Source organism: Lolium perenne, chromosome 4 (genome assembly GCF_019359855.2).
Source record: "Lolium perenne isolate Kyuss_39 chromosome 4, Kyuss_2.0, whole genome shotgun sequence".
Lineage (NCBI taxonomy): Eukaryota > Viridiplantae > Streptophyta > Magnoliopsida > Poales > Poaceae > Lolium > Lolium perenne.
Genome location: NC_067247.2, coordinates 400,546,113 through 400,618,201, shown reverse-complemented (window position 1 = coordinate 400,618,201; position 72,089 = coordinate 400,546,113). Strand labels below are relative to the sequence as shown.

General features: G+C 46.4%; 1 protein-coding gene and 1 long non-coding RNA gene across 3 annotated transcripts; both read right to left on the bottom strand.

Annotated features, from left to right (window-relative positions):
* Positions 1–17,112: 17,112 nt before the first annotated feature.
* On the bottom strand, positions 17,113–27,422 carry LOC127321802 (uncharacterized). Of its 2 annotated transcripts, XM_051350777.1 has the most exons (5): positions 27,332–27,422; positions 27,171–27,223; positions 26,927–27,061; positions 17,751–17,827; positions 17,113–17,636 (listed from the first exon to the last, which is right to left on the bottom strand). In XM_051350777.1, the coding sequence occupies exons 1-5, from the start codon at positions 27,395–27,397 to the stop codon at positions 17,374–17,376; spliced, it is 594 nt and encodes a 197-aa protein (XP_051206737.1). In that variant the 5' UTR covers positions 27,398–27,422; the 3' UTR covers positions 17,113–17,373. The 2 variants fall into 2 exon arrangements, with proteins under 2 accessions (XP_051206737.1, XP_051206738.1); XM_051350778.2 differs by lacking the exons at positions 26,927–27,061; positions 27,171–27,223; positions 27,332–27,422 and adding exons at positions 19,944–20,028; positions 21,206–21,673.
* Positions 23,553–26,143, bottom strand: LOC139830756 (uncharacterized). The gene is made up of 2 exons (XR_011744231.1): positions 25,698–26,143; positions 23,553–24,520 (listed from the first exon to the last, which is right to left on the bottom strand). It is a non-coding gene; the product is annotated as an uncharacterized lncRNA (long non-coding RNA).
* Positions 27,423–72,089: the final 44,667 nt, after the last annotated feature.

Genomic DNA, 72,089 nt, shown 5'->3' with positions numbered 1-72,089 from the left:
AACACCTCTAAAAATTCAATAAAATTTGGATTAGTGAATTAAAAATTATTCTTAACAAGAATAAAATGTAAAATGAAATTTACCTCAAAATTTCAAATTTTTAAATTTTGAAACCTTAATATGGACTTTAAATTTTAAATTACAATTTTCCTTGGATTTAAAAATCAAGGAAAATTCTTAATGGTTTCAAATATTTGTTTATCAAATATTTTAAAAAGAAATTCTATTATTTCAAGTCATTTTTCGTAAAGAAAAATATTTTCCAAGTGGAAAATATTTTATTAATCCAATTTCTTTTATTCCTTAAATAAAAGTAAAACTTTATTATTTCAAATTCTTTCTTTGAAATAAATATTTTACAAAAAAAGGAAAATTCTATTACTCTTAAATCCTTTTCTTTGGAAAAAGAAAATAATATTAAATATTTAATAGTAATTATAAATTACTGCCAAAGGCACCGATACTTAACTAAACCCTAAATCTTAATAATTATGTCGGGGTAAGGGAATCAACATAAAATAATACATCCATGCATGCATCATTTGGATTTTATAACATTGTCCTTACCGGACAATGATGCTTCTTTACAGAACCCGAGGTCCAGGTTCCATCCAACACATCGAACTGCATTATCTCGCAGTCACCAGGCAAGTTCACCCTTGCTCATGTCATCTTGACTATATTCTATCAATTTACCCGCAAAAGTAATATACTTATCATTCCTGCATTGAAAATACTACATAATTATTTCATATTCAAATCACTCACATTTTTCTAATAATAAATCATATATTATTTGTCCAATTCCGGTTTACAGATTTCAAGATATTAATTATTTGGCAATATTATATGAATAATGCATATATTATTTGATAATAATAATAATAAATGAATAAATACATAATTATTTCATATTCAAATCACTCACATTTTTCTAATAATAAATCATATATTATTTGTCCAATTCCGGTTTACAGATATTTTTTGGTTTCAAACAATACAGAAATGTGACCCAATGATATAAGAGTTAATAGAATTGATATGATAGTATTTACAACAAGGTACAATCACATTCGCGGGAGCGCAGCAGGAAAGAACCAAGGAGTTAAGCGTGCTGAGGGTGGATTAGTGTGCGGATGGGTGACCGACCGAGAAGCGATGACCAAGTCTACAAGTGTAATTAGTATTAAAAATGGTCCAAGTGAGAGAGTAACAAGTCAAACAAAAAGAAAAAAAAGAAAAAAGAAAAAGAAAAAAGAAAATGAAATTAGAAAAATGAAAAACATAATTACTGAAAATAATATCTAGTCGCGATTGGGGTTACGGGCCGGGACTGAAGGTTCTCCAGCCCAAACCCTGTGATCCCATCAGCACCCTTTTAGGATCGGTTTTTAGGGGTCTATAATTTTCACGTATGTGTGTCTCTTGCACATGGAGAGTTACGACCTCCTCCTTTCTATATGTGGCGCTGTGGGATCAGGGACCGAAACCAGTTGGCTTTGGGTGCCCCGATCAGGCACGTACGTGAGAGGAGACTTTGTCTCCCTTATTCCTCTCGGGTGGTTAAACCTGAGATCAATCCCAACAGCACACCCTACCCCTATGAGCACCTCTGGAAGACTAAGCCGGCGGATCGAATCTTGAAATTGACGAAGTCACCACAATCGCCTCGCTATCGATGGAAATGTCGCCTCCCACTGAAAGAATATTCCGTCTTTTATGATTGTGTAGGAAAACAAATATGAATGGATGGTGTGATATTTAAAATTGATTTTGAGAAGGCCTATGATAAGGTAAAATGGCCTTTTCTTCAACAAGTCATGCGCATGAAAGGTTTTGATCCCAAATGGTGTCAACTCATCGAACAATTTGTTAAAGGAGGAAGTGTAGGGATCAAGGTCAATGATGACATTGGACACTACTTTCAAACCAGAAAGGGTCTTAGGCAAGGAGATCCACTGTCACCGTTATTATTCAACATTATTGCAGATATGTTGGCCATCCTAATAGCACGGGCGAAGGAGGATGGACAGGTAGGAAGTCTTATTCCTCATCTAGTTGAGGGGGGATTTCTATACTACAATATGCTGATGATACGATACTTTTTATGGAGCATGACTTTGAAAAAGCCGTAAATATGAAACTTATATTACGTTTCTTCGAAGAATTGTCAGGACTAAAAATCAATTTTCACAAAAGTGAGATTTTCTGTTTTGGCAAGGCTGAGGAATAGGAGGAACAGTATAAACAACTTTTTGGTTGTGAAACTGGTTCTTTACCATTCGGGTATTTGGGTATTCCAATTCATTATAGAAAGTTGAAAAACTCTGAATGGAACCCAGTTGAGAGTCGTTTTGAGAAAAAGCTTGGGTGTTGGGCTGAAAAGATGTTATCATATGGGGATCGTCTTGTATTGATTAACTCAGTTCTTACTAGCTTGCTGATGTTTATGCTATCTTTCTTTGATATACCTAAAGGGGTAAGGAAGAGATTAGATTTTTTCCGATCACGTTTCTTTTGGCAATGTGAGGAAAATAAAAAGAAATATCGGTTAACTAAGTGGAACTTAATTTGCAGACCCAAAGACCAAGGTGGTCTAGGAATTGAAGTACTGGAAATTAAAAATTCTTGCCTACTTAGCAAATGGCTTTATAAGCTTCTTTCTGAAGAAGGGCTATGGCAACAACTTTTAAAAAACAAGTACCTTTCTCAGAAGACCTTGGCTGAAGTTGAATGTAAGCCTACTGATTAACCTTTCTGGAAGGTCTTAATGAAAGTTAAAGGAGAATTCTTTAGCAGAGGGAAATTTGAAGTTGGTTCGGGAGAAGGAGTGCGTTTTTGGGAAGATAGATGGTTAGGTGAGCAGACCCTTGCATCTCAGTACCCCCAATTATATAATATTGTTCATCGTAAACATGATACGGTGGCAAATGTTATGAGTTCAAATCCGTTAAATATTGGTTTTCGGAGAAAGCTGATTGGCAATAAATGGGATCAATGGGTGAACCTATGCCAGCGATTAATGGAAATCTATACCTAATAATAAAAGCAAAAGCGTTTCCGTGGTTTGGTCCGTTAAATTTCCGTCGTCCGTCACGCGTTGGTTTCGTCCGTTATCAACCGTGCTGCCCACATTGGCAGGTACATAGAGCATAGAGAAGAGTTTGATCCGAACTAAAACAGTCCGGTCTATACAGAGAGGGGTTCATTCCGAACAAAAAATAGTCAGGCCTGCATCATATATATGTTCTAGGCCCGTCCCAGATCAACTCGTTGCATCGATCGATTAATTGGGTCTCCAGCCTAAGCCAGCTCTCCGGGGCGGCCACAATGGATACGGCAAGGAAACGGGCGGTGGGGGTCGTACATGCAGGCGAGGATGCTTTAGATCGATGGTTCCATGAACCGACTCAATCAAGCCAACGCCGGAGAAAGCTCCTCGCTCGCCTGTCTTGGCCCCTGCCCCAGCGAACCGTTCGAACCTTCCTGGAAGGCGCACATGCCGTCGCAGCAAGGCCGCGGGTTCTGGTGGACGTGCAACACCTGCGGTGTCAAGTTGGAGTAGCTTCAGGAGCAGCACACGGGCAATCCCGTCCGTCCGTCGCCCAACACAGCTAGAAGAGTTCGTGATTGAGTCGGTTCATGGAAGTTCGATCGGGACTAGAACAACATGATACGTATCCAGCCCGCCGTGACTGCACCTCAGAGACGAGTTCCTATCCGATCGCCGATCACGAGATGCGTCGATGAGCGAGGGCCTCACTGACGACATGGTCTTCAGCTTGGTCGCCAAGAAGTAAGATGAGGTGCTCATCAGAATCGCCCTGCCGTCCGAAAAATACTAGGAAACGGCGAACGACCAATCGTACTTACGTACAAGCAGATGGGATACTCGAGGGGGGCGCGGCCATCATCGTCGGTGCCTCGGTGCTGCACTGGCGCCGAAGTAGATGGGGTACTCGAGGAGGGCGAGATCCCTTCTTATCTATTCATAGAGGATGAAGATGATACGTGCTTGTCAACATGAGTACCGGTGGCAACCATCGGCGGTGCTAGCTTTCGATGTCGAGCACGAGGTGATATACACCATAGCACACCTGCCTCTCAGTGCCTGACTGCCTCCTAGCGAGCATGTACCATCAAGGCTGATGGAGATACGAGGTAACCTTTGCGTCTGCATGCGGAACGGTGCCAAGCAAAACATCCTACTCTAGGGTCAGGCCGGGCTGCCGGCACCGGCCACCGGCCAGTGGGATTGTGGGAGTAAGTGTACGTCCTCGCCGACCAGCAAAGCTCATCGGCTTTCTGTGGAATAAAGCTTTTCACAGCATTTGTCAATGCGGCGGCGTTTTGATTGGCTTGCATGTAGGATCTAATCTAGGATGTGTCTGAAGCTGTTCGCCGCCCAGCACGTCATGGTAACGACGAGGGCCATGGCGGACGACCAGAGCAGCACCCGCGGAGCAGACGTCGCCGGCCAAGCTCAACATCGCGTGCCAGGTCGCATTCAGGTGAGCAGACAGTTAGCTTGCGGTCTGCCATGGTATCAGATCCTGCTGGCCGATGGAGTGGTGACATGCGCTGCTTGATATGGCCGAGCTAGCGCGCGGGCCTAGGTAAGGGCAGGGCAGCGTGTGCACATGCTGGCGCTCGAGCGCGCACAAGAAAAGGATGCGGCGGCAGGGTATTGGATCTGTCTAAATCATCAGGTATTGTATCGAGATGTGCCGAATTATACGAGAACAATAGTGCCATCAATGCTGAGGACGCAAATGAGTGTTGAGGGCAGTCTTGGGCCACTAGTGGAAAACAGCCCTTTTGTCGCGGGCCGTAAGGGCCTTTTGTCGCGGGCGGCCAGCCGCGACAACGAAGGCGCGACAAAAGGTTCACCCTTTTGTCGCGGGTCGCTTACCACCCGCGACATATGGTCCACCACGTGGAAGGCGCGGGGTGCCCCAGGGGCACACCCTTTTGTCGCGGGCGGTATTACCATTTATTTCATTTTTTCATTTTAAAATAAAAGTTGCATATATTTGAACGCTACTACAGAAGCTGTACACATTCATGCATTATATATAGATCGAGCAAACAAATATTCGAAGCAAAAGTCTATTCGTAGACTCCTTACATATACATGGAGCTCACGACTACCGGGACTAGAGCCCGTCGTCTATTCAAACTATTACACGGGGATCATGACCATTTGTTATTTGGACTAAACCTGCCTTTGTCATCTATAATTTCTCTCATCAGAAGTCCCGCCACTTCCTCCGCAATTCCTAGTAGGTGTTCGCGTGGCTGGAGCTTCTCCCGCATGAACTCGACCTATATAGGAAAATGAGATGAATATGACTATATCAATCTTGATAACGAAATATTGACGATAATAAATTAAAGTTGTGAATGTTATTGCTTACGTTGAATCTATTATCGTTGTGCTTCTCAGTGGTTAACATGCGAATGTACTCGCAAACGTAGTATCCACATAGATTCGTCCCCTGTGGCTGCTGGTCGCACGGTACAGGAGTAAATGTTAACTTCTCTGCGAAGTTATCCTTATTGCGCTTCTTGAAAACTCTCCAAACCCTGCCAGGCAAAAGAATGATTGAATGAGTGTATAATTAATTGATATCTCACGAAAGATATAGCGCGGCAATTAATGATTGAAATTACCTCTGGAGCAAGTTCTGCAAGTCAAGGAACCCTTCCAGGCCTCTACTCAATGGGTCCCTTACTTCAACTATTCCCTTATCAACTTGAATGTCTAGCAGAATCCAGTGGAAACTGCACATGTTTATATATATATACGTCATGAATTACACTTAACATCGAGCAAGAAAATTTGAATGTGTACAACAGATCAGTAACACTCTCACCTGTAGTTGTAAGGAAACAGTATTGAATCACAAAAATGTTGCTCCGTTATAAACCTTAGTAGGTTTCCCCCCGTTTCTTCGTCTTTATCCCATACCGTGTCATGATGTACTTTATCTGGGTCAATAAACCCAATATTGGTTATATTCTTTATTCTGCATTCATCGATCTTCAGTCTGCATAAGAGAGAACATAAGATATAGTGAGTATATGCAATGAACAGGAACAACTGAATGAACAGGAACTTATATGTAGTTAACAACTTACAAGCAATAGCAGCTCATGAGAGATTTGTCGAGGGAGTCTAAATTGAATAACTGCCAAAGTTCGGAAATCTCAATATGGAGAACCTCCCTTCGGAAGTAATATGCATCTGGGATATTCGCCACGATGAATGTCGTGTTCTCTTTGCACACATCAAGGTACCACTGATGCAAATTCCGCATATGCGTTGGCAGTTGACGCAGCCGCTCTCTGCTGACCAAGTCGGCCCCGTAGACAAATTTAGGGGCTATATCAGCAATGGGTAGTGCACCATCTTGGGAACCCAGCAATTCCTCCACAGTACAGCCCATTTGAGCCGCTAGCTTTAGGGTTTCTTCCATATCGATACCACCATGTCCCTGGTACACCGAGGGAACATCTAACACTTTGAGGGGTGGGATCGATTGTTTGGTCTGTTCTCCGAGCTGGGGAACTTTCTTTCTTTTCGTGCTTGTTGTCGTCGCTTGCTTGGCCTTGAGGGGTGCACTCGATTGCTTTCCGGCTACACTGCTAGTTGATGATTTGCTCCTGCTAGCACTATCCTTCTCTTTGCTCTGCTCAATTACCCTCGCAAGTGTGCGTGTATAGTCATCCTTCTTCTCGTGTAAGTCATATTGCGATGGTGTGTTCAGGAAATCAAGAGCATATGCTTTTTACTTCTCGGTGTATGGCGCTGGAGCTGGAGGTTTTTCCTTATGAAAATGTTCATACAGTTCCTTCTTTGCAACGGCCTCATTTTCCTCGATAGTAAGATCGTAAGGACGGGGGGGAGGAACCTTTGGTACTCTTGGGAGGGGCGACCGCTTGCGGACAGGACTCCTGAAACGCTTCCGGCTGGGTGCATTCCGAGTCTTAGTGGGCACAGGCGGCGGCGCTGGAGATGGAGATGGACTACGGATGTCGTGGTCGTACCCATGGGGTGATGGTGGCGACATGTGATCAGTCGGAGGAGGTGATGGTGGCCTGCGATCACTTGGAGGAGGTGATGGTGACCTGGGACGACTAGTACTAGGGGCTACCCAACCTGGAAGCTTGATGTTTTTCTTTTCCCAAAGAATGATTTCTCCCAGTACGTCTCCGAGTGTATCCTGACCATCACCTCCAGGGATTACGAGCTGCAATGTCTCCCACGACGGTACAACTGAATCCACCCCTACACGAGCATAGCCAGCTGGAATCTCATTGCCATGCCATGTTGCCGGCTCACCTTCAGCTCCAAATGCAGGTAAGACATAGCCCACCGCCACCTTAACAGATAAGTTCCTGAACACCTCATGGAGATCACAAGGTGTTTGCTCCTTGATTCCATCCACGGGGTCGCCAGGACCGCCATCTATCATCCGTAAAGGCTGGGCCTCCGAGTCGGCCACGCTGCTGTCTCGCCGCTGAGATATGCCGGCGGTATTATCTGGCTGGCGCTGTCCTTTTAGTTCATTTATCTCCCGCTGCTGCTGCTGAATCTCCCGCTGCTGCTGGTCAAGTTGACGTTGGAACTCAGCCATCCGGTCATTCTGCACCTCCAGCTCGCATTTTTTTGCTCTCGCTCGGCTTCTATAAGTCTCCGCGTCGTCCGAAAACCCAAGCGACCACGGAACACTAGGGCCAAAGCCTCTTGTTCGTCCTCCCTTCTCAGGATTACCGAGGACAAGCGTCAGCAAGTCTTTCTCTCTATCGGGAGCAAACTTTAGTTTTCCCGCCTTAATATCTGCCGTCACTTGAATCCATTTTTCCCTGGGTACCTTAACCTTGCTGTCACTTTCAACAAGGTCCCCTGTCTTCATGTCATACTCACAGCCATGCCCAAGGAACCAATTTCGAGCCCTAATGTCCCATCCTTCTTGGATGGGTTCTGGAATGATCCCATTCCGCTGCATCTCAGCCTCTTGTGCATCCCACTTAGGCATGGCTACTTCATAGCCCCCTCGACCCGTATGATGGTGATATTTCTTTCCGCTTGCATTCTTCTTGTTTTTCTTTGACAGTGACACAGCCTCCTCTGAGTCTTTGTACTTCACAAATTCTTCCCAGTTATGCTCCTGCTTCGCTAGATAGCCTTCGAATAATGGAGGCTTCTTCTCGGCCTTATAAGTTGCCCATAACCGGTTCTTCCAAGCCCGGAAAAGTTCCCCCATCTTCTTAAGAGCCCATTTCTTCACTAGCGCCTTCTGCTTGTCCATCTCAGACTCCGATCCCAAATCTGGCAAAGTGAAATGTGCCATGAGGTCGTCAAAAAGCGTGTCTTTGTACCTATCGGCAACCTCACTTTCGGACACATTCTTGGTCTTGTTCCATTCTCTAATAGTGATCGGGATGCGATCCCTAACCAGAACTCCGCACTGATTTTTGAATGTCGTTGCGACAGCTTTGGGTGCCACCGGTTGGCCTTTAGGTGATATAGCTTCAATTGTGAAGTGGTCTTTTTTGGTCAACTTCTTTGCCGGGCCTCGTTTCTCCAACTTATCTTCGAAGGCCTAAGAGAATAAAAATTAATTAATTAATATACATATGTACATATAGAATTCCATTAATGCCTCTAGTGATCGTATACCTCGCCATCACCGGAGCACTCGGCTTCTCCATCACCGGAGTCGCGGTGTTCTCCATCACCGGAGCCGCGGTCTTCTCCGTCGGCTTCGTGACCATCGCGGATTATGTCCTCGACTAGGTCTTCCTGTTCCAAGTCTCGATGGAATTCGAATGGATCCATTGTTTCTGCAAAAAATTAAATTGATAAGTACATGTTCTAACCCTAACCAAACCCTAACCCTAGCTAAGCAAACACTAACCAAACCCTAACCCTAACCACGGATGGGGTAGGCTCAAGGAGGGGAAGGCGGCGTGGAGCAGGGAGAAGAGGGCGCGTGAGGTAGAGGATCTTGACAATGCTCACGTGAGGAAGAGGGTTTTCGCGAGAGGAGAGGGTGCGTGAGGGTGTCGGCGACTGGTGTTTGCGAGAGGGTGTTCGCGAGAGGGAGAGGGCGCGTGAGGGTGTCGGCGACTGGTGTTTGCGAGAGGGAGAGGAGAGGGAAGTTGCGGCGTTTCAGAGGTAGAGGAGAGGGAAGTTGCGGCGTCGGGGGTGTTCGCGAGAGGGAGAGAAGAGGGGTGTTTGCGAGAGGTTGTTCGCGAGAGGGAGAGGTCTCGTCGAGGGAGAGGAGGGGAAGGCGGCGTGGAGCAGGGAGAAGAGGGCGCGAGAGGGAGAGGGCCGGTGTCGGCGTCGGGTTCGTGTTTGCGAGAGGGAGAGGGCACGTGAGGGTGTCGGCGACTGGTGTTTGCGAGAGGGAGAGGAGAGGGAAGTTGCGGCGTTTCAGAGGTAGAGGAGAGGGAAGTTGCGGCGTCGGGGGTGTTCGCGATAGGGAGAGAAGAGGGGTGTTTGCGAGAGGTTGTTCGCGAGAGGGAGAGGTCTCGTCGAGGGAGAGGAGGGGAAGGCGGCGTGGAGCAGGGAGAAGAGGGCGCGAGAGGGAGAGGGCCGGTGTCGGCGTCGGGTTCGTGTTTGCGAGAGGGAGAGGTCCGGTGTCGGCGTCGGGTTTGTGTTTCGCGCTAATTAACTAAATACTAAATTAAAACTAAATAACTAACAAAAACTAACTAAATACAAAATACTTACAAAAAACTTAAAAAAAACTTAAATTAACTAAATACAAAATACTTACAATAAACTTAAACTAACTAAATACAAAATAATTGAACTAAATACAAAATAATTAAATACAAACTAACTAATTACTAACTAAATACAAACTAACTAATTACACTAACTAGTTTTTTTTAGTAAACTATACTAAAAAACTATACTAACTAAATACAAACTAACTAATTACATAAACTACATTAACTAATTACATAAACTATATTAATTATAAACTAACTAACTAACTAATTACATAAACTATACTAGCTAAATAAACTAACTAATTATATAATAAATAACTATTAACTAAAAATAACTATAAAAAAAAGATGGCCGGCGCCGGCGCCGGTACTGCCCTTGTGGCGCGCGCTACCTGATCGAGGCGGCCGAGGCGAGCTCGAGGGAGGCGGCCGGAGAGGCGCGGCTGCGGCGGCGCCGGAGATCGAGGCCGGCCGGTGCGAGGCGCGGCGGCGGGTGCGAGGCGTGCGGCGGCGGCCCCCGAGCGAGGCAGAGAGGAGGCGGCGCGGCGGCCCCGAGCGCGCGTGGCAGAGGAGGGAGGCGCGGCGGAGGAGCTCGAGGAGGCGGCGCCGGAGGAGGAGCTCGAGGGAGGCGGCGCGGTGAAGTCTGGCAGCCTGCGGCGTCAAATCTCGATTAGGGTTGGCCTCCAGTGTCGCGGGTGGACGCTCCGCCCGCGACGCGGAGGTTATCTACTCCACCCCCTTTTGTCGCGGGGCGTGGCTCGGCCCGCGACAAAGGCCCCTATCGCGGGTCGTGCCACCACCCGCGATAAAGGCCCCCCTTTTATCGCGGGTGGTGGCACGACCCGCGACAAAAGGGGGTTGGGCACGATCCGCGGCAAGTGCATCCAACGGCTCCGGCCGTTTGAATCCAGAGCCGTTGGACGCGGATCAGTCCCCTTTTCTGTTTTTTCCTTTTCTGTTTTAAATAAACCCCTGTTTATCTATTTTAAATTAATAAAAACTATTATTTTAATAACTTTTAAATGGTAACTCAAATAGAAATGTTTTATATATGAAAATTGATCAGAAAAATCCAATGAACATGAATATGACATCCATATACCTATTTGCATCTCGCATCATATCAAACTTTGATAGTCGTGTATGTTTCACCCCTAATGATATGCGGAGTGACACCGACTAAGGTTTGCCCGCTCCGTTTAACTTTGATCCGTTTCTGTTTCTTTTCTACTGTGCACACACGTGTCGCTTCCCCGTGCCACGTGTCGCCGCCGCTTCCACGTGCCTCGCCCCGCCGCCGTCGGCGTGCGACGTGTAGCCGTGGCTTACACGTGCCATGCCCCGCGTGCGCTATATAGAGCGCCGCGTGCGCGCGCAACCACACGTCGCCGCCGCCTCCGCTCATTCATCTCCGGGATGCCGCCACGCCGTCGCGGGTCGTCCGGTTTCCGTGGCGTCCGAGCACGTCCGAACGGTAGGTTCTACGCCGAGATACGCGCCAGTGGCTTCCGCCTCACCCTCGGCACGTACAATGCAACCGGAAGCAATTGTGTCATAAGCACGTGGCAGTCATGGGACTTTAGGTTCTGGAATTTTTTCTCCTTCATATTTACTATTCCCTTTATATTCGACGAGAAACCAGACGGAACCTTGATACTGAATAGGGCTTCAAAAAAGATCTCCTTCTCTTGTTTGGTAAGAGCGTAGCTGGCAGGCCCTTCATACTGCCCTGGATGATTCCCGTTTCATCCTTTATGACGTTCCTGGTCCTCCCGTGCTTCTGTTGTATCTTTTGTCTTCCCATACACGCCCAGAAAACCTAGAATATTCACACAAAGATTCTTGGTCAGGTGCATCACGTCGATTGCAGAGCGGACTTCCAGGACTTTCCAATATTCTAGCTCCCAAAAAATAGATTTCTTCTTCCACATGGGCGCGTGTCCGTCAGCGTCTTTCAGAACAGGTCGACTGCCTGGACCCTTTCCAAAGATAACATTTAAATCCTTTACCATGTCAAATATATCAGCACCACTACGGTGGACAGGCTTCGGACGGTTGTCTGCCTCGCCAGCGAAATGCTTGCCTTTTTTCCTTAAGTGATGCTTGCGCGGAAGGAAACGGCGATTGTACGGGTACACAACTTTTCTGTTTTTTCCCAAATATTTACTTTCAGTCTCATCTAAACAGTGTGTGCATGCATTGTATCCTTTGTTCGTCTGTCCTGAAATGTTACTAAGAGCAGGCCAATCATTGATGGTTACGAATAGCAACGCTCGTAGGTCAAATTCTTGCTCGGTGTGCTCATCCCACACACGTACACCTGGTTTGGCCCACAACTCCAAAAGTTCATCAACTAATGGCCTTAGGTACACATCAATGTCGTTGCCGGGTTGCTTTGGGCCTTGGATAAGCACTGGCATCATAATGAACTTCCGCTTCATGCACAACCAAGGAGGAAGGTTGTAGATACATAGAGTCACGGGCCAGGTGCTGTGACTGCAGCTCTGCTCCCCAAAAGGATTCATGCCATCTGTACTTAGACCAAACCATAAGTTCCTTGCCTCACCTGCAAAATCCGGGAACTCTCTCCCGATGTTTCTCCACTGCCGACCATCAGCGGGGTACCTCAACATCGCGTCTTTCTTACGTTCTTCCATGTGCCATCGCAACAACTTGCCATGCTCTTTGTTTCTGAACAAACGTTTCAACCGTGGTATTATGGGAGCATACCACATCACCTTCGCAGGAACCCTCTTCCTGGGTGGCTCGCCCTCAACATCACCAGGGTCATCTTTTCTGATCTTATACCGCAATGCACCGCATATCGGGCATTTATTCAAATTCTCGTACTTCTCACCGCGGTAGAGGATACAGTCATTAATGCATGCATGTATCTTCTGCACATCTAATCCTAGAGGGCAGACAAGCTTCTTTGCTTCATACGTACTGACGGGCAATTCGTTATTTCTTGGAAACAACTTCTTTAATATTATCATCAATTTTTCAAATCCCGAGTCAGTCACACCGACCTCTGCCTTCCATTTCAGCAATTCCAATATGTTACCCAGCTTTCTCTGCCCATCTTCACAACCTGGGTACAACAATTTGTGGTGGTCCTCTAACATCTTGTCGAACTGCAACCTCTCCTTATCCGTGCCACAGTCTCTTCTTGCATCAGAAATGGCCCGACGAAGATCATCATCAACAGGATCATCTGCTGCCTGTTCTTCACCTCCTTCTTCTTCATTGTCTTCCATTGCGGTATCATCGCATTCAGAGAACATAGATCGGTACTGGTCATCGTTATCTTCTTCTTCATCGCCGTCTTCCATCATAACCCCTTCTTCTCCGTGCTTGGTCCAAACATTATAGCTGGACATGAATCCAAACCGAAGCAGGTGGCTCTTAATGTCTCTTGAGCAAGAGTAATCCTTCTCGTTCTTACATTTCAGACATGGACAACACATAAAACCTTGCTTCGACTTGTTGGCCTCGGCCACAAGCAGGAAAGAATTCACGCCCTCTCTGAAAGCGGGAGCACATCGGTTACCGTACATCCATGGATGACTCATCTGCATCATAAGTACAATTATGTATCAGATGCAATCACCTTGCTAAAATTAGTATTGTACGGACTATGTATATACGAGAAAATAGTTGCTAACCTTTTAGGATCAAAAAGAGGAGAAATCTTATCAAATAAAATCAAGTGGCACCCCTCACAAGCATTTCATCAAACACCTCTTGTGCACATGAAGAAAAAATGAGCTAGCATACACCTCCACCTTTCACCACCAAGGAAAAAAATGTAGGGAGGTGGGGGGGGGGGGGGGCTGGCTGTGTGTGTGTATATATAGGCATGGCCCTTTTGCCGCGGGCCGTATTACGACCCGCGATAAAAGGGGTGCCGGTAGGAGGCCCCAAAGCTCAGACCCCTTTTGTCGCGGGTTGTGATACGACCCGCGACAAAAGGGCGCGACAAAAGGCCCAGCTTGCTCTAAATGGTTCCGGGGCGACGTGGCCACGCCATTTGTCGCGGGTGCAGTCGCGCCCGCGACAAAAAGGCTCCCACGAAAGCCCTGTTTTCCACTAGTGGGCCCTTCCTCTAATCTGTACGAGCACAGGTGTGATATATGAGTTAAAGGGCTAACAGATTATACAAGTTAAGCATCAGTACACAATATAAATGGTATGTACGCACACCACGTCAGCCCGTTAGCTCATTTCATAAAGAAATTGCACGTAAGTGTAGCATTACTCTTATAAAAGTGATATAATAGCTCAATTACCTCCAGATCTCATCGGAAATGTTTGATGCTTTTTGGGGCTTCTTTGCCGACCGTGAAATCATCGGATGAATTGTCGAAATTACACCAGTTTTGAGCGAGATTGCCCCCGATAAATTAACGTGAGAAAAAAGAAGTTTGCATGAGATAAGAAAAAACATGATCAAATCCCAAAAAATTAATCACACGAGTGGTGCAACACAATATACCCTATATTTCGATTTTTTTCTCAAAAAATTATACATCTTATATCAAGGAACAAAGGAAGTGCATTTTTCTTTGCCCTTCGGTAGTTTAAGTATCCTCATTATAGTATTTGACAATATCACTAGGCCTAACTTCTGAGTACATCCTGGACGCGGGTGTAGCAATGAGAACCTAAAATGTGTGTATCTGCGTTGATAGAAAGAATTTTCTCCCGGTGCAACGCACAGGCATGTTTCCTAGTAAATCTAAATGAGAACCAAGATAGGTTCGTTTGGGATCTAACATCTTCAGGAAAATTTACTGTTAAATCTATGTATGGTGATATGATGAATGGACATACAGGATATCTTCGTAAGTATCTTTGGAAAATAAAAATCCCACTGAAAATAAAAATCTTTATGTGGTTCCTTAGTATGAAAGTCCTTTTGACCCGTGATAATCTAGCAAAGCGGAATTGAAATGGTAATACGAAATGCTCCTTTTGTGACGCCGAGGAATCAGTGGAACATTTGTTTATTTCCTGTCCTTTTGCTAGGCTTATTTGGCGGGTGGTTTTTGCTGCATATAACATTCCACCTCCAGCCAATGTCACAAATATGTTTGAGAACTGGCTTAATGGAACTGACAAAACAGATAAAGCTAGGATTCGCATTGGTGTTTCAGCTTTATGTTGGTCAATTTGGAATTGCAGAAATGATATTATTTTTAACAAAAAGGACAATACTAATTTTTTGCAGGTTATTCACACTATGGTTCACTGGATCCAGTTTTGGCGTTTCTTGCTCCCGGAGGATCAGCGGGAGACCATGGTTTCTGGATGCAACCGCCTTCTAATGGTTGTCCAGGATATTTTCTACCAGGCTACTTGGCGGCCTGTTAAGAGATTACATGATGCATCATCTGCGTAGCAGCTTTCCCTTGTTTTTTCTTCTTTTTCGATGGCTGATTCTTGTATCGATCCTCGATGACATTTGAGTTGTAAACTTTGAATGATCGTTTTATTAATAAAAGGCTGTGTGCATCGGCTGTGTGCATCAACTGATGCAGAGGCCGGGGCACACCCCATTTCAAAAAAAAAAAACAAATATGAATGTGTAGCAAAACAAGCCCTGGATCCGCCCCATGGTAGCATCTCGGTTGGCCCATGGTATCACCTGCCATAGCCTTTGGCAACAATACCTGTTGGAAGCAGCCATCACAGCCGAAGGCAGCATGACCACGAGACTGGTCGCTCGCAAACAACACTGACGAGGAGAAAGTCCAGCCAGGCGGTACTCACCACTTGCAGCACAGCCAGGTTGCAAGTGGTTTTTTCTTTCCTATATTTGGTTAAAGTTTGACTTTGGCTAAACCTAGAACACATACCCTTAGAAATATACTTTACCGCTTACCAGGCTGCTCAACTGTCATTTTGTAACACTGCCAAAGCGTGCCACAATCGCCACTACTTTCCTCTATACGGAATCCCAACACTGATGATGCCTCCCATACAAGTTTTGTTGAAAACCAAAAGTAGCTAGATTACGTGTCTCTTCCTCTCTATGTACTGGGGAGTGAATTGAGGTGTAGATCTTCACACTGAACAAGATAGCGCCAGATAATAAATACACTCTCCAGCCTGAAAGAAGATGTCGCAAATTTATCTAAATTCGAGTCTATCTATATACTCTCTCTGGGGAATGAATTGAGGTGTAGTCTTCACACTGAACAAGATACGGCCGGATAATAAATACACTCTCCAGTCTGAAAGAAGATGTCACAGATTTATCTAAATTCAAGTCTATCTATATACTCCCTCTCGGGAGTGAATTGAGGATTAGTCTTCACACTGAACAAGATACGTCCGGATAATAAATACACTCTCCAATCCGAAAGAAGATGTCACAAATTTATCTAAATTGAGTATATCTATATATAATAAATTGTATCTAGATACATCTGAATTTCATCACTTTTTGTAATGGATGGAGTATTTCATTCACAAGTACACAACTGGCAGCACACGAATCGTATCGACTTCAGAATAAAATTCGAACTCAAATTCTTTGTACAAAATAAAATGTATTGATGCCAAACGGGACTCCGGTTCTCTGTTTGGATAGCGGGGAATAGCTATAGCTTGGTAGTGCTAGCTACCATGGAGGTGGTTTCTTCTCCCTATGTACCTATTCGATCTACACAACTACCTGTCTCTACGTACAGCACATCTAGCTAGCTAGCTCGTACTGGTCTATCTACATAACACTAGGCATGCAGCCTGCACAGGAAGCTGGTGGCGTCCAGGTAAGGTATGATCACACCAAAGAAGAAGATACCAAATGAACCACCTCACGCAACTCCGGCTCCGACCCGATATAAACCCATGCGCCCCGCCGGCTTCCTTATCGCAGCAGACACATCGACCGCTCCACCTACTCCATCATCCTCAGTTCCTAACCACACTCACTCCATAGTCCATACCAGAAGCCCATCGAGATGAAGACTGCAGGGAAGCCGATGATCCGCGACGACGGTGACGACCAGCAGCAGCAGCACAGGAGCCTCTGGCCGTCGCGGCAGCAAGTGATCCTGTTGGTGGTGCTGCTGCTCTTCGACGCGGTTGCTGGCATGGCCCTCTACCGCTTTTACAAGCTGATGGCCGCGCCCGCGCCACAGCTGAGGGTCTGCGAGCTGGGGCCACTCGTCTTCAACCGACTCAACAGCACCATGGGGGAGCTCACGCTGAACATCGCCCTCTGCAGGAGATGAATGGATCTAACTTAGTCGTCTGGTTTGATTAGTTCGTTTACATAAGCATATCTACTATGTTCTCCTCTCAGTTCTTACAGACAGCTATATTCGGCTAGGATCAGCCCAGTGCGATGTACATGCATAAATATAATGTGTGTTCCTTTTACATCACCAATTGTTTGTTGCGAGTAAAGTTGACATACCAGGTTCACTACTCAGAACAAGTGGTTGTTTAAACAGAGATGCAGAACAAACAGTAGCGGAACCAGGAGATGCATACCATCATGGCTATATAGATACACCAGCACTAGCAAATGTCTGATTAGTTCCTACCATCCTAGTTCATCGCCATAAACCACTAGTCGGTGAAAACCACGGAGGTAAGCCATATGGCATACTAGCATCAATTATCTTCGACCTCACGGCGTCTACGGAACTCTAGCTCTGTCTCGGCCCAGAACAGGTCCGTCCCAAACGAGGCCCAACCGCCCTCCGCATTACGCTTCTCGACCTCCAGAGCACATTTCTTGAACATGTCAAAGAGCCACGCCTTCACCCTCTCCTTGGTCCTGTAATTGCAGCCGTGCTCGGTCATCAGGTACTGCTCGAACCTCCACCTCATGGCATCCTCCTTCAGGGTCTCCTCAGCTGTGGACTCCTTGAGCTCTGCGATTCAGTATGAGTGAGAGGAAAAGATTCACTCATTGATCTGCTCATAGTTAACTAGGTGAAAACAGCTAGCTAGCGATACACAGGGAAAGCAGGAAGATTAATTCATACCTACTGGTTCCGGATCAGGAAACTTGAGAATGTAGTTTACCCCATGCAAGGTAAGGTAGCCATCCAGGATTCTTCTCCTGCAAAGGATCAAAACTTGTAAGCAGATATTGGGATCACAACCGTCTTCTGTCATTGCTGTTCGATGACGGCATAACCAACAATTTATCTCATTGTGACTGGAAATAATATTCTGTTTTGATGAACTGGCACATGCGTTGCACAATCCAAAGACCTATCATGCCTTTGTTCCCGTACGACAGGATATTGACCGGAGCAAGCTAGACCCAGATTTGTAATAGCATCACAGTTTTCTTAATCACATCTGGGCATATAATTTGTAAAAACAATTTTGATCTTGTGCTCTAATAATTAATATAACCCAGACATTATATGGGTGCAACGAAATACATAGCATATCTTTCATTGCAAGAACAAAATCCATTCCATAAAATTCACGCATGCCAGCACACGGAAGGCTTACATTTTGTGACGCCCCGGAACCGGTACCATGAGGATTCCAGCGATCCCGCCGAAATCCGCACGGTATCGATTCTGAGACGCCCTCCGACACGACGTGCGCGACAAATCACACACGTGATGCCAGAGGAATTAACACGAGCGGTAACATTACAACAGGATTACAATAGAGCCCACAAGAAACATATATTATAACAACGACTCCAACGAGTCAAGATACAAATATACAACATAAGATCCAAATCATACAAAAGATCAAATGCGTCCGAGTACGGACAAGATACAAATTGGACTAAGAGTCCTGAAGATAAACGATGGCGTCCATAACCCTGCCCAGGCCAAGCCGGAAGGGTAACCTTGCTAACGTCGTCTTCGTCGAACAAAACTTCATACCTGCCCGGTTATGTCCCAAAGAAGTAGCAATAAGTACGGGTTCGTACTTAACAAGACTTCAAGACATGTAAGCATTCGTCAACCAGTCGTCCTTTGTACTTGAGGCACGCAAGGGACTTAGAGGACGCAAGAGGAACGTCATAGGCAATATGGTGGGGTTAAGCGGCAGCGCGCAAGCACTAAAAACCTATAGAGACACTCTACAACTTTCGTCTATCAGAGAAGGTGAGAGAGCGCATAAAACTAACAGTTCTATACTCTGCAAACAAAACCCAGCCGATGCGATCCCCATTCGCAAAGAGGTACTGGCAAAGGCACTCACACGATGGACAAGTTTTATTAGGTAGCCGTTGTAGTAATGCTATATTACTACGCAAGTTATTAGCAAATTATTAATATCAGCATACAGGTGTAAGTTGTTCTATGATCGAGCTATACAATTCCAAGTCGTCCATAACCGCGGACACGGCTTATCGATAAGATGTACACCCTGCAGGGGTTGCCCAAATGTAACCATACGCATGCTCGAACCCGCGTAGCAAGTGCAGAGTCTCACAACAAGACCGTTCCCAGTTCAACAAGAAAGTCTAGGGGGGCCACCCGACTAAGCTACCCGTGACGAAGTCCGGCCGTACTCCGAGACGGACTCAGGGTTTGCGCCGGCGGCTAGGCGTGCGAACCACACGCTTCGCTAAACGTCCCGCAAGGTACAGTACAGAAAATAAACACCCGAAGGCAACAGGAAGTAAACACCCGAAGGCAACAGTAAGTAAAGCATGGCATACATGGCATAGGCAAATAAAATCAAGGTTGTGGCCCCCTTTTCAACTGACTTGAGAAAAGGTAAAAGGTGAGGGGGGGTCCCAATAAACGTCCCCACGCATGGGTAGAGCGCTCAATCTCGGAACAGATAACAGGAACTCGGGTCCTAGGGGACATTAGCGAGTCAAAGTTCCGATGCTTTCGCAAAGGGGCTCACAGATGCCTCTGCTTACAATTTTTGTTGTTAACAATAAAGTAAAGTGTGATTATCTCCAACTAATATGTCCATAAACCATGTGTCATGATTCCCCAACAGATAACCCGATAAGATATCGATAACGGTAACGAGACATAAACAGCACTAGCATGCACTACGACGCGCAAGGCAGACCCGATAACCAAACAACAGCTGTAGGAGGTGGTGGTGGCAATATGGGCTGCTTGAGGTAACAAGTGGATAGGACACGTGACAAGAACGCAACTCAAGGCTAGCATAAGAGAGAAGGCAAAATAAAATAGGTGAGCGACTCCTGCAGAGACAGGAGTATAGGAAATGCTTGCCTGTTAAAGCTTGCCGAGGGACATCCGGAGAACTTGCCGTATCTCACAACACCACTTCGCGATCCTATCCGGGAAGAAGCAAATGCTGGAACACACAACGCATGCAAATCTTACTACTACGGATAAAGAGTCGGCATGCTCAAGATGATATGCATGGCATGGCAACGATGATGCGTTGTACTTAACCAAATTAAGTGGAACCGGAATCCCCGCAACACAATTATAGGGTTCCAGTTATTTCTCTACCGCACAAATTAAATGTTGATTAGCATGGCATGGGTGAGCTACTGCAATATTAATCGGAGCGAGGAACCGTAGCCGGTAATTCCCAAATACTCCGCGTTTATTTATTAGGTGCGATGCAAACTAACACGGCACTACATGATGCCAGATGCAAACATGTATATGGATGACATATTTAGATTCCTCATAATTTTCTGATCAAATTTCATATAAAACACTTTGCAATTAGAGCTACTGATTGCAAGTTATAAAATAAAATAGATTGCATGTATATAGGAATTAGGAAGACTATAATAGACAGACCAGAGATGGAATAGCCGGATCTGATGAATATCATCAGGGAACAAAAAGCTAGCATGGGGATAATTTTCCACCAGATTTGATTTGATCTTAGGATCAACTGTTTGGAGAAAAAAAAAGGGAACAAGCCACAAAGGCTAACGTGGTGCTGTTGTTTAGTTAGCGTCACGCTGAAAACAAGCTAAAGCAACCAGGGTCACGACTGTACTTGAAGCGGAGCTGGAAGCAGTCCCGTTTACTGACCAAACTGAAAAAAATGAACAACTGTATGCTGAAACAGGAATAGAAATAGATAAAGCAGATGGTGGCGTTGCACCTCCTGGTAATTAGATCGTGTGTATGCTGGGAAGGATCGAGGGGCTAGTCAGTGGAGCTGATCAAAATGTGACCAGCGATTGTTTATAGGCAGCTGGATCGATTGATCACTGATGCCTAGCTAGCTGAACCAAGCAGGCTAGCAGGTCGATGGTCAGCAGCTAGCTGGATGTTCGCGAGCGTGCCAAGGTGCAGCGCGGACTGCGTGGTGATGGCTGTGTGGAGCAACTATGTGCAGAGTAAACAGGAGCAGAGAGGTTAAACTGTGAGCCCTACAGTTAACTGAAAGCGTCAAATTTGAACTGAATATTGGCATCGTTTCCGAAACTGGAGAATGACGGAGGACGGCAATGTAGTGATGGAAACTAAGCACAAAAGAAGGGAAAGAAGAGGCGGCTGCTCACTGGGGTTGGTGGCGACGTGTTTTGATCTCGGGGAAGACAGAGACGGAGCGGAGGAAGACCAACTTGTCGGTGACTGCGACGAGTACGGCGGCGGCGTGGAGGGGGAAGTCATCCCAGAGTTGCTCCTGCTCCGTGAACTCAGCGAGGAGGAAGACGAGGCCACGGGCGCTCCATCCCCGCGCTCAGTACGGCGAACGGCGACGAGGAACGACGGCGCGGCGGCGATCTTTCTCAGGCGAAACTCTATAACTGAATATGAAAACTCCCTGGTGATTTTCTTCTCCGAAGAGGCGTTTCGTGGAGGAGGGGATGGGAGAGTAGGCGACGGCGGCGGGCAAGAGGAGGTAGGGAGCTAGGGTTGGGGATTGCTTTGGAGGGGAAAAGAGGTGGGGAACGAGCTCACGCCTTGCTCGTGCTCTAGCTTGGCTGAAGACGACAAACAGGAGCGGAGGCTCCTCTCCCTGCTCGGTCAAGCACCAGGTAAGTGGGCTGGTCTGGCCTCCCGGTAGAAAGGGTTAGAAAGGTTTTTCCTTTTATATATATATATATATATATAACTGTTTCCTTTTAGTTGTTTTATCCCTTGTCTTTGAATTTGAAAACAGAGAGGAAGTTTGTAAAGAAATTTTTGAGAAGTATCCTGCAAGTTTTGAAACAAAACAAACTTCCCAGGTTACAAGGGTTTAGGTGCAAAAAAAAAAAAAATAGGATTCAAAAATATAAGAGAGTGAGAGAGGAAGGTTTAACATAACCCTTGTATAAGAATTTAGGCAAAACCATAAATAGGGTTTTAGTTTTGGAACATCACAGGGGAGAAGGATAAGAAGATTTAAGGTTGGTCTTGGATTAGAAAAGCAAGAGAGAGGGAGAGAGCCAAAGAAGAACACAAGAACAAGATTTGATGCAACTTTTATAAAACAAAGGTGACATGATAAGATGCATATGATGCTTATGATGCACAAACAAAAACAACCAACAAACTAATAGAGGGGTATTATCCTGGGCCGTTACAATCGACACCACTAACAAGGAACCTCGCCCCGAGGTTCCACGTCAAGCTAAGGGGGAGTTGGTTAAACTATCGAGTCTTCTTGTACCATGTTGACAAACACCCGACCTCGAGGTGGAACATTCTGGCGATGTGTCGAACTCCTCGACACCACTAACATGAGTTCTTGCTCCATGCTGATCGGTCGACACCACTAACAAGAAGTTGTTGTTCCGTTGTTGATGATGCGCTTCCGTCGGGATCCTCCGAAGATCGGACCTAATAGGCGAGGGGGCAAAGATCGTCCAACCCACGTCGAAACCTAAGACTCGAAGAAGCGGACAAGAGAAGATTCGAATTCGCAAAGGTGAGAAGAGAAAGAATATAGATAAGGAGAAAAATCAGAACTAATCAGATCTATCCAACGAAGTTTTAGAAAATAGTTTTGACACTAGACACAACAACGTCCGTTGGCAAGGTTATCCTACAGGCTGGACTAGTGGGGTACCGTCAACCTGAGCTCTGATACCAACTTGTGACGCCCCGGAACCGGTACCATGAGGATTCCAGCGATCCCGCCGAAATCCGCACGGTATCGATTCTGAGACGCCCTCCGACACGACGTGCGCGACAAATCACACACGTGATGCCAGAGGAATTAACACGAGCGGTAACATTACAACAGGATTACAATAGAGCCCACAAGAAACATATATTACAACAACGACTCCAACGAGTCAAGATACAAATATACAACATAAGATCCAAATCATACAAAAGATCAAATACGTCCGAGTACGGACAAGATACAAATTGGACTAAGAGTCCTGAAGATAAACGATGGCGTCCATAACCCTGCCCAGGCCAAGCCGGAAGGGTAACCTTGCTAACGTCGTCTTCGTCGAACAAAACTTCATACCTGCCCGGTTATGTCCCAAAGAAGTAGCAATAAGTACGGGTTCGTACTTAACAAGACTTCAAGACGTGTAAGCATTCGTCAACCAGTCGTCCTTTGTACTTGAGGCACGCAAGGGACTTAGAGGACGCAAGAGGAACGTCATAGGCAATATGGTGGGGTTAAGCGGCAGCGCGCAAGCACTAAAAACCTATAGAGACACTCTACAACTTTCGTCTATCAGAGAAGGTGAGAGAGCGCATAAAACTAACAGTTCTATACTCTGCAAACAAAACCCAGCCGATGCGATCCCCCTTCGCAAAGAGGTACTGGCAAAGGCACTCACACGGTGGACAAGTTTTATTAGGTAGCCGTTGTAGTAATGCTATATTACTACGCAAGTTATTAGCAAATTATTAATATCAGCATACAGGTGTAAGTTGTTCTATGATCGAGCTATACAATTCCAAGTCGTCCATAACCGCGGACACGGCTTATCGATAAGATGTACACCCTGCAGGGGTTGCCCAAATGTAACCATACACATGCTCGAACCCGCGTAGCAAGTGCGGAGTCTCACAACAAGACCGTTCCCAGTTCAACAAGAAAGTCTAGGGGGGCCACCCGACTAAGCTACCCGTGACGAAGTCCGGCCGTACTCCGAGACGGACTCAGGGTTTGCGCCGGCGGCTAGGCGTGCGAACCACACGCTTCGCTAAACGTCCCGCAAGGTACAGTACAGAATATAAACACCCGAAGGCAACAGGAAGTAAACACCCGAAGGCAACAGTAAGTAAAGCATGGCATACATGGCATAGGCAAATAAAACCAAGGTTGTGGCCCCCTTTTCAACTGACTTGAGAAAAGGTAAAAGGTGAGGGGGGGTCCCAATAAACGTCCCCACGCATGGGTAGAGCGCTCAATCTCGGAACAGATAACAGGAACTCGGGTCCTAGGGGACATTAGCGAGTCAAAGTTCCGATGCTTTCGCAAAGGGGCTCACAGATGCCTCTGCTTACAATTTTTGTTGTTAACAATAAAGTAAAGTGTGATTATCTCCAACTAATATGTCCATAAACCATGTGTCATGATTCCCCAACAGATAACCCGATAAGATATCGATAACGGTAACGAGACATAAACAGCACTAGCATGCACTACGACGCGCAAGGCAGACCCGATAACCAAACAACAGCTGTAGGAGGTGGTGGTGGCAATATGGGCTGCTTGAGGTAACAAGTGGATAGGACACGTGACAAGAACGCAACTCAAGGCTAGCATAAGAGAGAAGGCAAAATAAAATAGGTGAGCGACTCCTGCAGAGACAGGAGTATAGGAAATGCTTGCCTGTTAAAGCTTGCCGAGGGACATCCGGAGAACTTGCCGTATCTCACAACACCACTTCGCGATCCTATCCGGGAAGAAGCAAATGCTGGAACACACAACGCATGCAAATCTTACTACTACGGATAAAGAGTCGGCATGCTCAAGATGATATGCATGGCATGGCAACGATGATGCGTTGTACTTAACCAAATTAAGTGGAACCGGAATCCCCGCAACACAATTATAGGGTTCCAGTTATTTCTCTACCGCACAAATTAAATGTTGATTAGCATGGCATGGGTGAGCTACTGCAATATTAATCGGAGCGAGGAACCGTAGCCGGTAATTCCCAAATACTCCGCGTTTATTTATTAGGTGCGATGCAAACTAACACGGCACTACATGATGCCAGATGCAAACATGTATATGGATGACATATTTAGATTCCTCATAATTTTCTGATCAAATTTCATATAAAACACTTTGCAATTAGAGCTACTGATTGCAAGTTATAAAATAAAATAGATTGCATGTATATAGGAATTAGGAAGACTATAATAGACAGACCAGAGATGGAATAGCCGGATCTGATGAATATCATCAGGGAACAAAAAGCTAGCATGGGGATAATTTTCCACCAGATTTGATTTGATCTTAGGATCAACTGTTTGGAGAAAAAAAAAGGGAACAAGCCACAAAGGCTAACGTGGTGCTGTTGTTTAGTTAGCGTCACGCTGAAAACAAGCTAAAGCAACCAGGGTCACGACTGTACTTGAAGCGGAGCTGGAAGCAGTCCCGTTTACTGACCAAACTGAAAAAAATGAACAACTGTATGCTGAAACAGGAATAGAAATAGATAAAGCAGATGGTGGCGTTGCACCTCCTGGTAATTAGATCGTGTGTATGCTGGGAAGGATCGAGGGGCTAGTCAGTGGAGCTGATCAAAATGTGACCAGCGATTGTTTATAGGCAGCTGGATCGATTGATCACTGATGCCTAGCTAGCTGAACCAAGCAGGCTAGCAGGTCGATGGTCAGCAGCTAGCTGGATGTTCGCGAGCGTGCCAAGGTGCAACGCGGACTGCGTGGTGATGGCTGTGTGGAGCAACTATGTGCAGAGTAAACAGGAGCAGAGAGGTTAAACTGTGAGCCCTACAGTTAACTGAAAGCGTCAAACTTGAACTGAATATTGGCATCGTTTCCGAAACTGGAGAATGACGGAGGACGGCAATGTAGTGATGGAAACTAAGCACAAAAGAAGGGAAAGAAGAGGTGGCTGCTCACTGGGGTTGGTGGCGACGTGTTTTGATCTCGGGGAAGACAGAGACGGAGCGGAGGAAGACCAACTTGTCGGTGACTGCGACGAGTACGGCGGCGGCGTGGAGGGGGAAGTCATCCCAGAGTTGCTCCTGCTCCGTGAACTCAGCGAGGAGGAAGACGAGGCCACGGGCGCTCCATCCCCGCGCTCAGTACGGCGAACGGCGACGAGGAACGACGGTGCGGCGGCGATCTTTCTCAGGCGAAACTCTATAACTGAATATGAAAACTCCCTGGTGATTTTCTTCTCCGAAGAGGCGTTTCGTGGAGGAGGGGATGGGAGAGTAGGCGACGGCGGCGGGCAAGAGGAAGTAGGGAGCTAGGGTTGGGGATTGCTTTGGAGGGGAAAAGAGGTGGGGAACGAGCTCACGCCTTGCTCGTGCTCTGGCTTGGCTGAAGACGACAAACAGGAGCGGAGGCTCCTCTCCCTGCTCGGTCAAGCACCAGGTAAGTGGGCTGGTCTGGCCTCCCGGTAGAAAGGGTTAGAAAGGTTTTTCCTTTTATATATATATATATATATATATATATATATATAACTGTTTCCTTTTAGTTGTTTTATCCCTTGTCTTTGAATTTGAAAACAGAGAGGAAGTTTGTAAAGAAATTTTTGAGAAGTATCCTGCAAGTTTTGAAACAAAACAAACTTCCCAGGTTACAAGGGTTTAGGTGCAAAAAAAAAAAAAATAGGATTCAAAAATATAAGAGAGTGAGAGAGGAAGGTTTAACATAACCCTTGTATAAGAATTTAGGCAAAACCATAAATAGGGTTTTAGTTTTGGAACATCACAGGGGAGAAGGATAAGAAGATTTAAGGTTGGTCTTGGATTAGAAAAGCAAGAGAGAGGGAGAGAGCCAAAGAAGAACACAAGAACAAGATTTGATGCAACTTTTATAAAACAAAGGTGACATGATAAGATGCATATGATGCTTATGATGCACAAACAAAAACAACCAACAAACTAATAGAGGGGTATTATCCTGGGCCGTTACAATCGACACCACTAACAAGGAACCTCGCCCCGAGGTTCCACGTCAACAAACTAGTAGAGCTGTACCACGTCGCCGTTTGCCGTGTCTCCCTGCCCACGCTCCACTTACACCTGCACCGACAAAAGCAAACCGCGGAGTGAGATTTAGTTCTTCTTCTTCTTCTTTATGAATTATAATGACTAGTAGGTGGAAAGAAACAAAAGAACCTCTGCGCCCAGAGGTCGCGGCAGAAGCTCTCCCCCTCGTCCTCCACGTTCTTGCACAGCTTTCGAGCGGAACGGGCGGCCTCGTGGCAGACCCCCGCGTAGAGATCCATTTCCGCGCGAAATTGAACGCACCTCCTGCGGTGGAAGGAAAACCTAACCGAATTAAATGCGGATGTTTGGAGTGAAATCGGAGAGAATTTGGGGGCAGCAGAGACAGAGAGAGAGAGACGATTAAGTCAATAACCTGTGGTGGTAAAGGGCGCGATAGCACTCCCGCACCTCGTCGCCGACGTCTCTCTGCACGGGTCGATGGATTAATTAGCTATGGCCGTGAACCTGATCCCTCGAACACGGACCACGCGCAAGGAGAGATAGGGGGGGAAGTGGAGAGGGAGGGTTACGTACGTGGAGCCTCCTCGCCGCCGACCCAACGGCGTCGCCGCAGATCCGGCCGAGGAACCGGAGCAGCATTGGCCTCCGACCTCTCGCCGCTCCGCTGCCGTCGCGTCCCGTCGAGGGTTTGAGTTTGCTTAGCTTCACTTGGCCCTCGATCGGCGGCGCCTGTCTGCCTGCCTCGGGGCTCAAGCCCATCTTGGACGACGACTATGTTCTGATGGGCCACGACTCTGTTCGGGCTGATACGTGCGAAAGACCGACCTTCCTAAGGACATCTCCAGCGGGCCAACTCAAACCGACGACCCAAACGATCTGTTTCTATTCTTTTGGGTCGGCCCATGGTTAGGATGCATCTCATGGTTCGGCTGGTCTAGACAGTGCGTCCAACGGCACCACCGCGGCGCCACCCATTGAGTTCGGGTTGGAGCCTTGTGATGATATGGTCAACAAAACACGGTAGAAAATGAGAATTTCATTCAAATTTCGTTATATGTTACATGTTTTGAATGAAAGCAACTAAATTTAAAATAAAAAATCCTACTAGTCGTTTGTCGGCGATCGCGACGGTCCAGCTTCGCCGTCGTTCTTCGCGGAGGTCGACGGAGCAGAGGCGGTCCGCTGGATCAACGTGAACCACCGCCTCATGGTGAACTCGGTGTTGAGGGCGAGCCGCTCATCTTCGCGGCGACGTTCTTTGGCGAGCGTATGAGCGTTTAGCTCAAGGATCCTCTGTCGCTCGGCCTCCATGAGGAGCCGCCCAGCCTCCTCGGTAGCCAACCGCTTGCGGAAGACCACCATGGCGCGCTGGAGAAGCTGCTGGTCCGCCCGCTCTTGGGTGTAGGAGGCTTTCCTTTGGTCGTGCGCCAAGCGGTAAGACTCGAGTATCGTCGCCTGCTACGGGTCGACCACTGGCTCCTACTCCGAGTAAATTACATAGACCTACCACATTTGGGGCAACGGTTACGGCCTGGTACCAACACTGGTAACTTTTTCACATAAATACCACTTCTGGGGCATGTCGCAACAGATTGCACAAAATTTTGGTTGATTAAGTTTTAACAGCAAAACTGACAGGTTGGGCCCACATGTATGTGATGACTAGGTAGTCCAGGTGGATATTATGTTGAACTGGCAGTGGACCGTACTTGTCATCCTTATCCTGGTCTCTCTCTAAGTCTGAATCCCTGCCGTCGGGAAGGTAGGTCACTTGCTCGCTGGCAGGAACGGCAGCTCGCCTCGCCGCGAGCTCCCCTGCACTGGCGGCCAAGAGCCGATGCCGCAGCCAAAGCCCGCATAATTTGCTCCAGGAAGGACCGCCATGGAAGGACATCAGGATTCCGCGGCGGCGCGATCTGTGTCGCCCCCCCGTCATGGTCCTCGTCCCCGAGCGGGGCGTGGCGCCGCTGCCTTCCACGGCCAGTGGCCAGCTCGTCATGTCGTGCTCCTCGTCGGTCCACTGTCGATGGTGGGAATCGCGGCGTGCTGGGGCAAGAGTTTGTGGTCGCCGGACATCGGGATTTTGCGGCGGTGCGATCGGCGTCCCCCTCCCGTCCTGGTCCTCGCGCCTGAGCGCGGTGTGGTGCCTCGGCCTTCCACGACCAGCGGTGAGCTCTTCTCGTCCTGCTTCTCGTCGGTCCGCCGCCGATGGTGGGAATGGCGGCGCGCTGGGGCAATGGTTTGCAGTCGGCAGAGGGATGGTGCGCAGGGGCTACACCATTCACCGGAGGAGGGCAGCGGGGGCCGTGCCGGTAGCCAGAGGCCGGGCGGCGCCGGTCGCCGGAGGAGGGCATGTGACAAAGGATCTGGCCGGAGGGAGATGGTCGGGTGTAGGAAGAAGAGAAGGGGATATCAGATGGGGCACTGACAGGTGGGCCGCACATCCACCTCAGTTCCTAGTGTATGTGTACTGCCTAGTCATCGCTTACATGTGGGCCCAACCTGTCAGTTGTGCTGTTAAAACTTGATCAACCAAAAATTTGTACAATCTGTTGCGACATGCCCCAGAAGTGGTATTTATGTGAAAAAATTACCAGCATTGGTACCAAGCGGTAACAGTTGCCCCAAATGTGGTAGTTTTATGTAATTTAGTCTCCTACTTCTCTTCTCCTTCCCGTTCCGTGTCGACATCATGTTGCACGTTCTAGAGGACGGACTCCGCTATATCGGCTTCGCTGAGGCCTGCGTCGAAGGTGTCTCACGGGATCCAGCTCTTCGCCGGCTCCGGAGGCGAAGACGGAGGGGGGGAGGTGCAGGCTCTGTGCGCTCGTTGCGGCCCAACATAGAGTAGCTGGTGGCTTTGCGGCGAGGCAGAGGACGAGACACATGCGCCTCCGCGGACGATCCTTCTGCCCAGGGGCGGGCCCACTTCAAGTCAAGGGTATTCAATGAATACCCAAATAATTTTAAAAAAATATTGATATATATGTATACATATACATGTTCTAGAGAATATATAAAAATCAAAACGGTCCTATTATGACATGACTGTTGAGGAGCGCGGATGGTTTGGTTGAACTATCTATTCAATGGGTCTTGAGTTCAACCTCCACGTATGCATTTTGCAAAATAACTTGGGGACATCTATTTTTGTTATAGTAAGATCATATAGTGTTTGTTCTACTCTTACGTTTTCATGTTAACTCCAATTGTTAGAAATTGTAAGAATTTACACATTCGATATACTTATTTTGGTAAATTCATATGTTTCTCAAGCACAAAATATCCTTCATTGTGAGGGTTTCGCAAGAAAATATGAGATATATGTGATCATTACTCCATATAATCAAATCATTTTTTTAACTTTGTTTCATATAATAATTACTTTTATAATTTTGAATACCCATAATCAAAATTCTGGGCCCGCCCCCTGCTTCTGCCTAGCGGGTCGGCCACCGCTGTGACGGCTCTCCCGAGATTCCCGGTTAGGGCCCTCCTTCCGTTAATTGGAGCATCTTCTCGCTCACGGCTCGTGCGACAGTCTTAGTTGGCCCACGGGGACGGTGCACGGGAAACCCCGGTTCCCCCAGCATTGATAGTCCCAACCTTGTTTCATTGAGTGCTAGAAAATAAGGCATACTTTCGCATTTGAGTACAAAGGCTGAATACAAGGCTCTTGCAAATTCTACTTCTGAATTGATATGGGTTGAAGCTCTTCTCCAGGAACTTGGTGTCAAACTCAAGGAAAATCCTGGTTTATGGTGTGATATTTTGGGTTCTACCTATCTATAATCTAGTTTTTCATTCTCGCACGAAATACATAGAGATTGACTATTATTCTTTGATTCTTGCAGTTGCTCAGGATACCCTCTTTTATATAGCTGCTAGGTCTATTTCTTTCTTAGTTCAAGATCTCTCTTACTAACTGAAATAAAAGAATTAGTAGATCTGTTTCGCTTAAAATGGAAATGGGCGCTAGGGTTATGAACTTATAATCACGAAACCAACTCGATCATCAGATTATAAGTTCAATCCATTTTCATAGAAATACATACGTCTTTACATTCTATTTAGGATTAGGAATAGGTGTAATCAGATTAGGATTAGAAATAGGTGTAATCAGACTGATTTTGACATATCTATCTTATTCTTAGTTCGGTACCATATGCATCTCTTCGGGTTTCTATTGGATCGAGAAATTGGATCGTACAACTTTCATCTTTTTGATTTTGATATCGATTTTGATACATATAAGATGTCCTATGGATAATGCAAATCGAAGCTATTTTATGTCTGACTCAGGCTATATAACCGATTGATGAGCGCAGATTGCACACCGTTGGGGAACCCCAAGCGGAAGGTATGATGAGCACAGCATCAAGTTTTTCCTCAGTAAGAAACCAAGGTTTAATCGACCAGTAGGAGAAAGACGTGACTTCTGAAGGTGTTGCTACCTGACTAGTGGCAGGGCGCACTACCGGCGTGAGCAACAACGTGGAACATGCACACAACACAACCAAAATACTTTTCCCCAACTTACACTGAGGTTGTCAATCTCACCGATTTTGCTGAACACAAAGAATTAAATGTATCGAGTGGAAGAAGATGTTTGCAGTAATTAAAGAGAACAGAGCTTACAGTAAGTAAACAGAGCAGGATTGCAGTGGTTGAATTTATCAGTGTAAAGGAAAGGACCGGGGTCCACAGTTCACTAGAGGTATCTCTCCATAAAGATAAATAACATGCTGGGTGAATAAATTACAACTGGGCAATTGACAGAATACCGACTATAGATGACAAGATGATTACTATGAGATTCGTTTGGGCACTACAACATAATACATAGACCGTAATCCAACTGCGTCTATGACTAATAATCCACCTTCCGGTTATCGTCCTAACCCCTTCCAGTATTAAGTTGCAAGCAACAGATTATCGCATTAAGCAATGTGTGTAAAGTAAAAAATAGAATTACCCTTGGATAAAACATTGTTGTTTTCTCCCTAGTAGCAACAGCGCATCTACAATCTTAGAAGTTATTGTCACTCTTCTAGAAAACTAGAGGCATGAACCTACTATCGAGCATAAATACCCCCTCCTGGAGTCACAAGCATCTACTTGGCCAAAGTATCTACTAGCAACGGAGAGCATGCAAGATCACAAATAACATATGAGAAGAATATATAATCGATCTCAACATACTATTCCATATTCATCAGATCTCAGCAAACACAACATGTAGCATTACATAAGGATGATCTTGATCATGTAGGGCAGCTCACAAGATCTAAACATGAGGCACAAATTGGAGAAGACAACCATCTAGTTACTGCTATGGACCCATAGTCCAGGGATGAACTACTCACGTATCACTTCGGAGGCGGGCATGGCGATGTAGATACCTCCGGCGATGATTTCCCCCTCCGACAGGGTGTCGGGAAGTGCTTCAGAACCCTCCCGGGCTAGGGTCTGCAATGGCGGCTGTCGTTTCCTATTCGACGGTACCTCGGAGGAGGGATCCTCACGAGGGGGAGAAGAAGTAGGGGCCATTGGGCGGAGAGTCCTCGGGATGGTGGTACGCGATTTACCCAGCTTCAGAACACCTGCTCGAGGACAGGGCCTACTGCTGCTTGTCTGGAATTATCTTGGCGCTTTCGCGTTGTTACAATGAGTTGTTGTCTTGCCTCTAGGGCTCCCGGGATCCGGCTTATAAAGGCGCCAGGATATAGGATTTACACGAAGAGTCCTAGCCGGAATACAAGTTGCCTAACTACGGAATATACATTGCCGTGCACGTCAAGGATCCGCCTTTCCTTATACGCCGTACTGGATCCAGATACCCCTGATGGGCCAGGCCGGATCCGACTTCCAGAGTAGGTCGGTGGATCCGGCTCCTTGTTCCTGGGCTGGACTTCCTCCATCTTGATCAACAGCAACTAGGCCGCCCGATGGGCCATACGCCACCATCACCGTCTATGGGCCACCCGGGCTTGCCGGATCTAGCCACTGTCGATGGTACACCCATGAAGTATACCCACAACAGTTGCCCCCAGAGTTCTCCGAGATTCACCTCTTCTTTTCCGTCTTACTCGAACCATCTTCATGTCTGGCAATCTTCCCGGAAACTTGGGGAAACTTGAAGAACTCCGACTTCATGAAACTTTACTTTTCCAGCTTGCATGCCGGAAAGATCCTTCATCCCGCGGGACTTCATCCATCGACCTCATCATTACAACGAGTCTCCGGGTTACTACCCTGCAGAGACAACGGCTTGTCATTTGAAATCCTTACCCGAAACCTTGAAAGGTTCAAACGGTTCCACCAATCTTGGCGCCATTTTCGGGTAATTCAAACGGTAACTTTGATCCTTAGCCATTTTTACCGCTAGGGTTTTCAACACGTGTCCATCATCCAACGGTGTGACGCTTGCGTTCCGACCACAAGATGCGGAGCACGAATCTCATCCCGCGCCTATAAATATCCCCACCGCACACTCTAATCACCTCATTCTCCCCCGATTCACCTCTCAGTCGAGCGCCGCCACCGAGCTCCTGCTTCCGCCGTGCCGGAGTCTGTCGGAGTTTCGCCGGAGCCAGCGCCGCCGCGTCGAGTTCTTCGTGTTCTTAACTTCGGAGAGCCACCGCAGCCAATACCTCATCGCCGGCGACTCCGACCACCGCAGCAGCCATCTCCAGTAAGTATCCCGGCCTCGAGCTTTCATCGGTGCTGGTAGGGATGACTAGTGTGTAGCAGTAGTTCCGACTAAGTTAGTTTTCTTTCAATTTGTAGATGTCTTCCTCTACTCCGCCTCCATCGCAATCGGAACCGATCGCGGCAACGCCAATCTCCTCCGCCCCTCCGCCATTCATCCCCGTCCAGTTGGATCCTACCAAGGGATCCGACAAGACCATTGAAGGAGCCACTTCCAATCCGGCGGACTTGGCCGGAAAGAAACAAATGGAGAAGAAGGTGGAAGAAGTCGCCGCCAAGAAATTGAAGGCCCGATCTCGCGAAGGCGAGGTCAAGGGGCAATGGTGGCCTTGCACCACCACTGAAGATGAACTCCGCAGCTTCGAGGCGGAGGGATTTCTGCAACCCGGATCCTGGAGAGTGGTTCCGGGTGCCCTGACTCCAGCGCCCGAAGCCGGAGAATGGGTGCTGACCAGGGCGTTGGTAGAGCGCGGATTTTCCTTGCCCCCGAGCGATTTCTTCTCAGAAATCCTCAGGGAATACAATCTGCAACCCCACAACATCTCGCCCAACAGCGTCCTCGCCATCGCCAACCATGACACCTTATGCGAGGGTCATCTCCGGGTAACTCCGGACTTAGCCCTCTTTCAATATTTTTTCTCCGTCAAGAAGGAGACGGTCCCGCGGACTTGATCGCTCGCCACCTGCGGGAGCATAACTTTCAAGATCCGCCCCGGCCACGTCTATCCTCACACGGACCGTCATGAATCCGTGAGGTATTGGTCCGGAGGGTTCTTCTACGTGAAGGACGTCTCAGATCCGGCCAGCCCGAAGACTTTGCCGGCGTTCAAGGACGGGCCCGCCAGCGAGACCCCCGCCTGGACTAATTGTCCACATATCTTCGAGTCACCTACATTGACAAGGATGGTACGGCGGATCTGCAAGCTGACGGAGTCCGGCTTGTCGGGGAAGGACCTGACGCTTTCCTGGTTCACCAAGCGGATCCAGCCTCTCCAACACCGCGATCATCTGATCTGCGAGTACAGCGGCCGCGATGACACCATGCGCGCCACCAAGGACAATCTTTCCTCCGATGCCCTGGACAAGCGGATCCGGGTTATGATCAATATTCCGCGTGACGTTCACTCTCACGTGTGTTATTTTGACATTTACACGGATGGCGCCGGCACCGCGGTAAGTCTTTCGACTAATCATCATTCCCTTGATGCCTGCGAATTTGTCTAAGGACTTTATCTTGTGTACACAGCTCAAAGCCCTCGAGGAGAAGGATCTTGGGACCTTGACCCGGGTCCCGCACTCCGGCACCACGAACCCGGAAGCCGCGTCTGACGCGGAAAATCCTGAAGGCCCTCCTCCCGCAAAGCGGAAGAGAGGCGCAGCCTCCGGGTCGGCACCCAAACGTGCGCGTGAGACTCCCAGCGCCGTGCTCGCAAGCCAGCCTCGAACGATTCTTCCACAAGAATAGGTAAAAACTTAGTTTCCGACTTACGTTTTGCGACTTGACTCAAAATCTGCTAAGTGCCACGCTCTTTTTTGTTGTGCAGCAAGATTGTCGGAAACAAGCCCCCAAAGAAGAAGTCCAAGCCCTCGCCTGCCACTATGCCAATTACCCTGGAAGTGGAGGTTCCGCCTAAGCCCTCCTCCTCTGCTGTTCCGGATCCGAAGAATGTCATCAATCTTGATGATATTCCGAAACCTACCGCAGATTCCGGCAAAGACGCCTCCTCGTCCAAACCTCCGCCGGAAGAGCCTGAATCCACCTCGGCTGAAGCTATGGCTAATGATGCCACAAAGAAATTGCTGCTAAGTGGTGCTACTGGTACGCCCCAAACGCACCCACACTTGTTTCTGGTACTTCAAAAGGTTCCCCTACACCAGCGTCATACGGAAATGACCAAACTGATGAATGAAGTGTGGGGGTCGATGGACACGGAGCAACAAGACCTAGCAACCCTAGAGGACAATCTCCGGGTCTTTTTTGCCAAGCACAAAGCCGTGCGCCAGGTAGCACTAGCCCCCAAGCATTGGTTTAGATATTTCCAAGTAAAAATGTGTGAGCCGATGCTTCAACTGTATATCTTGGTTTAATCTTGGCGGAAACTTGAAATTTCCTAGCACAAGAAGAATTTTAACTTCGCGTCCAGCCCCCCAGATTTTAAATTTCCGGCTAACCATTCCTACTTTCTTCACAGAACACCCGTCAACTACATGAGGACCTGCGGACGCTAGTTCTAGAGCAGAAGGCGGAGATTGAGAGGCTAAACAAAAGGGAGGCGGAGGACCGGCAAGCCATCATACTTCTTGAAACTCGTTTGAAAAACAACGAGGGTATGTTTCCGCCATGCCAAAGGTTCCTCAACGCACTCTTGTTATTTTGAATATGTTTTTGACTTTGAACTTGCTTTCTGCCTTACAGAGCAGCTTGCCAAACGTCCCTCCGTCGACGCACTCGCCGCCAATCTCGGTTACGGAGTCCGAGCATGAATCCCTCCAGCAATCCCTCAAGGAGTCTCACGAACGTGAGACTAAAAACAAAAAAGAGCTAGAGGAGAAGCATGCCCAGGCTATGTCGGAGATGGCTGAGAAGCTCAAGGCTAGCAACAGCAGAGCCAAGACTCTGTCAACTAAGCTGAAGGCGGCTGAGGCGGAGGCGACGGATATCGATGAGCTGATCTTCCGTAAGGACTTCACAATTCCGATATGTATTGTATTCTTCTCTCCCCGACCCGGAACCTGATTGCATTCTAATTTGTGCATATCAACATGTCTGGGATTTGAATGGAAGGAAGATGACGGACTCTCCTGCATCGAAGCCTATGAAGAAGCCAGAAATTCCATTGGCGACCTTATTGACGCTTGTCGGAGCATTGCACGGAAGCTGTCCCTGAAAAGGGCCCGCACCACAGTCATCGATACCATGACGAAGCTGATGAAGATGGTACCGGATCTTATCAGGGACTGGCAAGAGTCCTCAGCTCGCGGAGCTGCCTCGATTGCCTTAGCCTTGTCTAAAGCATACTTTCCCGCCATGAACTTCGCGACGATCGCACGCGGAGTCCCCAAGGGCACCAACGTCAAGCAAGCCCTCGCGGAGACTCAAGGTTTTGACACGCTCTTTGCCCAGCGAGTGGATCACTCGTCGTGGTACAAGAAGCATGACATTCCCGCTGGTTTCTCCGACAACGAGGAAGATTGATGGGTTCGTTGCATAGAAAACAAAAAATTTCCTACCGCAAAGACGAATAAATCCAAGATCTAATCTATGGAAAAGCCAAGATCTAATCTACAATATCGGAGCAACGAGATTGATATGAGACTAACCCTCGAAGATTTCCAAAGCCTACGAGATTAGATCTCGTTGTTGGTGTAGACGATCGTCCCCGGTGCTGCAATCCGGCAGCACTTCCGTACTCGGTCGCGCGTACGGTGTCGATGAAGCCCTTCCTCTCCCCGTTCCAGCGGGCAGCGGAGGTGTGGTAGATCTCCTCCAAGTTCCAGCAGCACGACGGCGTGGTGGTGGTGGTGGAGGAAGAAAAGCTGCAGGGCTTCGCCTAAGCCGGAGCAGCGTATGGTGGAGGAGAGAGGCGGCCAGAGGAGGGGACAATGGATGGGGTGTGGCCGGCCACCCCCTCCCCTCTTTATATAGAGGACCAGGTCGGTGGGGTGGCCCCCTTTCCCATCTAGGGTTAGGGGGGGCGGCGGCCAAGTGGGGGGAAGAAGGATTTCTTCCCCCCCAAGTTGATCCCCCCTAGGGTTTTGGGGAAACCCTAGGGGTTTGGCCGGCTGGGCCTTGAGGGGCATGTGCCCCTGGCCCATTAGGCTAGGGAGCACCCCCTCGGCCCATGCTAGGCCTCCTAGGGTCGTGGGCCCACTGGTGGGACCCCCGGAACCTTCTAGAACCTTCCCGGTCATCCACCGGAAAAATCCCGAACTTTTCCGAAACCTAGAAATCAACTTCCCTTATATGAATCTTATTCTCCGGACTATTCCGGACCTCCTCGTGACGTCCTGGATCCCATCCGAGACTCCGAACAAACTTCGTCTCCATACCATATTCAAATCTACTTATGCGACATTGAACCTTAAGCGCGTCACCCTACGGTTCGCGAACTATGCAGACATGGTCGAGACTCCTCTCCGAGCAATAACCAATAGCGGGATCTGGAGATCCATAATGGCTCCCACATATTCAACGATGACTTAGTGATCGATTGAACCATTTACATACGATACCGATTCCCTTTGTCACGCGATATTTTACTTGTCCGAGGTTTGATCACCGGTATCACGATACTTTGTTCAACCTCGTCTCCTGACAAGTACTCTTTACTCGTACCGTGGTATGTGGTCTCTTATGAACCATTCATATGCTTGCAAGCTAATTAGACGACATTCCACCGAGAGGGCCCAGATTATATCTATCCGTCATCGGGATGGACAAATCCCACTGTTGATCCATATGCCTCAACTCATACTTTCCGAATACCTAATCCCACCTTTATAACCACCCATTTACGCAGTGGCGTTTGGTGTAATCAAAGCACCCTTCCGGTATAAGTGATTTACATGATCTCATGGTCGAAGGACTAGATAACTATGTATCGAAAGCTTATAGCAAATGAACTTAATGACGTGATCTTATGCTATGCTTAATTGGGTGTGTCCATTACATCATTCATCAATGATATAACCTTGTTATTAATAACATCCAATGTTCATGATCATGAAACGATGATCATCTATTAATCAACAAGCTAGTTATATGAGAGGCTTACTAGGGACTCTGGTTGTTTACACAACACACATGTATCAATGTTTCCGGTTAATACAATTATAGCATGGAGTGTAAACATTTATCATGAACACTAAGATATAACAATAACTATTTTATTATTGCCTCTCGGGCATATCTCCAACAAAGATGACGAGGCGGAAGGCTCCGGGTCCAGCGCGCATCAGTCAGGCGATGAATCCAATGATGGTTCTGACAATGACATCACCTACGCAGCCTCCGACGACAAGACGGAGTCCTCAGAGTGATTCCTGAAAAACAATGAGACGCATCATTTTGGCCCCTTCGTGGGTTTGTAATAAAACTTTAAGTATTTGAAGTAGTTAGGGCGAAACATATGCATGTGGGCGGAAAAAACTTATCCTGCGATCCGTTTAAATTATATATGCATGTTTCGTTTGTTTGGAAAGCAAGTGCTAGTTTCTTTGTTTTCCGGCTTACTTATTTGACCTTCCACGAGCCGGAAGACCTTTAGCCGGAAACGCTCGCCGACGGCGACGAAGCCTAATGGCAGTCCGTCCATAACCGCGGAAACAAGCCCCCAGCCAAGGTGCCGGAAGTCGCTACCAGGAATCCACAAGTTCGCAACAAAACACTTATCCACCAGAAAACTTAAGCTCACCTCCTAATGGACGATTTTGAAAATCACAACTTTCATACACGCCTAGACGGAAAGATCCAGCTGTACGGTTTTAGTCGGAAAACATACACGATCCAAAAATGAACAAGTAAAGGAGGTAAAAGACTCAAAGAGTGAACCATATGCTTTATTTCATCGATCATGTATCATAATTTTTACAAAGTATGTAATGCAAAATTTGCTAAGTGTGGAAAGGATGTAGCTGTGCTATATTCTAGGGACGGTCTGTTTCATCGTATACGTCACCCGGATCCTCCCTCTTGCGTTTCCGATGCCAATTGGTAGGTCTATCCTTTAACTCGCGGATATCAACGAGGTAGTAAGATCCGTTGTGCAGCACTTTGCTGACGACAAAAGGTCCTTCCCATGGAGATTGCAACTTATGCTCTTTCACCTGCCGAAGGCGGAGGACCAAGTCACCTTCCTTGAACGAGCGGTTCCGAACTCGACGGCTATGATAGCGTCGGAGTTTCTGCTGGTAGATGGTGGAACGTTGGTCAGCTAAGTTCCGAGCTTCTTCGATCAGGTCCACAGATAGCTGTCGAGCCTCGTCAGCAGTTTCTTCATTGTAGGCGGAAACTCGCGGGGAATCATGGATGATGTCGGAGGGCAACACAGCTTCAGATCCGTATACTAGAAAGAAAGGCGTAAATCCAGTTGACCTGTTAGGGGTAGTTCGTAAACTCCACAGAACAGAGTCTAACTCCTCAGCCAAAACTCCGGCTGCTCGCTGCAGCGGTTCTTCAAGGCGAGGTTTGATTCCGGCTAGTATGAGGCAATTGGCTCGTTCGACCTGTCCATTGGACTGTGGGTGAGACACAGAGGCAAGGTCGAGCTGGATCCCTACGTCATTGCAATAATCCTTCAATTCTCCCTGCACGAAGTTCGTGCCGTTATCTGTGATGATGCTATGTGGGATGCCGTATCTCACTACGAGGCTACAAACAAATTTTTGTGCCGTAGCACCATCGGCTTTTCTCACTGGCTTTGCCTCGATCCACTTACCGAACTTGTCAATAGCGACCAAGAGGTACTCAAAACCGCCAGGAGACGATTTCTTCAATTTTCCGACCATGTCAAGCCCCCAGACCGCGAACGGCCAAGTGATAGGGATGGTCTTCAGCTCCTGAGCCGGAGCATTTGGTTGTGTAGCATAGTACTGGCAACCACGGCAGGTTTTGACTATCTTTTCAGCATCTTCTTTAGCTGTTAGCCAGTAAAATCCTTGCCGGAAAGCTTTTGCCACGAGGGACCTGGGAGCGGCTTGATGCCCGCAATCACCGATGTGGATCTCTCTCAAGATTTCGATGCCATCTTGATTTCAGACACACTTCATAAAGACCCCGTTGGCACTTCTTTTATAGAGATGTCCATCGACTATTGTGTAGGACCTTGCTCGTCTAATGATCTGTCGCGCGAGGACTTCATCCTCCGGCAGCTTCTGATCAATGAGGTAGTCCAGGAAAGGCTGCATCCAAGCCGGAATGATAACCATCACCTCCTTAGCCGGAGACACTGCCACATCTGGGTTTTCCGGGTTAGCGCCCTTTACTGAGGGTATCCGTAGGTGCTCAAGGAAAATTCCAGGCGGAATGGGTTTCCTGCCGGATCCGAGCTTGGATAGCATATCTGCGCTGTGTTGTCATCTCTCCTGACGTACTTGACTTCGTATCCGAGGAAGCACTTGGCGATCTCATCAATTTCATCTCTGTAGGCCGCCATGATGGAGTTTCTGGCGTTCCAGGTTCCGGCTACTAGTTGTGCCACCAAGTCAGAATCTCCACAGCATATGATGTGCTTGATCCCAATTTCCTTAGCGATACGCAGACTGTGTAGTAGAGCCTCGTATTCCGCCATGTTATTTGTAGCTTCGAAGTGAATCTGCAGAACATACTGCAGTTCTTCTCCGGTAGGTGACTTCAGGGTAACTCCAGCCCCCGAGCCTTGATGCTGCTTCGATCCGTCAAAATGCATGACCCAAGCCTCAGGTTCCGGCACAGGTGTGCCCTCCGGCGCTTCAGTCCAATCGACGAAAAAATCTACCAAAATCTGAGATTTGATTGAAGTTCTGGCTTTGTAGTTGATATCGAAGGCAGAAAGTTCTATTCCCCACTTCGCTATGCGCCCTGTTGCGTCGGAGTTGTTGATGATCGTTGACAATGGAGCTTTGCTCACAACTATCATGGGATGCTCTTGGAAGTAGTTTCTCAGCTTCCGGCTGCCTAGGAACACTCCATAGGCTAGCTTCTGAAAGTGAGGGTATCTTTGCTTGGATTCCGTCAGGACCTCGCTAATGTAATAGACTGGTCTTTGGACTCCGTACTCATATCCTTCTTCCTTTCGCTCCACCACGATGATGAGACAGATAACCTTGTTGGAAGCTGCCAGGTAGAGGAGCATAGGCTCTGACTCTTCCGGAGATGCCAATATAGGCGGGGAGGAGAGAATTTCTTTCAACCCCTGAAGTGCTGCGTCTGCTGCGTCGTCCCAGACAAATTTGTCTGTTTTCTTCAACAGCTTGTACAAAGGTAGTGCCTTCTCGCCAAGACAGCTAACAAATCTACTGATTGCAGCAACGCAACCGGTCAATCCTTGCACATCTTTGAGACAAGTTGGCCTCTTGATGTTCAGGATAGCCTTGATTTTCTCCGGGTTTACTTCAATGCCTCTGTGAGATACAATGAAGCCAAGGAGTTTTTCGGCTGGCACGCCAAAGACGCACTTCAGCGGATTCAACATCATCTTGTACCGTCGGAGATTTTCGAAGGTTTCCTTGAGGTCGCTGATCAAGTCGGATCCTTTCCGGGTCATGACCGCGATGTCGTCGACGTAAGCGTGCACGTTCCAGCCAATTTGGTCCTTCAGGCATCGCTGCATCGTACGTTGGTAAGTGGCACCTACATTTTTCAAACCAAAAGGCATGGTGACATAGCAGTAAGTGCCAAAGGGTGTGTTGAACGAGGTCGCCTTTTGGTCAGACTTCTTCATCCTGATCTGGTAATACCCGGAATATGCGTCAAGAAAACACAGAAGTTCCGCCCCTGCCATCGAATCAATGATTTGGTCAATGCGCGGCAAGGGGAACGGATCCTTCGGACAATGCTTATTCAAGCCGGAGTAATCGATGCACATTCTTAGTATTTCAGAATTCTTTTTGGGTACAAGGACGGGGTTTGCGACCCAATCAGTATGGATAACTTCTACTACAAATCCTGCCTCTAATAACTTTGCTAATTCCATCCCTATGGCGCGGCGCTTCTTATCTCCAAAGCGTCGCATAGCTTGCTTCACCGGTTTTGCACCCGGATTTATGTTGAGGTAGTGCTCGGCGAGTTCCCTTGGTACTCCAGACATGTCAGAAGGTTGCCATGCGAAGATATCCATGTTAGCGCGGAGGAACTCGATGAGCGCGTTTTCCTATTTGGGGTCCAGGCCAGCTCCGACAGACACTTGCTTGGTATCGTCGCCTTCCTTGAGGTCAACTTTCTTGGTGTCTATCGCGGCCTTGAACGAGTTCTTCTGTTCGGAGATCTGCTTCTTGGTGGTATGCATCTCATTCGGATCCACCATGGCCCTGTAGCCTTGCAGCTCCTCTTCAGATAGTGCGATTCGCAAAGGCGGCTTCGCCCTCCTCACAGTCTCGAGCTTTCTTGTAGTCTCCGGATACGGTGATCATGCCGTTAGGACCCGGAATCTTGAGCTTGTTGTAGATGTAACACGCCCTTACGTGAAACTTGTGGTAGGTGGGCCTGCCGAAGATGACATGGTAGGAGCTCTTGAAGGGCACAACCTCAAACGTGATCATCTCTTTGCGGAAATTGTTAACATCGCCGAAGGCCACGGGAAGTTTGATGCTGCCCAGAGAGTTTGCCTTTTTACCCGGAACCACACCATGGAACTCCGTGGTGCTGTGCTTAAGCTGCTCCTTGGTAAGGTTCATCTTCTCTAGAGTCTCCAAGTACATGATGTTCAGGCTAGCTCCGCCGTCCATGAGGCACTTGGAGAAGTCATACCTGTCGATGCGGGGACTCACAACCAAAGCATAGCACTCTTTGGGGATGACAGTAGGATGATCCTTCCTGTCGAAGGTGCACGTGTTTTCCGACCACTTGACATACTGTGGTACTGCCGGAAGCGTGGCGTTCAGGACCCGAAGGAATGATTTCTTGGCCCGAACTGTTGGGGTTCCGAGGAAAGTGTGGTATGCACCTGCACTCTTTTTGACGAAGGGGTTGGATTTGTTAGCTGCGGAACTCTCTTTGGGATCTGGCGAAGCTTCATCCTCTTCCATCGCCTCGGAACTGTCGTCGTCCTTTTCCTTGTTCTTGCCCTTGCCTCCTTTGCTGCGCGGGCGGTGCTTCCTGGCACGCTTGTATCCTGCTTCCGGGTCAGTTTTCAGATCGTTGACCCACTTGCAGTTGCGATTGGTATGGGAGGATTTGCCAGTAGCCGGATCAATGTGGGCCAAGCATGGCATATCCCTGTATTCTTCGTATGTTTGGGGAGCGCGGAACCCAGCGACGCTGACCTCGTCAGCGCTGCTGGCCCCTGCCGGCTCCGCCTCCGTGGCCGCGGCCTCTTCCACCTCCTTGACCTCCGCGTTGGAACATCATGGCAACCATGTCGGATCCGCCGCTCTTCTGGTCGTTAGAGGGGTTCTTCCGCTTGTTGCTGCTGCTGCCGCCATCATGGTTTTTCTTTTGCTGATGCAGGGGTATGGCTGTTGCTGGAAGTTCTCCACTTGCGTCGTCGTCAGCGGCGGTGTGAGTGCTGGCGATGGAGATCATGTCGTCCAAGGTCAGATTATTCTCGTTGATGAGGCAAGTTAACTTGTGCCGGAGCAGCTTTCCCCGCTGCAAGCCACCTATGAAGGCTAGCATAGGTGTGCGGTTATCTACGTTCTCACATTCGTTTCTTGTTGCTAACCACCGAGTGAGGAAAGCTCGAGAGGTTTCGTTCTTCTTCTGGATACATGCCTGTAGGTCGCTGGTTGTGGCAGGTCTTTTGTAGGTGCCCCTGAAGTGTTTCTCGAAGGCGATCTTCAGGTCGAACCAGCAAAAGATGGAGTTTTCCTCAAGGTCGCTGAGCCAAGTACGGGCTGGACCAACAAGGTACAACTGGAGCATGCGGCAGGCTACATTGGGGGTCCCTCCGGCAAAGCTGACTCCATTGAAGTAGTCATCGATCCAGGTATCGGGCCTTTCGCTGCCATCATAATGCTTCAGATTTCCGGGTAGCTTGAGGTTCAAGCCTTTTGGCTTTGGCTCCTCTCGGATCATCCTGCCAAAGCATTTTGGGCCGATGTATTCAGCTCTGTACTCGTTGAGACGTTCCCATGCGTCACGCGGACCGTTGCGGGCGGGAAATTTTGAGCGGGAACGGGATCTCTGGCCTCCGCCTCCGCCTCCACCTCCTCCACTAGGTGGTGGGGAGGGAGATCCGCGGGGGTGCCGATGAGACCTTTTGCTTCCGCCTTCTTGGTCTCCGCGTCCTTCTTGCTGCTGACTATGGCTTCGGTGGCTGCCTTCTCTATGATGGCGGTCGCCTCCCTCGTTCCGGCTTCTGCGGGGCTCGAGCTCACGTTCTTCGTTCCGGCTCCTGCGGGGCTCGGGCGTGCGCTCCTTGTTCCGATTCCTCTGAGGGGCCACGTTGTCGCGGATGTTAATTCCACCAGGCCCATGGGGTCTGGTGTTTCCGGCTGGACTCCGCCGGCGAGGTGGTGGAGGAGGACGTGAGTTCCGGGGCGGAGGTGACGGGTTCCGGTACTTGTCCTTGACAGCATACATCGGATCCTTTCCCTTGTTTTTACCCGTCGGAGGTGTTTTCGAGGGTACGGGGATCGGATTTGGATGTTCCCTGGTTCTTCTTCTGCGCTCCATGGACCCGGTGCGCGATTCTTCGTCACGACGCTCCCTTCCTGAGGCGTTCTTCTGCGCGGTGGATACACATAGATCCGGGTTGGATTCCATCCTGCGCGAAGTATCTGCCTTACTCTGTTGCTTCATTGCTTAAGCGACAAGTGTGAGGAGGTGGTTGATGTCGATTTCTTCATCATTCTTGGCCAAAAGCTCCGCAGCCTTCTTCATGTTATCCTTTGGAGTTGCGAGCGGCTGATGATTGGCGGGGGTGTCAAAGTTGATCTTGCGGGGGCGGATGGCTTCCTGACGGATCCTATCTGCTTCCCTGCTGGCATCACCTATGATCGTTTGCCACCGCTCTCTAAGTGCTTTGGCCTTCTGCAAACATTCTACGGTTGTGCGCTCTTTCTCTTCGACCCGTTTCAGCAACTCCTCCGCATCTTGCCTTTCCTTAGCATTACTACTGCGGTGTTGGCAAACCTTTCAGCGGTAGCCAGCAATTCCTTCCTTTTGGCTTCTAGAGCTTCCGGGTCTGCAGCATCTTCTTGAGTTATTGGCTTGGTCAAGATTTCCGAGTTTGCAATGGCACCTCGGCCTGCTGCCCTAGCGAGCTCTTCTATGGACATGTCTTCCCCGTATTCGAGGACACGTCCTTCTCCAGGATCCGGCACGATGCGATAGCGCACACGTTGCGGGGTTTCCGGATTTGATGGGCCTGGAATTCCTGCGTTGGGCGGAGTTTTATCTGCGCCAGTTCCTTGCTCCAGCCCAGTTAGTGTCGCGAGGACCTGCTTGGGCGGGGCGGATTCTACCTCAGCTTTCTCCCCATCCTCCAACTCTTTCGTAAGATGGTTGTATTCCGCAGTGTCCATGGAGGAAGCATCGTCAGATAGTGGGCTTAGGTTATCCAGGATTGTTTCTTCTTTATCTCCGGCATCCTCTTGCTGATCCGGAGCGTTGTTGTCTCCGGCAACCTCTTGCTCATCCGGAGTATCGCTGTCTCCGGTAGCTTCAACCTGCATGGGTCCAGCTCCATCCTGAGGAGGGGCGGTTCCTGCGGTATGTGCGAGGAAGTGCACGAAGTGGCACCTTTGCTTCTCTAACACCTGGGAGACCCAGGCAGATCTGCATTGGTCTTCCACCGTAATTTCCTGCTCAGGGGCGGATTGGGTGGGTTTTGAAATTTCCAGATCTAAGGCGGAATCTTCCTTAGGAAGTTCCTGCGACTCAGATCGGATCTTCGCGACCGCGTCCTGCTCAGCGGCGGTCGCGTCAGCGTTACTTACCAGGGCGTTTCCGTCGGAATCGACGGTCTCGCCGATGAAGATGTGAATACCGCCGATTGGGACGATGGAGAGCTTGACGGGGTCGGTCCTAGCTGGAATCCAGCACTCGTCCTGAGGGACGATCGGAAAGTTCCCGGCGTAAAGAACATGCCCCACAGCGATGGAGTCATTGTAGCTTCCCATGGCGGAACCCTCCCGGTTCCGGCCTCCAGACGCCGCTGGCCCCACGGTGGGCGCCAACTGTCGTTGCCTATTTGACGGTACCTCGGAGGAGGGATCCTCACGAGGGGGAGAAGAAGTAGGGGCCATTGGGAGGAGAGTCCTCGGGACGGTGGTACACGATTTATCCAGCTTCGGAACACCTGCTCGAGGATAGGGCTTACTGTTGCTTGTCTGGAATTATCTTGGCGCTTTCGCGTTGTTACAATGAGTTGTTGTCTTGCCTCTAGGGCTCCCGGGATCCGACTTATAATGGCGCCAGGATCTAGGGTTTACACGGAGAGTCCTAGCCGGAATACAAGTTGCCTAACTACGGAATATACATTGCCGTGCACGTCAAGGATCCGCCTTTCCTTATACGCCGTACTGGATCCGGATACCCCTGATGGGCCAGGCCGGATCCGACTTCCAGAGTAGGTCGGTGGATCCGGCTCCTTGTTCCTGGGCTGGACTTCCTCCATCTTGATCAACAGCAACTGGGTCGCCCGATGGGCCATACGCCACCAACACCATCTATGGGCCACCCGGGCTTGCCGGATCTAGCCACTGTCAATGGTACACCCATGAAGTATACCCACAACAGCGGCCGCGACGGAACTTTTCGTCGATGGAGGCTCGGGTATTCAAGGTTTTCCCGAGATCGTGAATAAATAGGCGGAGGGGCGATGTCGGTGGAGGCTAGGGGGCCCACACCACCCCTAGGCGCGGGCTAGGGCCAGGCCGCGCCTAGGGCTGGCGTGGCCTCCCTGCTGCCTCTCTTCGACCCCCCTCAGGACTCTGTCTTCGTTACGGAAAAATATTGACTTCGGCTTTTGTTTCGTCCAATTCCGAGAATATTTCCTGTACAACTTTTCTGAAATACAAAACAGCAGAAAACAGGGAACTGGCACTGTGGCATCTTGTTAATAGGTTAGTGCCGGAAAATGTATAAAAGTGCAATGAAGCATGAGCAAAACACGTACAAATTGGTGTAAAACAAGCATGGAGCATCAAAAATTGTAGATACGTTTGAGACGTATCAAGCATCCCCAAGCATAACTCCTGCTCGTCCTCGAGTAGGTAAGTGATAACAAAATAATTTTTGAGGTGACATAAAGCCAACACAATCTTGATCAAGTTATTGTAAAAGCATTGTGAGCTGGGATCTAAGTACTCTAAACATAGACATGATAGATATAATTCTAACAATAGAACTTAGCAACTATATATGTTATACCATGAAAAGTAACTCAAACAAAGGATCATTAATAATAGTGCATTGAAAGCAACTGTTTGTTTATGAGCATAGAGAAAACATAGCAAAGTGGTACTCAACATGTCCTTCATGAAGTAGCAAAACATAAATGTTAGGACACCTTTAAAGTTCAGAGGGTGACTAGATACAAGTAATTTAAGAACAAGCAATAGCACAATCATGAGTCAATCAATAATAATTTTGGGACTATGCACATTGCACTAAGAATGACAACCATGCTCTCTTAACTGGTGCATAAGGAAGAAGATGAAGACTCAACATAAAAGTAAAAAAAAGACTCTTTGCAGAGTAAGCAAGATTAACAAGTTTTATAAACCTTCCAAAAAGTATGGTACTTATTAACTTTGAGCTCTCATTGCCCCTATCATAAACATCTTGAATGGTTAAAGTTAATGTGAGGCAAATATGAGCTATATGCTTGACATATCACAAGTTGAAAATCGCATGCCCCTTGAATACGAGTACCTAAACCTCATGCTACTCAACTTAGGTCCCAAATAAGTTCTTGTCATTGTAAGTATACATGTATCATCGAGAACCGCCAATGGGGTACCTCTTGCCCGATGATATGGAAGTACTCTTGTAGGAGCAATCCCATGCCAAAATGACAAGACAAACAAACAATGAGCATCTCAGTAATTTTTTATTTACTATGGGTATAGCTTTTTATTGAAGATGCTTCATAGAATGCTCACTATGGTTCGCTGTAAATTTTCACCATGAATGATGCATGGCTTAGATTAGCAGCCCAGGCGTTTCTCTAACATACATACAAACTCCATGGACTTACAAGTTTCCATTTTATTTCGCATCGCTAGGCATCCATAAACAAAAGAATATGAGATCAACTAAATATGAATAAGTGCAATGTTGAAAGCGTTCCCCATGAAAGCATGGTTGTGCTAACTCCCAACTCACAATTTGCAAACATATAAACTTCATAAGATAGTCACAATGGTCAAGTTTATTAAGTGCAAGAAAGTAAATGTGCCATCAAGTTCGTGACAGCTTTACTAACTAATTTTCTCATGACAAAATTTTAATTTGGAAGATAAATAAAAACATGATGAACATACTTGGAATAGCAATAATGCTACTAGGTAGATATGGTGGACACAATTGGCAAACTTTGGTTATTGGTAGTTGGATGCACGAGTAGAGTTCATACTCAGTACAGGCAGAGGCCAGCGAAAGACTGGGAGCGACCAACTAAGAGAGCAATAATGGTCATAATCATGCATAGCGACAAAACATTATCAATCAAAGCATAAAGTGATATTACAAGTCAAAAACTAAATGATCATAGAGGTTTTAGTTGACTGTTTATATTCATAACATGGTATAAGCATGTGCCAAGTCAACCCAATAAAGCATCAAAGGAGAATACCACAATATTATGCTTTTATGATGGAAACAACACATGATTCTTTCAATGACACATTATGCACTCTCAGATATTTGAGACAAGTCATGCTACAACAATAAACACTAAGCATATGACAAGAATAACACCCAACATGACATTCCAAAGCCTATGCCACAGTCTAGACAAGCTTCCTTTTGCATCACTATAGCCATGAAACATTTTACTCGTATCCAACACCAATCAACTTATTTGAAATAACTCCCAGAGATGAAAATCAATATGGACCAGAGAGCTAATCATACATAAATAAATAATACTAACGTGCTCTGAACAAAATTCAAGTGAAAGAATAAGAGCTAAACGCAGTACCAAAAAACTAGAACACTCGCAGAATAATAACAGCGAAAACTAGAGCGTTCTATGCAATTAAAACGGAGCGTGTCTCTCTCCAAAACAAATTTGCCAGGATCCAACGTATGCTATAGCAAACAAAACAAAACAAAACAAATCAAAAAATAAAGATGCTCCAAGAACAACACATAGCGTATGAAGCAATAAAAATATAGCGCATAGAGAGATGACCTGTTGCTTTGTTGATGAAGAGGGGGATGCCTTGGGCATCCCCAAGCTTGAGCTTTTGTCCATTCTTCATCTCATCACATCATTCTTCTCTCCCTACACTTGAAAACTTCCTTCATTCAAAATTTCACACAATTCTTTATTAGCAGCATTAGTTCAATCAAAATAAACAAATCCACGTGGGTTCAGTTCTAACATATATCAAACACCTATCAAAGCATTAGCTACTGTATCAACTCTTCAAAAAGCTCTTTGATCAAAAGAACTCAAAAAGAAAGAGATTAAGAGGCAAATGCAAATAGTGGCAGAAATCTGTCAAAACAAAATAGTAGGTAAATATCGATTTCTTAGAAAATCTTCTGGTGCTCATCTCGAAAAGTGGTCAACTAAAGAAAGTTAGATAATAACCTGGGGCATATGCAAAAATATTGGCAGCTCAAAATTCCGCTCTGGCTATTTATACGAATTTTTATGGTGACAGGACAAAATCTATTTTCAGGACAGCAACTTCCCCAAATCTTACTTTCTTCCTATTGGAGGCTATTCTTGGTACAAAAACGAAATAAAAATGATAAGGAGAGGTTATTACAGTGGTAATAACTTCCAAGACTCAATAAAAAGAAAAATTACAGAAATAAAACATGGGTTATCTCCCAAGAGTGCTTTTCTTTAACGCCTTTCAGCTAGGCGCAGAAAAAGAGCTAGCATCAAGTATTATCGAGTGAAGAAGCATCAACATCATAAATGGCGGGAGCTTTGCGCCTATCCCTCCTACCTTTATTTTTTTTCTTAGGGAAAAAATGAGAAGTACACTGTGGGGAGATGAAAGTCATGGTACCTTTCCCAACATCAATCCTTGCTCCCAGGAGTTTTAGCAGAGATCGCCCAAGCGTGATTTGTCCTTTTTCTACACATTCAATGACAAGATAATCAGTAGATACCATTCTTCCTAGGATTTTTGTATGCACTCCTTCAGCAATTCCAATGGGTAATATAATAGCATTATTGGTAAGAGATATTTCTTCTCCACCCTCAGAAAGTCCCCAAAGATTTAAAGACTCGTAAATATCTTTAGGCATAAGACAAAACTCAGACATAATATCACAACGAGCATAAAAAAATTCGCCACCTATATCAACTTTTACTGAAGGGAGCCAACTTGAGGGTTCAGAATTTATTGGAACATGATCATACTTCTCCCGAAGCATACAATAACATTCTTTCAAGCTAGTTGTACTTGTCTCAAGAGTATTTAATATAGCAAAAATGCTCACAAGGGATGAATCAAAATTACTAGGTGAGCTATATGTTGCAATCAACTTTTTTATGTCATTAAAAGCTTGATCTCCATCACGATGTAGGAAATCTCCTCCTGCTACGGTGTCCAAAGCATATCTATAACGAAGAATAAGACCAAAATAAAAGCTACTAAGAAGCAAGCCTAGAGTCATTTTAGGTTCAGTTTTATTATAAGAACTATTAATTCTAGACCAAGCTTCCTGATACGTCCAAAACGTATCTACTTTCCCGAACACTTTTGATGTTGTTTGCCCTCTATCTTGTGTGTTTTGAATACAACTAACGCGGACTAACGCTGTTTTCAACAGAATTGCTCTGGTGTCTCGTTTTTGTGCAGAAATCCAACTTACGGGAAAATTCCCGAAAAATATAGAAAACCCAATATTTCACCTGAAGACTCCCGAAGCCAGAAGACGAGACGGAGGGGGGCCACTAGGGGCCCACACCCACCCTTGGCGCGGGCCAGGCCTTGGCCGCGCCAAGTGGTGGTCTGGCCGCCTCGGCCACCCCTTCGACCTCTCCTTTGCACTATAAGAAGCCCCTGACCTGAAACCGAGGGGGGTTCGACGTTTTTCCAGAAAGAGTTCCGCTGCTCCGCCACCACCAGAAACCTCAATCCGGGGACCAGAAGTTCCGTTCTGGCACCCTGCCGGGATGGGGATTTGGAGGAGATCATCGCCATCGCCATCACCGACGCCTCTCCATCAACCATCCATGATTCCCCATCCATGTGTGAGTAATTCCCCGCTGTAGGCTGTAGGGGATGGTAGAGATTGGATGAGATTGGTCATGTAATAGCTATTAGATTGTTATGGGCATAGTGCCTAGTATCCATTGTTAGTATTTTTGACATTGTTGCAACTTGCTATGCTTAATGCTTGTCACTTTGGGCCCGAGTGCCATGATCTCAGATCTGAACATGTTATTGATTCATGAGGATAATTATTGTTTTTGATCATATCTGCAAGTTGTATACACACATTGTTGTCCGGAACCCGAGGCCCCAAAGTGACCAAGAATTGGGATAACCGGAGGGGGTGGCTATGATGTGAGGATCACGTGTGTTCACGGAGTGTTAATGCTTTGCTCCGGTACTCTATTAAAAGGAGTACCTTAATTACCAGTAGTTTCCCTGGAGGCCCCGCTGCAACGGGCTGGTAGAACAAAAGATGTCGTGCAAGTTTCTCATTGCGAGCACGCACGACTAAATAGGAACACACGCCTATGGATATATTATGCTAGGATGCTTTTATCATTATTATTTGCAATGCCTATATCTTGCTATTACATGGACTCTCACATTCATGCAACGCCCGTTCATCCATCCATGTGCCTACAGTATTTTAATCCTGTTGTCTACTGCAATCATCGCTACTACTGTTTTTATTTCGCTACTGCTGTTACTTCACTACTCCCACTGCCATAAAACTGTTACTACTGATAAACTGTCGCGAGCAAGTCTATTTTCAGGTGCAGGTGAATTGACAACTCACTTGTTAAAGCTTATAAATATTCTTTGGCTCCCCTTGTGTCGAATCAATAAATTTGGGTTTTACTTCCCTCGAAGACTGTTGCGATCCCCTATACTTGTGGGTCATCAAGATTATTTTCTGGCGCTGTTGCCGGGGAGCATAGCTTTATTTACAAGCCCACTTGAAGGTGATATTGTCCGCTGCAATTTATTTATTATGGGGAAAGCTTCTGAATCGAAGTTCCCTATATTGCCATCCACTACAAGAAGAGGTACAACTCTGAACACCTCAGTCGCTCTTGATTCACTGTCTGTTATGAGTAAGCTTCTTACTCCACCACATGCTACTGCTACTTCCACTGAATCTGATAATGCTCTTGATGATTTTGATGATGCTTCTACTGTGCTTGATAAGAGTGGTTCGTTAGGTCCTTTCCTAGATACTACAATTGCTAGAGCTAAACAAATTGAAAATGCTAAAAATACTATTACACCTGTTAGTTCACCTCAAGCTAGGGGGAATCCTAGCGATGATCTTGATGAACCTTATATTGAAATTGATGATGACTTCATTGAAGAATGTCATGCTACTAGAGATGCAAGTGCTATTAAAATTCTTCTTGCAAGACGGGCTGTTAGATATAATTTGTCTTTTGATTCTAAATTTGCCACATCTCCCATAAATATTAGAGATAAGGATTATGATTTCTCTCTGGATTTATCTTACATATCTATTGTTGAGAAAGAACCCTTTTGTGGTACTGAAAATGAAAGTGCTATAAAACATATGAATGAACTCTCTACTTTGAGCAATTTATTCTCCGATGATATTAAGATACGCACTTACTTTGTCACTAAAATTTTCCCTTTCTCTCTGAAAGGAGCAGCTAAAATTTGGTATGCTAATTTGTCTCCTGGATCTATTGATAGTCCTATTGGTTTGGTTAATGCCTTCTTTCAGAAATATTTCCCTGCTAGTGCTCAACATGCTGCTTTGCAGAAAATCTTTGACTTTGTGCAAGGAGAAGGAGAGAAATTTCCTGAATCTTGGGCAAGATTTTGTTCTTTAATTAGAGCATTACCTAAACATCCATTAGCTAAAAATGAACTCCTTGATATATTATATAATGGACTAACCGTGGAATCTAGGGCATACCTAGATAGTTGTGCTTGTTGTGTTTTCAGGAAAAGAACTCCGGTTGAAGCTGAGGAATTATTGGCCAAAATAAGCAAGAATTATGATGATTGGACTACACCGGAGCCAATACCAACACCGAAGAAAAGGGGGATGATTGAATTAAATGATGAAGTGATGAGGGAAGCCAAGAAATCTCTTAAGGAGAAGGGTATTAAATCTAAAGATGTGAAGAATCTACCACCTATAGAAGAATTATGTAAGCCAATCCCTCGTTCTTCCACTATTGAGGTACACTCTCTCCAACACTTTGATAATAGGGATATTCCCTACTCTAAACCTCCTAATCAATGCTTAGATGAATTTGATAATTATATTGTGAAGCAAGATAATTTTAATAAGAGAGTGGAACATCACCTAATGGAAAATTCTAGAGCTATCAATAATTTGCATGATATTGTGGAAAGAACCTCTAATGATGTTAAAATGCTTGTTAAACATTTCCAAATGGTTCAAACTCAAATTGACCAGCTCACTAAAGTGCAAAAAGATTTGCTAGTTAATGCTTCTAGGAAAAAACATGCTTGTGAAATAAGAACTAGAAGTGGTGTTTCTGCTCAGGATCCTCTATATCCTGAAGGACATCCAAAAAGAATTGAATAAGATTCTCAACAAGCTAATGATGCTAGGACTAACTCTAAGAAAAAGAAGAAGAAACATAAAACTGTTGCAGAATCCTCTGAACCTGCTAACGATCATAACATTATATCTATTTCTGATGCTGAAACTGAAAGTGGTAATGATAAAAATGATGCTTCCGATAAAGAAGAAATTGAAGAGGAACCTGAAAAGCATACTAAGAATACAAAATACACTAAGGAAGATTTCATTCCTACTAAACATGGTAGTGAGAGAGAACCTTGGGTGCAAAAACCAATGCCTTTTCCTGATAAGAAACACAAATCGAAGGAGGAAGAACATTATAATAAGTTATGTGAATGGATGAAACCTTTGTTTTTGCAAATTCCTTTGACTGATGCTATTAAATTGCCTCCTTATTCAAAGTATATGAAAGATATTGTCTCTAATAAGAGGAAGATTTTGAATGAGAAATCTCCACTATGCTCGCTAATTACTCTTTTAATGGTAAGGTTCCAAAGAAGCTTGGTGATCCAGGTATACCCACTATTCCATGCTCCATCAAAAATAATTATGTTAGAACTGCTTTATGTGATTTGGGAGCAGGAGTTAGTGTTATGCCTTTTTCTCTCTATAGAAGACTTGATCTAGAAAAATTAATACCAACTGATATATCCTTGCAAATGGCTGATAAGTCTACTACTATTTCTGTTGGTATATGTGAGGATGTTCCTGTTCAAGTTGCTCATCATTGTATGATATTAACTAACTTTGTTGTGTTGGAAATGCCGGAAGATGATAATATGTATATTATGCTTGGGAGACCTTTTCTTAACACTGCAAGGGCTGTTATTGATTGCAACCAAGGAAAAGTTACTTTCAATGTCGAGGACAAAGAGCATACGGTTTATTTTCCCAAGAAGATTGATGTGAATTATGGTCTAAACTCAATTATTAATGTTGACACCATCCAAATTGGGAAATTTCATTTGCCTTTGCCCAAGCCAAAGAAGAAGAATAATATTGTCATGATTGGAACTATTCCCGTCGAGGTTGAGGTAACATAATCATATAGTGAAATACAAAGTTTTGATTCATATAAAGTTGTTTTGATAACAAGACTTGATCAACCTTGTTAACAAAATAGTTTTAAATGAATGAAACTATGTTTTCACCTATGTACTATTGATTGACTTTATATTAGAATGTCTTAGAGTTGCTGTAGACTTGGTTTTGATTAGGTTTTTCATCGTTCCATATTCATTTTCCTGCTTTAGATTCATTATTCAAATTCTGAAAATTGCCCTGAAATAAAGTTTCTCAAAAAATTCCAGAAAATGTATAGAAAATTTTTACGCAAGAAAAGGGGCAGAGAGGCACCTGGGGCAGCCCAGGGGGACCCACCAGCCGACCACACCATGTGGTGGCGCGGCTGGCCCCCTGGCCGCGCCAAGGGCAGGTGTGGGGCCCCCTGGCCCTCCACTTGCTCTCTCCTCTGCCATTTGACTCTCTCTCCCGAAAAAAACACATGACCATTGCTCAAAACCGTGTTCTTGCTGTTCTTGCTCGTGAATTTTCGATCTCCTTGCTCAGCCCATGGTTCCTGCTGAAATTTGAAGCATTTGCTCTCCGGATGTTTAGTCTATAGAATGTTATTTGTTGATGGGGAAGAAAGGGAGGTTCCCCTACCACAACCTTGTTTGTTTAGTGTTTACAGGAAGTCGTGGTCTTGCTCAAAGGAGGAGTTGGACGAGCAGCTTCGATTGCTTGGATTCCATGGCCAGCAGCAGCAGGAGGAGGAGGAGGCGGCCCCTGAGGACTACACCGCGCACTACACCGAGCCATCCTCGAGTTCATACCAGGACGAAGGTGCCTCTTCGTCGTATTACGGGGGCAACATTTCTTTCGATGCTTGGTCACCATGGGGTTGATCTCCACTTAGGCCAAAAGTCTAAGCTTGGGGGGAGGTATACCGACATCTCACTCATCTACATATCATATTCCGTCGGAACTTTGTATATCCATGTTTCGCTTTCTTTTTGTTCTTACTAGTTTTGTTTCACTAATTTCTCTTTATTTGAATCTTGGGAGTTGTTACTACTGTAATAACCTCTCTTTATCTTATTTGTTTTGTTTTTATACCAAGGATAGCCTCTAATAGGAAGGAGGTAAGAATTTGGGGAGTTGCTGTCTAAAAACAGATTCTGTGCTGTCACCATAAAAATTCGTATAAATAGCCAGAAAGGAATTTTGAGCTTCCAATTTTTTAGCATCTGCCCCAGGTTGTTATCTAACTTTTGTTAGTTGAGCACTTTTCGAGATGAGCTACAGAACATTTTCATACAAATCGATCTTTGCCTGCTGTTCTGGGCTAGCAGATTTCTGCCACTTGTTGCATTTGCGTGTTTATTTTAGTTTTCTTTCTTTTTGTTGTTCTTGCTTTTGTTTCTACTTTCCAAAACACAAAAAGACCAAAAAGATTTCTGTTGTTTCTCTCCATTTGCTTCTTAGTTTGCTTCATCTTCTCATTATGGTTTGCTATGCGAAAAATCCAAAAAGATTTTGCTTTTTGTATTGATTAAAAATCAAAAACCCAAAAATATTTGTTGTTCTTCTTTGGTTTTGTAAAGTTGTTGCAGGGTTCAACGGTCTTCCGTGACTTCATTGGAGCTTGGTTATCATTTCATATTATTCAATCCACATAAGTGAAGAGCAATAATGACGGTCATGACAATTCGAGTTGTGGTGAGAGGCTGGTATGAACTCTAATTGTTTTCATTTTTGTACATATACTCATTTATGTGAATATGCTTAGCTTGTTTGTGTAAGGTGTATGGTACTTGATGATGCTCAGTAGTTTATGCTCTCTCATGATTAGTTCCAATTTACTAATATTAGGTAACATGTCATATAGATGTTTGCTTGCATTGCTCTATTCATATAACGGTATGACATTGTGGTATCCTCCTCTGAATGCTTCATTTGAATCGACTTGGTACATGCTCAAGCATGCATAAGACTAAAACAAAAGTCATTTAAGCCTCGATGATTTATCTTGACTCGGAGTTCTTGTATTACTTTTATGCTCCCGTTAATTTTATCCGTCGCAAGCATGATTATGACAGCTACTGCTTTCTTGATTGTCGCTTCCCAGTCTATTGCTAGCCTTCACTTGTACTGAGTATGAGCTCTACTCGTGCATCCAATTACTAAAAACCAAAGAGCCAATTGTGTCCACCATACATACCTATATGTGGTATTTCGCTGCCACTCCAAAGTGAATTGCTTGTGTGCTACCTTTAAACCCTCAAAATTATTATCACTTGTTTTGTGTAATATATAGCTCATGGGAAAGTAGTCTAAAAACTATTGTGGTGAGTATTATGTCTTATGCATTTCAGTTCTTATAAGTTGCTTGTTGTGTGATAACCATGCTGTCATGGGGAACACCATCAACTTGCATTTGTTGAATATCGTGTGAATTGCTATGCATGCTCATCTTGTTTGAAGTAAGGGAGATTTACCATGAGTTGGAAAGATTGGAGTATGCATATTGTTAGAGAGGAACATTGGGCCGCCAACTAAAGCCATGTTCACATGGTGGAAGTTTCAGTTGGACAAAAGTCCAAATATCTGTTGTCCTTGTTTTCCCGGTATGGATGTCCAAAAAGTTGAGATTTATCAAAATTGAGAAATTAAATGAGATTCATCTCCTAGGACCTTTGTACAGGAGGCAAGGAGGTACCCATTTGTGACACTTGGTTGAAACATATGTATGCGATGAAAATCCATGGAAATCCGAGCTAATTAGGACAAGGTGTGAGCACTATTAGTATATTATGCACGAGGCGAGCAACTTATAGGAAGTGTTATGCATGAGCCATATTATTTATCACTACCATTGACATGAGTTGCACTTCTCAAAATATATTTTTTCAACACTCTTATTGCATTCAAAATGAAAAGCTCTAGCACATGAGCAATCTTACTTCCCTCTGCGCAGGGCCAATCTTATACTTTTATGTTGAGTCACCATCCGTTCTCCGAGCATTCTCTTGAAAGCATAGCTGTCATTCTTAGATTAATGTGCTTGTCCCGGGATAAGATTAATCGTGGTATAACTGTGATGCTTTAATCTTTCGATATTTTTACTTCTAGTCCTCTCTTGAAATTCAGAGGTGCCCCGGCATTTATATTTTTCTCCACAAATAGGGCAAGCGAGATACCACTTCATCATATCATATTATGAACATTGCAATCCTGCAAATACTTATGTTTCATGTTGCTTAGTATTGTGTTGGTATCCTTTCATGACTTGCATAACTATTGAGTATTCTTAGTTCCATCCTTCTTATTATGAATTGCCTGAGCATTTGATCATGTAGTGAGAATATTTACACCATATGAAGCAAATAGGTTCGTGAAAGTTTCTTTTATCGCACTCAGTTGTCACTGAATTGCTTGGACAAGCAATAAGCTAAGCTTGGGGGGAGTTGATACGTCCAAAACGTATCTACTTTCCCGAACACTTTTGCTGTTGTTTGCCCTCTATCTTGTGTGTTTTGAATACAACTAACGCGGACTAACGCTGTTTTCAGCAGAATTGCTCTGGTGTCTCGTTTTTGTGCAGAAATCCAACTTTCGGGAAAATTCCCGAAAAATATAGAAAACCCAATATTTCACCTGAAGAATCCCGGAGCTAGAAGACGAGACGGAGGGGGGCCACGAGGGGCCCACACCCACCCTTGGCGCGGGCCAGGCCTTGGCCGCGCCAAGGGGTGGTCTGGCCGCCTCGGCCACCCCTTCGACCTCTCCTTCGCACTATAAGAAGCCCCTGACCTAAAAACCGAGGGGGGTTCGACGTTTTTCCAGAAAGAGTTCCGCTACTCTGCCGCCACCAGAAACCCCAATCCGGGGACCAGAAGTTCCGTTCTGGCACCCTGCCGGGACGGGGATTTGGAGGAGATCATCGCCATCGCCATCACCGACGCCTCTCCATCAACCATCCATGATTCCCCATCCATGTGTGAGTAATTCCCCGCTGTAGGCTGTAGGGGATGGTAGGTATTGGATGAGATTGGTCATGTAATAGCTATAAGATTGTTATGGGCATAGTGCCTAGTATCCGTTGTTAGTATTTTTGACATTGTTGCAACTTGCTATGCTTAATGCTTGTCACTTTGGGCCAGAGTGCCATGATCTCAGATCTGAACATGTTATTGATTCATGAGGATAATTATTGTTTTTGATCATATCTGCAAGTTGTATACACACATTGTTGTCCAGAACCCGAGGCCCCAAAGTGACCAAGAATTGGGATAACCGGAGGGGATGGCTATGATGTGAGGATCACGTGTGTTCACGAAGTGTTAATGCTTTGCTCCGGTACTCTATTAAAAGGAGTACATTAATTACCAGTAGTTTCCCTAGAGGCCCCGCTGCAACGGGCTGGTGGGACAAAAGATGTCGTGCAAGTTTCTCATTGCGAGCACGTACGACTAAATAGGAACACACGCCTATGGATATATTATGCTAGGATGCTTTTATCATTATTATTTGCAATGCCTATGTCTTGCTATTACATGGACTCTCTCATTCATGCAACGCCCGTTCATCCATCCATGTGCCTACAATATTTTAATCTTGTTGTGTACTGCAATCATCGCTACTGCTGTTTTTATTTCGCTGCTGCTATTACTTCACTACTCCCACTGCCATAAAACTGTTACTACTGATAAACTATTGCGAGCAAGTCTATTTTCAGGTGCAGGTGAATTAACATCTCACTTGTTAAAGCTTATAAATATTCTTTGGCTCCCCTTGTGTCAAATCAATAAATTTGGGTTTTACTTCCCTCGAAGACTGTTACGATCCCCTATACTTGTGGGTCATCACTTCCTTAAAACTCTTCCCACTCCCTTGTTTGAAAGTGAAGATCATTTCCTCAGACGACATAGTAACAGGAATATACATAAAAACAAATTAAAATATGAACTAATTTTTTGTGTTTTTGATATAAGAAGCAAAAAAAACAAAATAAAGCAAACTAAGCAAAACTATAACAAAGTAAAGAGATTGGAGATGAGAGACTCCCTTGCAGAAATCCTCTTTCTCCCCGTCAACGGCGCCAGAAAAAGTGCTTGATGAGCGCAGATTGCACACCGTTGGGGAACCCCAAGAGGAAGGTATGATGAGCACAGCAGCAAGTTTTCCCTCAGTAAAAAACCAAGGTTTAATCGACCAGTAGGAGAAATGCGTGAATTCTGAAGGTGTTGCTAGCTGACTAGTGGCAGGGTGCACTACCGGCGTGAGCAACAACGTGGAACCTGCACACAACACAACCAAAATACTTTGCCCCAACTTACAGTGAGGTTGTCAATCTCACCGGTTTTGCTGAACACAAAGGATTAAATGTATCGAGTGGAAGGAGATTGACGAGGCGGTTCCTCGGCAATGCCCACCATGAGGGGCTTGGGTTTAGAGAAAGGCGACGATGGAAGTTCCGGGAGCGAGAGAAGACACGACGTACCCAGGTTCACGTCCCCGCGGTGGAGGATCGCTACGTCCTGCTAGCAATCCACTATATGAATATATGTGTACAGGGGGCCGCCATAGGCGGAGTTGTTGTATCTAGTCTAGTTCTAATCTGCGGGTTGCGATGTCTAGGCGTATCGCCTCTATGTATTTCTGTTTCTGTATATCTCCCCTAAGGGGTGCCCCTGCCTGGATTTATATATCAACCAAGCTAGGGTTTACAAGAGTCCTAGTAGGATTCGTATTGGAGTCTTCTTTCTTGTAATCCAAGTTGATATTCCTTGTGGGTCCAGCTTGTCGAGTCTTTGCGCTTGTCCATCTTCATAATCTGTACCGGGTATAGCAATGTTGGGTACCCGAAGGGTAATGCCCACATCAGTAGCCCCCGAGTGTCTGGCCGAAGTGAAGCTTCGGGCAGGGACTAAAGTTGTCTTCATCCGAACGTCTTGATCATCTGAAGAATGTTGAATCTTGTGCTTGATGTAGAGTCGAAGTTGATTTTTATCGGGTGCGCGTCCAGCGCTCCCGATGGGAGTAGCTCCCGAGTCTATGGATGGGCGCTTGCAACCGTGCGTAGACTCAAGTTGTACTACTCGAAGATCTTGATGTTCATGTCGACGTCTTTGAGTTCATTCTTCTTTATTGACGAGGCTTCCATCTTTTTATCGGGTGCGCGGCCAGCGCTCCCGATGGGAGTAGCCCCCGAGCCTGTAGATGAATATGAAATAGTCATGTATAGGGTGTAAAAAATGCTGAGTTGAATACCGTAGACTTCTTCGAGTTCCGAGAACATTTGGATGCTTTTGATGATGTCGATGACTTTGATGGTGTCATAGATAGAGGTGTTGATGATTTTGATGATGTCCCGAAGGAATCGATGACTTAGATAATGTCACGGAGGAGTGGATGATTTGGATGATGTCCCGGAGGAGTCGATGATTTGGACGATGTCCCGGAGGAGTCGATGATTTGGATGATGTCCTGGAGGAGTCGATGATTTGGACGATGTCCCGGAGGAGTCGATGATTTGGATGATGTCCCGGAGGAGTCGATGATTTGGACGATGTCCCGGAGGAGTCGATTATTTAGATGATGTCCCGGAGGAGTCGATAATTTTTATCGGGTGCGCGTCCAGCGCTCCCGATGGGAGTAGCCCCCGATTCTAGGCATGGATGCTTGCAACCGTGTGTAGACTCAAGTCGAGCAACCCGATGTTATAGTTTTCTTCAGATGCCGGTGGCAAATATTTGTTGTCTAAGAAGCAAATCTTGATGCTCTTATTTTCGGCATCGATATTGTGATGCTTTTGTATGAAAGTTATCGGGAGCAATTTCTTTGAGTGATCAGCTCATGTTGCAGGTTCGATGAACCCGTAGTAATCGCAACTTTGCTACAACCGACGATGTATGTTTTGGTGACAGCCCCCGAGCGAATCGAGGGAACTATGCCTGCCGTCACCTCCGTTGCTCTTTAGTACCTCCTTATTTTGATGTACCGGCATGGGTCTTTTTTGTAAGTAATTTTATCCTTGCTATTAGCAGCACTCGCATGTTTTCTGAGGCTTTAGCAAAAGGATAATTGTATATTTTGATAAGGACTTATGGTTTCCGAGTATTGCCGGAAAAACCACGGTACGTCGATAACCATAGCTCCTGATGGAAGTAGTAGTTAATGATGACATTGTAATAATTCTTGCAGCCCCCGAGTATTGCCGGGTAAGCTGTGGTATGCCGATAACCATAGCTCCCGATGGGAGTAGTAGTAACCGATGAATTTATAATAAACCTTGTAACCCCCGAGTATTGCCGGGTAAGTCATAATACGTTGATAACCAGAGCTCCCCATGGGAGTGGTAGTAACCAATAAAGACTTTCATCAATTGCAACACTCGCATGTGCCTTGATGAAATCATTATTAGTATAAAGAGTCTTCATGTTTGCTTGAATTCCAGCGAATCAGCGCTCCCGATGGGAGTAGACATAATAGTCGAAGATCTTCTAGGAGCCCCCGAGTAATTCCAGCGCTGCTGAAAGTGTATCTGGTCCATATTTACATAGCCATAGAAGATAAATCCATGGAAAACCTTAGATGATAAGGCCACCGACCTGGGAGTGCATCGGGTCATTTATATAAGATGATATCCATTGATAACCATAGATGATGAAGCCACCGGCCCGGGAGTGCATCGGGTCATTTATGTAAGACAAATCCATTGATAACCATAGGTGATGAAGCCATCGGCCCGGGAGTGCATCGGGTCATTTATGTAAGATAAATCTATTGATAACCATAGGTGATGAAGCCATTGACCCGGGAGTGCATCGGGAGAAGATATATCCAGAGCCGAAGAAGTTAGATCCATCGGCTGTGGCAAGGCCAATGTGTAAGCAGGTCGCATGGTGGACGCAGTCGAAGTAATTGCACAGTCAGAAATAGTCGATGTGGCGGGCACAGTTGAAGTAATCGCCCGGCCAAAAATAGTTGATGTAGCCGCGCGGCGCCTGGCCGGTGTGGCAGATGAAGAAGACGTAGTTGATATGACGGATCACCCGAGTATATCGAGTCCGCGATGTCAAGTCCAAGACAGGCGAGCCCCGATTGCGCCATGGCGGGTGCAGTAGTCCGAGCAGAGTAGTCGAAGCTTTGTTTCAATCTGTAGTTATATTGTGGCGTAATGCGCGCAAATAATAGTGCAAGCCGAAAATATTTGGCCAAATAAATTTTGGAAGTAGTAATTAATTGGAAATATAGCACCTGATATTTTTGTATCGGATGAAATTGGAGCGGCGACTTGCGGCAGAAATACGTTGTCGGGTCCAGGATGGAGTCCGCGAGCTTTGCGAAATATGCAGGAGCTAGCACACATAGCTAGACATTTAATTGATCCTTCTTTTTCTTTCCTCCTGTGCAGTACTCGATTGATTAGTCCAGCATCTTCACTCTTCGGGACGGCAGGATTCTCACGCATATACTGTCGTGTATGTAGGCCGCGTGTTGCCACGCGCCACAGCAACCGATCTGGATCCCATCTTCTACACGCACGTGCACACGGATAATCTAGAATTCTAGACGCTGACTTGGTTGATTCTTGCAACAAGGCGCGATAGAACTAACCACAACCAGTAGATCGGATTGTAACGCCAACTCTGTGTATGCATCTTTTTTCCGAATGATCACGGCGGCTGCACCACTCGACGAATTGGATCTTGTATTTTTCTGATCTTCTAGTCTCGTTGATGTTGAAGTCGACGGATCCCGCCCGGATGACGAAATTCAGTCGTCGCGCTTCCCAGAGACAGCGCCAATTGACGAGGTGGTTCCTCGGCAATGCCCAGCATGAGGGGCTTGGGTTTAGAGAAATGCGACGATGGAAGTTCCAGGAGCGAGAGAAGACATGACGTACCCAGGTTCACGTCCCCGCGGTGGAGGATCGCTACGTCCTGCTAGCAATCTATGTATTTCTGTTTCTGTATATCTCCCCTAAGGGGTGCCCCTGCCTGACTGACATAGGCATCCCCAATGGGCCTGCCAAAGATGGTACCCGGGGTTTATTGAAGGCCCATGACTCGAAGAATATAAAGTTCGGAAGCCCAAGACAGTGTTAAGGAAAGCTAGAGTTGTATTAGGAAATATAGACTTGTAATTTTACGGGACGGGTTAGAAACCCTCCCGGACTCTGTAACTTGTGTATTAAGAAACCCTCGACTCCGCCTCCTATATAAGGGGGAGTCGAGGGGCAAAGAAAGGATCGAATCATTGTTGCACGAAACCCTAGTTTTATATTCGTCGAGTACTTTTCGGCTGAAACCTTCGAGATCTACTTGCCCTCTACTTCCAACTAAACCCTAGTCTACAATCTGTAGGCATTGATAGGTTAATCCCTTGTCAATTGGCGCCGTCTGTGGGAATTAGAGGTGTCAAGGAGCTGATCTCGATGGCACGTTCAAGATCGTCGACTTCGTCAACTGCGAGCAACGCAATGGACAGAGGTAAACAGATCGAAACTGGTCTAGTCGATTTTATTCCTCACCCGCCCTCCCGTTTGGATGCATATGCGTATCTGGAGGAGCCCATGGAGATGACATTCGGAGATTTCCACTTCCGTGTCGAGAAGGAAGGAGCATATCGTCTCGGAATTCCGATCTCATCGGGATTATCAGCGGTCGACACCGATTTTTCGAGCTCGACATCGTCAATCGAGTCAGGCGACGAGGAAACTTCATCGCCACGCTTCATCAGCACCAGGGCGAGTGAGAAACTCGCCAAGATCTTCAGCGACATGTCCTTCGAGTCGTCTGCGGACTCCAATATAAGCAGCGACTCTGACAATGTCGACAGTCTCGACTTCATCGACAAATCCATTACTATGGGAAAGGTCTTCGCCAGTCTACGCGACGGTGTCACCAATCTCGATAAAATAGAAAAAATAAAATACCATCAGATCTATGCGATCGGAGAAACAAGTCGACCTCAAGAAGAGACATCAGAGAACTTTGACGAGGCGGGAAATCCGTTCGTCGATCCTGCGGATCTCACGCGAGGCTTAGGGACAAAATACATCGGCACGACGACGCGAGAGATGGTGCGATTTCCGCAGGCAGTATGGGATCGAGTGGATAGAGCTATCAACGGCACAGAGCCAATGACCGTAACAGCGACACCAGAGGAATTACAAGCATATCAATATAGGCTCGCGCGTACCAGGCGAGAACTTGAAAAGCAGAAGATCGCGCTTGACAGGAGGCAAGAAGCAGCATCAGCATCAAGTAGGCGAAGAGCAGAACTGAGTCGACAATCAGGAACTTCGGGAAGCAGCCACAGGGAAGCTCGCAATAGGGCAAGGTCTCGATTAAACAATATACCCGAAGGCGAAAGAGAAAATCTAGTTCAAAACCTCGACATGTCCTTTATGTCGATAGACACAAGAGGGAACATTATCCCCAAGACACCAGAAGCTGGATATATGGCGACGCAAGCCTTCATCCTTGCATCCAAGCCACCTCCCGGAGATCCAAGAGAAGCACTGTACAATATGGCTATGGCAGGAGTTGGGGCAATGGGAACGGCGTTTATAAACTCGCCCCCCGAAGGATCAGCAAGGCAAAATAGTCCGCGACTTACTGCAGCAGCACCAGGTCCAGAAAGAACGAGTGGAGCAAGAGACACAGAAATTCAAGCAAGGGTGGACAGAGCACGACAAAATAGAAGGGAGCATCGACACTCTCCAGAAATAGCTGAAGAGGACATGTGCGGGTTACCATGCTTTACAAGGAGGGTCCGAAAAACTCGAGTTCCTTCAGGGTTCAAGTTACCCGATAATTTCAAAAAATTCGATGGCTTGCAAGATCCCGAGGATTGGCTAGTCGATTATCTCGAAACAGTGAAACTGATAGGTGGAACCAGAGCAACAGCCATGCAAAGCATTCAAGTACACCTGAGTGGAGCTGCGCGATCTTGGATAAAGAAGCTCCCTCCGGGTTCCATTGACAGCTGGGACAGTTTTGAGGATATATTCGTGAAGAACTTCCGATCAACCTGTAAAAAACCCGCATCGCTAGAGGAGTTGAGGTCATGTCGACAAAAGCATGATGAATCAATGAGAAAGTACATCCAGAGGTGGAACATCATCAAGAACTCGGCAGAAAATATATCTGACGAGAGGGCAATAGATGCGTTCGTAGCAGGAATTCGACGAGGAGATTTCGTCGAAGACTTGGGGAGAACCAACCCAAAGACAGTATCAGCATTAATGGAGATAGCAAACAGATGGGCAGATGGAGAAGATGCTGTTCATAATAAACGTCACAGGTCACCAGAGGAGGACCGCAGCCGAAATTTTCAAAATAGACGACGTTTCTCTCGGCAGTTCTCAAGTTATGATGCTCCTGGCCAAATATCGGCTGGTTTTCGAGGAAACACTGGAGGAGACAATAGAGATGAGTATCAAAGAAGTAGCGAACATCGAGGCGACAATAGAGATGATTTCCGAAATAACAGGCAAAATAGTGGACCAAGGTTCCAGAGACCATACGTATCTCCCGAAGATATGATGAACGGACCGTGTCAGATGCATTTCTATCTCGACAGTAATAGGAAGAGGCAGTCAGGACATTTGCAGAAGGACTGTCGAAATTTTCAAGCAATGTTGAGGTTTGCAGGACAGGCCAACGCTCAAGCAGCAAGTAGAAATCCCCAGGGACCTAGGAGTGAGATCCACCTACCACCTCCACCCGCAGTTACGGACGAAAATCGACACCAGCTCAGAATAGCGGCAGCACCACACCCACCTCCATATGTCGACCCCAACAACAATGGTGCGGTTTCGATGATTCAGAAAGCTAGACCATCTAACAGGGCTCAGAAAGTAATCTCGCGCCAAGTGTTCATGGCAGAGAAGATGCCTCCACCAACGACTGAGTACTTAAATTGGTCGGGACAGGACATTGGCTTCACAATAGCAGATCACCCGCAGCAAGTTCCTCGACCAGGGCAGTCAGCACTTATTTTACCAGCAGTGATCGCAGGATTCGACGTCTCTCGAGTATTCATAGATGGAGGCAGCAGTCTAAACCTTATGTACGCAGATACACTAAGGAAGATGAACATATCCCTGGCAAACCTAAAGCCTACGGACACACGTTTCCACGGTATCACACCAGAAAAGCCAAGTTATCCGCTGGGGAAGATAAATCTCGACGTTCAGTTTGGAACCCGAGAAAATTACAGAATAGAAAGGTTGGAATTCGAAGTTGTGGATTTCCCGTCGCAATACCACGCCTTGTTGGGACGACCAGCATATGCCAGGTTTATGGCGGTACCACACTACACGTACTTGCTATGGAGGTTACCTGGACCTAAGGGACCAATTACAGTCAAAGGCAGTTTCGCGTTAGCTGATAAATGTGACAAGGATTTTCATCGACTGTCAGAAACCTTCGGGATGCAAGCAGAATATATGGCGTCAAGGCTAACAACGGATTATGATGTGTTGCCAGATGTAGGAAGGCCTCTTAAGGAGCCAACCTTTAACACTACCAAGAATTCTAAGGAGGTGCAGATTCACCCGACAGATCCAAAGAAAACGACGTCCATTGCAACAGATATGAACCTCGCATAGGAAAGCGCGCTCGTCGAGTTCCTCCGTGAGCACTGGAAAATCTTCGCATGGTGTCCAGCCGACATGCCAGGAGTACCCAGGGAACTTGCCGAGCACCACCTAAATTTGGATCCAATAGCGAGACCAATTAAACAACCCCTGCGGCGTTTCTCGGAACCAAACCGCAAAGCTATGCTGTCGGAGATTGATCGACTTAGAGAAGCTGGATTCATTAAAGAGCTACATACAGAGGCCACATGGGTAGCTAACCCAGTGTTGGTGCCGAAGAAAAACACAAAGGTCCTTCGCATGTGCGTCGACTTCACGTGTCTCAATAAACATTGTCCAAAGGATCACTTTCCCCTCCCTAGGATCGATCAAATTATCGACTCCACGGCAGGCTGTGAACGTCTTTCCTTCCTGGACGCATATTCTGGTTATAACCAGATAAGATTGAAAGAAGAAGATGAAGTCAAAACAGCGTTCATAACACCTTATGGCGTGTTTTGCTACAAAACAATGCCCTTTGGTCTCAAAAACGCGGGAGCAACATACCAGCGGATGATGCAGAAGTGTCTCGCAACACAGATCGGGAAAAACGTACAAGTATACATCGATGATGTTGTCATAACAACAAAAAAGGGATCAACATTGATCGAGGACCTAAAGGAAACCTTCGACAACCTAGACAAGTTCTGCCTCAAACTAAACCCGACAAAGTGCTCCTTTGGTGTCCCTGCGGGAGAACTTCTCGGGTTCCTAGTTTCAGCAAGAGGGATCGAGGCTAATCCAGAGAAAATTCAAGCTATTGTAACAATGAGGAAGCCAACAAAGTTGAAAGAAATACAACAACTAACTGGGCGAGTCGCAGCTTTAAGCAGATTCGTCGCCAGGTTGGGAGAAAAGGCGTTGCCGTTCTATGCTTTGATTAAACAGGGAGAGAAGTTTCAATGGAATGAAGAGGCAGACAGAGCTTTCGAAGATCTTAAGCGTACAATCTCGACACCACCAATATTAGTGGCGCCTAAGGAGAAAGAACACCTGTTGTTATACATTGCAGCCACACCTCAGGTGGTCAGCACAGCACTCGTAGTTGAAAGAGAGGAAGAAGGAAAACTCCATGGAGTTCAGAGGCCGGTATATTTCATCAGTGAGGTTTTATCGCCTTCAAAACAGCGGTATCCGCAGTACCAGAAGTTAGCATATGGAGTATTTACAACCGCAAGAAAACTGCGGCACTATTTTTCGGCACACCCGATAATAGTGGTCAATGAGGCGCCTTTATCCAACATATTAAACAATCCAGAAGCTACCGGTCGTGTCTCCCTTTGGGGAATAGAACTTTCCCCTCGGGACATCACGTACGAAAAAAGAAAAGCAATAAAGTCGCAAATTTTGCCAGACTTTATCGCAGAGTGGATGGAGCTGCAAAATACGGGACCTCCGGATTTATCGAGAACCTGGACTATGAACTTCGACGGGTCCAAGAGATTGGAAGGAGCTGGAGCAGGCGTGATATTAATATCACCTGAAGGCGACAAATTAAAATATATCTTACGGATGACGTTCCCAAACGCGTCTAACAATGAGGCAGAATACGAAGCTCTTATACACGGGATGAAGATGGCGAAGGCTTGTGGCGCAACTCGACTAAAAATATTCGGCGACTCGCAATTGGTGGCTCAGCAAGTTATGAATCAATGTGATGCAGTCAATGATAGTATGATAGCATACAAGGAAGTATACAATGAGTTAGAGAAGATGTTTGATGGATGCGAGGTAAATCACATCAGCAGGCTGAGCAATGATGAAGCCGATGTTCTGGCAAATATCGGGTCGCAGTGTCTTGCGATTCCACCAGGCGTATTCTGGGAGGAGATAGCTGAGAGATCTACCAAGTCGAAGAAACCAAAAACGAAGGAAAAAGACAAGAAACCCTCGGGGGCTACAAAAGAAGCATTGGAAGAAGAAGAGGGATCAGACTTAGTAATGATGGTACAGGTTCCATGGATGCAAGCGTATATATCATATATCTTACGAAAAGAAATACCCGACGATCCAGTTGAAGCAAGGCGAGTTATCAGACGTTCTAAAGCATTTGCTGTGATCAAAGGGGAGCTGTACAAACGAAGTATTTCGGGAGTGTTACAAAGGTGCGTGACACCCGAAGAAGGAAGGATAATCCTGAAGGATGTACATGAAGGAATATGCGGTCATCACGCAAGCAGTCGAGCTATAACGGCCAAGGTTTTCAGAGCAGGATTTTATTGGCTAACAGCAATCGAGGATGCGAAAGAAATAGTCCGTACTTGCGACGCGTGCCAGAGATTTGCCGCAAAACCTCATTCCCCGGCAGCAGAACTGATGCCAATACCCCTGTCTTGGCCCTTTGCTCAGTGGGGTCTTGACATGGTGGGAAAATTACATAAAGCTTCGCCAGGAGGATACGAATACATGCTCGTCGCGGTCGACAAATTCACAAAATGGATAGAAGCGAAGCCGATAAATTCACCAGACGGAGCATCTGTGGTGAAGTTCGTAAAAAGTATCGTCTTCAGGTTTGGAGTACCTCATAGCATCGTCACGGACAATGGTAGCAATTTCACATCCAAGGAATTCAAGGACTATTGTGCAGAAGTAGGCATTAAATTACATTTTGCGTCGGTTGCGCACCCGCAGACCAATGGCCAAGTCGAGAAAGCCAACGGTATCATCTGCAATGGTATCAAGAAACGCCTGCTAGCACCATTGCAAAAAGCTCGACACACTTGGCCAGAGGAATTGCCCAGTGTACTATGGAGTATTCGAACAACACCAAATACAGCGACACAGGAAACTCCGTTTTTCCTGGTCCATGGAGCTGAAGCAGTCCTGCCGATGGAAATAGAGCACGATTCTCCAAGAGTCATGGAATATGACGAAGAAATTTCAAGGAAAGCATTAGAGGATGATGTCGATGCACTTGATGAAGCTCGAGACGAAGTGTTATCACGGGTCACAAAGTACCAGCAAGACCTGAAAAACTACCACAGTCGACGTTTGCGACCAAGATCCTTTCAAGTAGGCGACTTGGTTCTTCGGCTCACTCAAAAAAGTCATGAAAAACTCGAGTCGCCATGGCTTGGCCCTTACATCATCACAGAAGTAATCGAAGGAGGAGCATACAGAATAAAAGACAAGAAGACAGGGGTTGCAGAGCCAAATCCCTGGAACGTGGCGCAACTCAGGCGGTTCTACGCTTAGAGTCGAAATATAGTTCTACTTTGTAAAAATACAATGTACTGAAACGCCCGCGAGCTTTCAGACGCACTCTTTTCCTTTTCAGGGCACCGAGTGGGGCTGGAAAGGTTTTTAATGAGGCGGGCTCGCGGTGCTATAATATAGAAAAGATATTGGTGATATACATTTTCTTTCTCGACACACTCGGGGGCCGACCCAGCAATTACAATATAGACCTCCAAATTACCAAAAGATAGTTTTGCCTTGGTGCACAATACCTCGCAAATCAATGAAGACAAAAGATAGTGATCAACAAACAGCTGGGGGGCTCATACCCGCAAATACAAATATAAGCAATAAAAAATATTGGCCTTGGCTTAACCTCGCAAAAAGAAAATCGCCACCGAAACACTCGGGGGCTAAGAAAAATATATATACATATTTGTCTTACAGCAAGATACAGTTACTTTCGACAAAAAAGTTATCTACCAAAGAAATAAAGTTAGTCGTGCCCTAATAGATCGTCGATGTTGACTCTATCTTCTTCGGCAGAAGCACCCAGAAAATCGGCATAGTGGCCGTCTGCAAAAAAGTCGGCATCCATTCGAAGAAGATCACCAATTATTTCTTCAGCCACTGGCGTAACTACTGCATCAATCCTATCGACACCCATCCTCCGTCGCCTTAGCTTGGTATGAACTTTTTCAACAACCTTGGTCATATCAAGTTTTGAGTGGCAGATTTGAAGCATGATAAGGGCAAACCTGGCACCAGCTACTAGTTGAGCTCTCACAAAGTCATGGATTTTGCGCGAGTCTTTGAATTTAACCATCAGCTCAGGAAGGGTCTTAGGCTGAACATTACGGGGAAACATGGAGTTGTAAATCATGGACAACGTCTTGGTACAGAACTCGAGGAATTCACGAACTTGGCATGAGCGGTCTTGAAATCTGACGATTTGTCGGGTGCGTTCAGGGGTAGCCCAAAAGAGGACGCCGTGGTCAAGTGCAAGGTTAAGAAGGAAATTTGATTTTGTGTCAACTCGTTGGTCTTCGGCATCAGCATCTAAAAAGGGACCTATTTGGCGACAGTACACCAGTTAAAGACAGAAAACAGGCAAAGAAAAAAGAGGAAGGTTAAATTTGAGGAATATACCCGCCATCTCTTGGCTTGCTTCAATCATCAGCTCAAGCATATGATTCTCTCGGCGCGTAGCTTCGGTAGCCTCAGCA

Excerpts from the sequence above, each read along its gene's own strand:
- LOC127321802 (XM_051350777.1), bottom strand. The coding sequence starts at position 27,397 with ATGCTGCTCCGGTTCCTCGGCCGGATCTGCGGCGACGCCGTTGGGTCG. Across the intron at positions 27,062-27,170 it reads CGCGCCCTTTACCACCACAG|GAGGTGCGTTCAATTTCGCG; the intron begins GTTATTGACTTA and ends CTTCCACCGCAG. Across the intron at positions 17,828-26,926 it reads CGCGACCTCTGGGCGCAGAG|GAGAAGAATCCTGGATGGCT; the intron begins GTTCTTTTGTTT and ends GATCCTTTGCAG.